The sequence below is a fragment of the Arachis ipaensis genome, chromosome B10 (assembly GCF_059453495.1).
Source record: "Arachis ipaensis isolate K30076 ecotype BB chromosome B10, ASM5945349v1, whole genome shotgun sequence".
NCBI lineage: Eukaryota > Viridiplantae > Streptophyta > Magnoliopsida > Fabales > Fabaceae > Arachis > Arachis ipaensis.
The window spans coordinates 116,232,407-116,304,495 of NC_142435.1; the positions used below are offsets into that span (position 1 = coordinate 116,232,407).

The following is a 72,089-nucleotide window of genomic DNA, read 5'->3' on the forward strand; positions in this document are numbered from 1 at the left end:
GTGGTGGTAGGCAAAGATGAAAAAGGATGACGCAAAGGAGACATGTGATTAAAGCAACCAGAATTAAAATACCATTTAGAATTACCTGGAGGAGTGGAAAGAGTAGCAGAGATATTACTAGAAAAGAAGAAAAGTAGCTTAAGAAGAGACTTAATATTGGATGAAGAGATAGAAGGTGGATTGAAAGAAGCAAAGTTGGTGAATTTCAGTAGCAGTAACAGCAGCAGTAAAAGCAAGCATATTCTGATTAGTGTAGTTGGAACGAGAATGATACTTGTTCTGATCTGAATGTTGTGGGCGAGTAGGACAGGTAGTAATTAAGTGTCCCAAGAGCTTGGAATAATGGCAGAATAGTGTTAGACAATTGGAGCAAATGTGACATTTCTGTTTGTATTTTCGACATTCAATAGAAGGACAATCTGAGAAGAGGTGTTCAAAACGGTTACAATTGCGACAAAATGTATCCTTTCTGTTTGTGGCAGCAAAAACATCTGACTTTTCCATGATAGTAGATACAAAGACAAGAAAGAGAAGAAACAGCAAAATTGGGGCAGAATCGAGAAAACGGAGGCCAAAATTGAAAAGAGCTTGACAGAGGAAAAATGTCGATAAATATTTTCACAAAAATATCGCATTGCAAGTATAGTCTAAACTGACAATTAAACCTCAATCAAAAATTAATTTGTTTGTCACAATACAAACCCAATAAAAATAAACCGAAGTATTTAAACCTCGTGTCGTCTCTCAAGGAATTGCGGGGAAGTATGTTACTATTGGTTATGGAAAAGTATTTTTGGGGTTTTTAAATGTTGAACAAGGAATGTAAATGACAAGAAAATAAACTAATAACTAAGAAAGCTCTTAGCAAGGATTGAGATTTAGAAGTCCTATCCTTATTATCATCATCAAATGTGATGGTAAATGTGAATTGCCTTCACTTTGTTAACCTCTAACCAATGGAGGAAGGTCAAGTGCACACAATTAACTTGAATTCACAAGTCCTAGTCAACTCATAGTGAGAGACTAGCTTTGGTGGAGTTCAAACTAATCGGCAATCTCAATTACCAATCAACAAAAGAATTTTGATAACTCAAGAGTCTCTAATTGATCAACCCAAGTTAAGAACATAGAAATCTAAATTAAAACCCAACCAAGCATTTTATCAAACACTTGGAAGGCATAACATAAAAACATAGAAACCAACAAGATATAGCAAAAGCTAAGCCTAACAATTGCAAGAGGAAACAATAACAACAAATTAAGAAAGCAATCATAAACATGACAACATAAATTGCATTAATATGAAAATTGAATCTAACATGAGGAGTTCATAAATTAAATTGGAAAAATAGAGAAATCAACAAGAGAAGTAGATGAACTAAAGTACTAGAACAAATAAAAGTAGAAAAAAAACTAAATTAAACCAAGGTAGAATTCTAAAATTGAGAAGAAACAATACTAAAAACCCTAAAACCTAGAGAGAGGAGAGAGCCTCTCTCTCTAGAAAACTACATCTAAAACCTAAAATTGTAAATGAATGTTGTGAATGATTGATTTTCCCTTCCAGCTTCACTCTGTAGTCTCTAATCAGTATTTTTGAGCCTGAAACTAGGTCCAAAGCAGCCCAGAAATTGCCCCTAGCATTTTCTCTAAATTGCAGCACGTGACACTCGTCACGCGTACGCGTCGTCCACCCGTGCGCGTCGCTGCCAGCTTCTCAAAACCTTAACTTCTTGTGTTCCTTCCACTTTTGCATGCTTCCTTTCCATCCTCTAAGCCATTCCTGCCCTGGAAAACCTGAAATCACTTAACTCACATATCACGGCATCGAATGGTAATAAGAGAGGATTAAAATTAGCAAATTTAAGGCCAAAGAAGCATGTTTTCAATCATAGCACAAAATTAGGAAGGAAAATGTAAAACATGCGAATTCTATGAATAAGTGTGAGAATAATAGATAAAATTCACTCAATTCAGCCTAAAATGTATCACGAAATAGTGGTGCATCGGAGCTCACCAAAAAACCTTAGAGAGGGTCCAACTGTCCGCCACGTCAGAAGGGGAGGATACATGACGTGGCCTGATTGGAGGAAGAAGACACGTCAAGGATGACACGGTGGTGAGATGGAGCGCGGAGATGGCGTCGGATCGGGTCAGGGAGATGAGCCGGTTGACTGAGGCAACGCATCTTCGACATGTGGATGATTCTGGAGCGTTGATCTTGGACACAAATCAACAGTTCTGGATGCGTCTGGAAGGGAGAAGAGGTATTGGCGGGCAGGGAGCTTGCAACGGCGGTGCTTCAGGGAATTTTCGGTGACGTGGTTGGGCTCGTTGGACTCAGGACGATGAGACGAAGAGAATGATGTGGTCATTGACAAAGAAAAACGTCGGAAAAAAGATCGAAAACGGGTAGAAAGAGGCTGCCGGAAGAAGAAAACATGAAAGGCTAAGAACGATTTTTCTTGGAAAAAAATAACCTATGCTCTGATACCATGTTAGAAACAAGAGACTAAACTAGGAAAAGTATGGTGTATTATTGAGTGAGTTAAATGATACAATGTACAAGTGTATATATAGGTGCTAGAAGAATCAAAACAATAAAAGCGTAATATCCATGATAAATATACAGATATGCCAAATAATGCTAATTGATTTAATTGATCCTAATTATACTCTATCAGCCTAGACGTGAGGCCCAAACTACTTTGGATGAAGGTTGCGACTCGTTCACCAGAGGGGTGAAACTGTCCATCGTCCTTGAGCGTATGATGGTAGGGAGTACCTACAAGGAATTTCGATGCTTAAGCTAACAAGAGTTTTAAGCAGGCTTAAGTGAATTAGGATTGAGAAATACTTGAATTTGATGAGGTATTTATAGAGGTAGGTGATGACTTGAGCATCATTCCTGTATATTTTCACTTACGGTGGTAGGTAGTTTCTTCCTTAATTTTAGGGAAGTTATCCCACGTCATGGTGGTGACTGAGCTATGAATAGCATTCGAAGTCATGCTTAACAAGGTTTTACTTGCCATGCAAGTCGGGTCGGTGCGCAGGTTGTAGAACCTGTGTCCCGAGCATATTGGGTAGACTGACCCATGTGTCTAACCAACACAATCAGGATGGATCTGTTGGACTTTTGTACTCCTTACCTGACTTTTATCTTTGGGTCAGGGTATGAATAGTGCCCCTACTCGAGTTCAAATTTTCATAAGTCGATCTTTGAGTAAGCAAGTTATATTGTCATCTTCTAATTAGTTTGTTGAGAGGTTGTACAAGTGTCTCATTTTAGTGTTTTTCATAGGTCGGTCTTCTCGACGTGATTGGAACATAGTCAGTTGACTTGATGTGATTCAATTGAATTGTCGCTTCATCTTTTTGTAATTGTTCGTGCACTTTTTTAGTTTTTTTTTAACTGTGCACAGCATTTAAAACCCAATAAATTTACTTTATTGCTCTTCACTTCCATATATATTTGCTTACATTCTTCTCTTTCTTCTTTTCGTTTCTTCCAAGTTTTTCTATTTCCTTGTTTTCCAGAAATTCTTCATCTTCTTCACATTGCTTCTATTGCGTCTTTTTGCCTTCAAGAACTTTCTTCTATCATTGTATTGGTACTTCCAAAGCTTTATAGGTGCTTCTTACTGTATTTTCTGCTAGTTCTACTTCAAGGTTAGGATTTTTTCTTCCCTCTTCTCCTTGTCTGTGTGGCTTCTTCTTCTTTGTGATTTTCTTGCATGCTTAGTAGTTGTAGTTTTTTAGTGACACCAATGATAATAGAAATACTCAGGATTTAAATCGTAGAGGTGGTACCAATGATAATAGAAATACTTGTGTTGAGTTTCAATCTTGTGTTTCTGTTTGTGGTATTCTTGATTTAGGTTTTTATGAATGGTCGTTTACTTGGAGAAGGGGGGATTTGGTGGAACGCTTGGATCATGGTCTTGGTCATTTGGCGTGGCTGACCTGTTTCTCTGATTCTAAGATTATGCACTTGCCAAAATTCAAGTCTGGTCACTCAGTTCTGTGTCTCCAATTTAAGTCTAATGTTCACAATAATTTAGGGAGGCCTCCTTTTAGATTTTAAGCAGCCTGGCTAATGCATTTAGATTTTTCTAATATGGTTAGTTCTAATTGGAGGTTTTTAAATTCTTGGTCTGATTGTATCGAAACTTTCCAAATTCTCCGAGGAATTGAAATTCTAATACTTTTGGTAACGTTCACAAAAGAGAGAGTAAAATTATTATTAGGATGCTACATGGGACTACAACTAGTATGAATTTCAGTAACATATTTTTTCTTTAGAATCTTTAATCCGATCTTTGGCAAAAGTATGAAGAAAATCTTCTCCACGAAGAGATCCTCTAGTTCTAGAAGTCTAGATGCAAGTAGATAGAGTTCGGAGATCGAAATACCAAATATTTCTATGGTACCACCATTGCCAGACGAAGAAGAAATAGGATTGGGTCTTTCCAAGATATTGATAGTAACTAGGTGTTTGGTAAAAATGCTTTAGAAAATATGGCCACTGTGTTCTACTCTAATCTTTACTCAAATGATTCCCTAGATGCCACCTTTATTCTCAAAGACTCCTTTCTTCCTTTATCTCAGAAAGAGTTACAACTTATTGGTAGGCCTATCTCTCGTATAGAAATTAAAAAGTCTATTTTTAAAATGAAAAGTTTGAATGCTCTAGATATTGATGGTATTCAAACTGTGTTTTATCAGAATCAATGGAATAATGTGGGACCTGATCTTTGCAAGCTGATTAATGACACTTTTCTCACTTTCATTCCAAAGGTTGAACCTGTGTTAAATCTGAAGTAGATGAGGCCAATCAACATGTGCAATGTCTCTTATAGGGTACTCAGTAAAACTCTTGAGAACAAATTAAAGAAGGTTATGGATAAATTGGTGAATCCTACTCAATGTAGTTTTGTACCTAAACGGCGGAGTTTTGATAATATTATTATAACCCAAAAAATCATTCACTCTATCAAGAACAGGCAAAGTTCTAAAGATTGGATGACCATCAAAATCAACTTTGAGAAAATGTATGATAGATTAAAATTGAGCTTCATCAAAAAAATTCTCTGTGATATTGGACTCCCTTCTCACATCACTGAATTAATTTGTACTTGCATTCCTAAAAATGAGGATTCTTTTTGGAAAAACTTTGAAAGAATTCCTTCCCCCTAGAGATATTCATCAAAGTGATCCTATTTCTCCTTATATTTTTGTACTTTGCATGAAAAGACTCTCATCTTATTGAGACCGCGATTAATTTGGGATTTGAAAAACCATTCTGTTTGAATAGGGATGGGTCAGCTCTTTCTCTCACGTTTACTTTGCTGATGATCTAATTCTCTTTGCAAAGGCTAGTATAAAACAAGCAGAGATAATTAACAAAGTTCTTGAAGCCTTTTACACCAATCTGGGACAAAAAAAAAATCAGCAATGAAACTGTTCAAACATAAATTAATTATCACATAATAAACTATTTAAAAAAAGTAAATAATTAAAAATGAAGAATATTAGCCTACTAATAAAATTTATTATTTTTAATCAATAATTATCTAACAATATTTAAAAGTATTGAATAAACATATATTATTAAATTACCAAACTAAAAAATTAGACTAATGACAAAATATTAATAAAAAATAATAAATTCTACTAACTCTTAAATTTTTTTCATTAAAAATACTTGAAATAAATTTAATTCTTTACCGTCCTCAAACACCCTAAATCCTTTAATACTAGTAGTAGTGTAATTTTCGTCTCCATCAATCTATTTTCTTCCAATTTCTCTCACCTTCAGGCAAATAGTAAAATTCCAGCAATTAATTCAGGCATAAAATCCAGCGGAAATTTACGAGCGTGAACTACTGGTGTGATAATGTTACAAGAATTCGCAAGAGAAATATAGTAAATGTTTCGAGGACCAAAAATCCTTCAAACGTAAACTTTTAAATAAGGGGGAAAAGCCAAAAATAAAAAATAAAATAAAATAAAATAAGCATCACAAAGACTCCTCTGCTAAAAAGACAACCTACTTAAACACATCCACAAACCGCCATATCTGGCAGATGGCCGCAAATAAAAATATGATACATCTGGCTTACAACGTAGCCCTCCAACAATCCTAACCACGCAACATGGTTCACATAACCTGACAGACACGAAAAAGAGCAACCAAAAAAAACTCACGATTAAAACTACAGTTTTAACTTAGAAGCACTTCCTGTGGACGATGGATGGGCCAGACTCATCATATTCACCCTTGGATATCCACATCTGCAAAACCAAAGCCCATTTTAGGGATCAATCTACAAGGTAATAGGAATACAACACAAACAAAGTGCTGACATTGAGTATAAAAAGAGAGGGAATTACCTGTTGGAAGGTGCTGAGAGATGCAAGGATTGATCCTCCTATCCAGACACTATACTTCCTCTCTGGTGGAGCCACAACCTTGATCTTCATGCTGCTAGGTGCAAGCGCAGTAATCTCCTTGCTCATACGATCGGCGATACCAGGGAACATGGTAGACCCACCACTAAGAACAATGTTGCCATACAGATCCTTCCTGATATCAACATCACACTTCATGATAGAGTTGTAGGTGGTTTCATGGATTCCAGCAGCTTCCATTCCAATCATAGATGGCTGGAAAAGAACTTCTGGACAACGGAATCTCTCAGCTCCAATTGTGATGACTTGTCCATCAGGAAGCTCATAGTTCTTCTCAACTGCAGAACTGCTCTTTGCCGTCTCAAGTTCTTGCTCATAATCTAAGGCAACATATGCAAGCTTCTCCTTTATGTCACGGACAATTTCCCGCTCAGCTGAGGTGGTGAACATGTACCCTCTCTCGGTGAGGATCTTCATCAGAGAGTCAGTTAAATCACGCCCTGCAAGATCCAATCGAAGGATGGCATGTGGAAGTGCATACCCCTCATAGATTGGTACAGTGTGACTTACACCATCACCAGAGTCCAGAACAATACCTGTTTGGAGGATTTGATTGAGGCACATAATCATGTGATGAAAAACAAATTAACCAAGACAGATTTCTAGAAATACAAACCAGTTGTGCGACCACTTGCATAGAGGGAGAGAACAGCTTGGATGGCTACATACATGGCGGGAACATTGAAGGTCTCAAACATGATTTGGGTCATCTTTTCTCTGTTGGCCTTTGGGTTGAGAGGAGCCTCCGTTAGAAGCACAGGGTGCTCCTCAGGAGCAACACGCAATTCATTGTAGAATGTATGATGCCAGATCTTTTCCATGTCATCCCAGTTGCTGACTATACCATGCTCAATAGGGTACTTTAGAGTAAGAATACCTCTTTTGGATTGGGCTTCATCACCTACATAGGCATCCTTTTGACCCATCCCAACCATAACACCAGTATGGCGAGGTCGGCCAACAATACTAGGAAACACAGCCCTGGGCGCATCATCGCCAGCAAATCCTGCCTGCACAGATGAGATTAAAATAGCTAAATCATTAAAGAAACCAAGACTAATATATACAGATGCAAACATAAAAAAACCTACTCAGTACTAACCTTCACCATTCCAGTTCCATTGTCGCAGACAAGGGGCTGAATATCCTCACCGTCTGCCATCTTTTATGAATATGAACCTGCTAGATAACCATCAAAGAATACGTTTACTTCAAACACTTATCAGCTTAGTATAAATTAATCATCCTATAGAAAATAAGGGGAAAATCAGGGAAATGGAAAATTTTACTACCATAAGATTAAGACCTACACAATAATAGAAAGATAACTGAAAAATTTGGAAGTTATAATGCTAAGCATCTCCATTAAGACATAGAAAACCTTAAATTTACTTCAATTACCAAATGATGTTCTACCTAACGAAAGATCTATAATAAAAAACTAAATTAAATTAAAATATGGAGCCGGCCAACAAATAAAAACAACCAGAATCGCTTTGAATATAACACCAGACCAGAAAATCGAGGTTAAGGTAAACAAGCACATCAGCTATCCAAATCAAACAAAATAAGTCAAGTTTAAGCAGATCCTAGATCTCTAAAGTATAAGATCGGTATCAAAAGCAGTGGAACACTATATGCATCACACAATTTATAGATCAACAACGTCTCTTCCAGAATCCTGTTTGACCTTCATTTATGAAGAATTTCAGATCAAGTCAAATGAATCCCCGTTATCAAATCCAACGATGAGTGGACGGAGATCGAAAGTAAAGCAGCGAGAGAAAGCTTACTATGCAGAGAAGCTACGATATACAACTAAAAATTAAAGTGAAGTAAGAACAATTAAGCAGAGTTGGAACAGAAGCGGTAGAAAAAGGTGAAATGAAATGAATACCTTGAGAGAGAGAATAGAGGAGATGAACTGGAAGGATGATAACGAAAGCCAAGCACCGAGAAGAAGCAGAGGACGACGGCTATGACTATGCACTCTGTCGCTCTCTTCTCTCCACGGGAAAACGGAGTATCAAAATGACGAGAGAGATGACGGGTGAAAGAGATAAGTATATATATACTCGGGTAGTGTAAGCACTTGGAACTTGCCGTGGAATTATCAAATGGGAAATGCTATTTCAATTTTCAATCCTGAATAGTAAGCAAAGTTGGGTGCAAAATGCAAAGCAAACATTGTTTTTTATAATAGAAAAAAAATTAAAAAAGCTAAAACAAAAACATCATATGTAACGCATATTTTAAAAAAAAAATCTAGTTATAATTTCTGTTTTTTATTTAACTTTATTCTTCGATATTTATTAAAGAAATTCCCTTATTAAATTCGTTATATATGTGCTCTTCAAATTTTTTAAACATAAAAATAGTTTTAAAATATTGAAAAATATAACAAAAATATTCAAAAAAAAATTTTTATAAATAATAAATAATTTTGTATTTAAAAAATTTCTTGTGTATTTGATATGAAATTTTCTAGGAGTATTAAGATAATTATTTAAAAAGTACACACAAAAAATAGACCGAGATAAGATCTTTAAATTTTTTCAATTTTAAAAAAAATATTCATTTAACATAAAATAATCAAAATTTAAGAATGAAGTAGTATATCATTTTTTTAACTATACTTGTAAAAAATTATATCAAAAATTATCTCTAAAACTCTTTCTGAATATATACATATATATATATATATATATATATATATATATATATATATATATATATATATATATATATATAGTTGTAAACTTTTGTTTCGTTTTAAAATATTCTGAGGTTATTTTTGTGATTAACAAATTTGGAAAGTATTTTGTCAACAAATTAATTATTCCATGACAATTTTGATAGTTTATTCAATATAAAATTGAAAACCCACATTGTTAAACCCCTTTAGTTAGATAATAAACAAATTTAATAACTAGCGTCATGCACGGAGTTGTTTCTATTGAATATTATTATAATTTAGAATGAAAGAATAACAAGATGAATTAATTTATTAAAGAATAGAAATATAATCATAAAATAAACCTTAACATTTAAGATTTAACAATTCAAGATATGATCATCAAGTGGAACAACTCTCTTATTTATTATATTACCACTTTTACTAATACACTCCTTTAATAAAAATAAAAATAAAAATATATTTTTTATTTAATTTTATAAAAAGTCTTAAATATCCTTACTTTATTTGATTAGATAAAATATCCTTTTAAATTAATCAAATTTTAGAATTCAATTAATCCTAATTTTATAGTTTCAAATAATTTAAACAACAAAACAAAAACATATAAAAAAAACAAAAAATCAATCGTTCTTCATCTTCTCCAATTCCCCTAATCATTCGTGCCCCCCTCTGAAGCAAAGTAGTGAAAGTCCCAAACCAAAACGGCAAAACCCTAACCCTAGGTTCTTTGCCGCTACCGTCCCCAGGTGCTCAGCACTTCCGCTTCTTCCTCTTACCCCTGTCCGGAACCCAGGTAGCTTGGCACGTCGTCCCCATCCTCGCTGGCTTCTCTGTTCGTGGGTTGGAGCAGCTCGCCGTCGGGTCACTGCTTGCTGTCGTCTCTGCTCTTGCCGTCGTCTCGCCGGTTGTCGTCGTGTCTCCGTCGAAGGTTAGTGTCCCTGCTTTCAATTCTTCGCCTCCGCTTCTTCCTTTTAATTTTGCTCTGGTTGCTGAATGCTCGGTTTTTCTTCTTCCTTTTAATTTCTAAAATTTTTGTTCAAATGTTCTTGTAATGTTTGTTGCTGTGTTGTAATTGTTGGGTTATTGAATGATTATTTGATCTTCATCATCGTCATCATCAACAATGTCACTTCTTATTTCTTAATAAGCTCTTTAAAAGAGGTGTTTTCACCACTCTCGGGTGATTTTTCCCACTTCTCTCACCTTTTACTTACTGATTCTGTTCTTGAAAGACCAATTTCAGTGATCAAGGTTCTTCCTCTGCCTTATTCCAATGGAAACAGGTAACACTAGAAATTATTATAAGAGTTTCTCTAATTGATTTCCTTGTATTTTAATAGAATTTACATGACACAAATATTAGGTAATCTTGACTTTCGAAGGCTGTGCTAGTGGTCTTTCTATTGTATTATCATTTTTTTAGGTTTATTCTGAATTTGAGTCGTGGTGATTTTAGAGTTTAAAAAATTTGCAAATAGGATTTAAGCACGGAAGTGACAAAACAAAATTGAATTATCACGAAATTTCTTTTACAAAATTTGAATGCAGTATATTTAATTCATGTTTTAAGGGGACAACTAAGTTTTCTTGACCATTTTGTTGTTTGGAAATGAATTATAAGTGAGGATTCTTCAATTTAAAGTGAGTCAAATTACTTGGTATATCTTTTTGGTGTTTACAACATGGACACCGAATTCAGTGTACATATAATTCAAGATAAAGGTAGAGAACATAGAAAGCAAGAAGAATATAAAGCTTTTACTCTCTTAATAATGTTTGCACTCATTCAAAGTAGTTGCAATCTGCCAATCTGCCTGTTTAACTTGAGGGTTTTGTGGGTTATGATGAAGTGCTAGCTTAATTTACCCTGTCCTTCCAGTCTGCAGAGTAAATTGGTTAGGGATAGTTAAGCAAAATTTTTATATAAAAAATATAAGTAAGTTGAATCAATCAACATAAAGGTCAAATTGCTATGGATCTTATTCAGACTTACGACCTTAAAATTTTGTCCTTGATGCATTTAGATAACTTGAATGCCTAAAATCTATGATGATATACTTCTTGTGTAAATTGAAGCATCCAGTTATCCAGTATCCATTTTGGCTCTCTTAAGTGTTAATTATGCTAATTATTTGCAATTACAAATTACAATACAGAAAACCAATGAAAAGGTGTGTATGTAGAATATGTGTTTGTAATAATAGAACTTAACTTTTTGCATAAGGTATGTTTGTTTATTGATTCAATAAAACCATCATCTTGCAGACGATTGATGGCATATGAGAATGGCTTGATAGTACTCTGGAAATTGGCATATGTGTTTCATAACGCTTGTTAATTTTATTTCAATATTAGCTCACTCTTCATTTTCTTTGCTGTTTGTTTGATTGCATTGATTTAAATAGGTGGAGCATATCATTTGAGAACAAAATATATCGGAGGCATATGAAATTTTAGAGTTATTCTGTGAATTTGTTCTTGCTTGTGTACCTATAATTGAGAGCCAGAAGTAAGTCCATACAAATATAAGTATTTGTGCTTATTGGATGGTGTGTTTTCTTTTTAATTAGCTTACATGAAGTTAGTTTAAACTATAATCATACAAGGAGATAAGTGATCGTAGATATTTTTTCTTTGTTGTCTATTTTTTTGCAGGTGCTAGAGCAACTTGAAGGCAACCACCTCTCCTCTGCAGCAATCCTCAGCCAAGACGGTAGTGCTTAGGTTCAGCTCTAATTTTCCTCAGGTTATCTTCAATACTTCTCAATTTCTCTCTCCAAAACTCTCCTTTTTTCTTAGTGCTTTGTTTTCTAGAATCATCTCGTTCTTTTTTTTTCATTAATTTTCCTCCGATTTATCAGATTTGATTTGCATGTGACATATCCTATGGTTTTGGTGTTAATTGTAAATCATGTTGCTTGTATGCGAAGTTTGTATTTGTAGGTTTTGATGAATGACAAACCAACAAACGACATGAAAGACAAACCAACAAACAACTTGAATGAACAAGCATGTTGAAAGATCAACTAACATTCAACGTTGAGGAATGAAGAGTTGAAAGCAACACAACAACAACAAGAAACTCAAGTCCACAACATTTGAAGACAAGTATAGTGTTTTAGGACTTAGGTAACTTCTTGTTAAGAACCAATTGCTAAATCTCTCAACACACACTCACAAAATGTTTTGATGCACATCTTGCAATTCGATGCTAGCCAAATGGTTTAAAAACTTGTTTTCAAAGGTACAAAAGCATAGGAATTGACTCCAACAAGTTTGAGATCAATCCTAAGTATTTTGAAGTGATTTTAAGCCATTCTTTAAGGTTTGCATCGATGCACACTTATCTTGCATCGATGCAAAGCATGCGACGACTTGTTGCATCGATGCAAAGATGTTTGCATCGATGCAACCTAGCTGAAAATTCAAATTTCAGCTTCAAAGACACATTTGCATCGATGCAAAGTGTTATGCATCGATGCAAATGATTCAAAAACATAAAAAACGGCTAGTTTTGACAAAAAGGCTCCATCCCATTAACTCCCCAACGTTTCTAAGGTTTGGGAAGTCTATAAATAGATGGATTGAAGCCTTATTTCATATACGTGAGTATTTGCAAACTATCTTGTTCATATTCTTTCATTCTACACATTTTTAAGGTGTTATAATACACAATTTGAGAGAGCAATATCAATTGGTTCAATAGTGCTAAACTTGTAATCATACACTCTTCTAGAGAGTACTCATTTCATCTCAACAATTCTTTGAGAATTGTTTTCTTGTAACACTTTGTAAATTGGAGTGTGATCTCCAAGGTTGAGTCAAGAGTTATAAACACTATAGTCGGTGAGAATACCAAAGAGGTATACTAAGTACTCAAGGCAAATCTTAGAGAAGGTATCTCTAAGTGGAGTGGGTTAGTATACGAGTGGTGATCATATACCGTGAGGTGTTAGAAACTAAGGACTCGGATTGTAAAAGGTTTTGCGCGAGCGCCTTGAAGCTTGGCAATAGTGGAACTTCTCAATAGCGATTGAGAAAGAAAGTGGACTTAGGACAAGGATTGTGCCGAACCACTCTAAATAGCGTTTGCATCTCTCCAAACTCATCTCTTCAATATTATTGTCTTTTACCTTTGAGCAAATAAATTGTGATCGAAAAGTAGCTTCGTAAGTACTTAAGGAGTAGCTTAAGTCCGATTGGTGAAAAGCTTGATCAATTTATTTGAGTTGGTGTCTATTGGAAAGTAAAAGCTCCTTATAAATGCTTAGCAATTGAGTTAAGCTCTTGGAAAAATACTAGTACAATAACACTTTTGTATATTGTCTTTAACTTTCGCAAAAAGATTCATTGTTGTTGCAATACTCAATTCACCCCCCCTCTTGAGTAATTGTGCATAGGTTCTACAAGTGGCATCAGAGCTTAACCCTTTGAAAGACTTAACCGTTTAAGGGAAAAGATCATGGCAAGCACAAGCTTTAACAACAACAACACTAGTGAAGGTAACTCAACCGCTAGACCTCCTCTTTTTAGCGGAACAAATTACTCTTATTGGAAAAATAAGATGAGAATTTGGATCCGTTCTCAAGATGTGAGAATTTGGAAAGTGATTGAGAATGGAAATAACATTCCAACAAAGACAACAAGCGCTAAAGAAGGAGAAGTCTCCGTCTCAAAGCAAGTACCGAAAGGAGAAGATGAATATAGTGACGATGATTGGAAGAAAGTGGCAATGAATGATAAAGCCATCAACTTCATTCATTGTGCACTTAACGAGCATGATTATATGAAGATCTCTACATGTGAAACCGCTAAAGAGATTTGGGATAAACTCCAAATCACTTACGAAGGAACCGACCACGTTAAAGAATCAAAGGTATTTATGTTGGTTCATGAATGGGAAAATTTTAAAATGAAAGATGAAGAGAGCATTGAAGAAGCTCTTGAAAGACTCTCCAAGATCTTCAACAACCTAAGCATGCTTGGCACAAAATACAATGATAAACAAATTGTGACCAAGGTGCTTACAAGCCTTACACCAAAATGGAACTCCAAAGTGAACGCCATTGTGGAAGGAAGGCTCTATGATCAACTTACATTTGATCAACTACGAGGTAATCTTCTCACCTATGAAATGACTATGCTAAATAGACAAAAAGGTGAAGAAAGCAAGAAGAAAAGTCTCGCCCTTAAAACAACATCACTACAAGAAGAGAGTGATGATAATGAAGAAGAAGGAGATGAAGAATTTGCACTCTTATTAAAAAGATTCAATAAGTTTGCAATGAAGAAAAACTTCAAGAGCAAAACAAAGGTACCAAAATGCTATGAGTGTGGAGAAGTTGGACACATTAAACCCAATTGTCCAAAACTTCAAAAGGAGGACAAAAACAAGAAATTTAAGAAGAAGGAGAAAGCATACATATCATGGGAGAACGAGGATGAATCCGACTCCGATGACGACGAGGTTGCAAATCTTTGCTTAATGGCAAGCGAAGAAAAGGTTAGTGATGACAACTCCACTTCTTTTAATTTACAAGATGAATATGATGCCTTACTTGAGGTGTACACAAAACTTACCCAAGATTATTCTCTCCTAAAGAAAAAGAATATGGATCTTTTAAAACAAAATGAGATGTTGAAAAACGAGAATATCAATCTTGGAAAAGATAAGTGTAGCACAAGTAGTGATCCATACAAATCTTGTAAAATGCATGAAAATGAAATTACAAATCTTAAGAACACTTTAGCTAAGTTCAATGAATCTTCAAAGAACTTAGATAAAATGTTGAAAAACCAAAAGCATGTTCATAATAAGGAAGGTTTAGGTTTTGAAAAAGGAAAATTTAAAAATACTAAAACTCCTATTAGGCAACCGCAAGCCCACAAGGCAAGCATGCCTAAAAGGAATGAAGCCTTTAAACATCCTCCTCAACATGCTTCATTTAGAAATTATAATCACAATGCATATAGATCAAAAGATGTTGCATTTAGGAAACAACCTAGGCAACCATTTAGAAACATGCATAGGATGCATAATCCAAATGTCATATGTCATTATTGTAATAAAGTAGGTCATATAGCACCCGTATGCTTTACTAGAATTAAACATATAAACTTTCGTAGTCAAGATACGAGATGGGCACCTTATGGGCATTATGCTCATACTAACCATCAAGGACCCAAATTCACTTGGGTACCTAAATCCCAATTTTAATTGTTTTGTAGGTACGTGTTGGAGCTAAGGATACAAATTGGTATGTTGATAGTGGATGCTCCAAACACATGACCGGCGATGAATCAAAGTTCACCGCAATAGAGCCTACAAACGGAGGAAACGTGATCTATGGAGACAACAACACCGGCAAAGTAATCGGCGTTGGAAAAGTTGGTAAAAATTCTTCTACCTCCATAGATAATGTTATACTTGTCAAAGGTCTCAAACATAATCTCATTAGTGTTAGCCAACTTTGTGACAAAGGAAACTTAGTCACCTTTGATTCAAAATGTTGTTTGATAAAAAGGCAAGACACTAATGAAATTGTGCTAATTGGGCACCGTGTTGACAATGTATACATGATTAATCTAGATGAAGTTTCCTCAAATGATGTGAAATGCCTTGTTAGTAAAAATGATGAAACTTGGTTATGGCATCGTAGAGTAGCTCATGCTAACATGGACCATCTTAGCAAGTTGGTCTCTAAAGAGTTAGTAATTGGCTTACCAAAGCTACGTTTTGAAAAAGACGTCCTTTGCGACGCATGTCAAAAGGGAAAACAAGTAAAGGCCTCTTTTAAATCCAAAAACATTGTTTCAACAACAAGGCCATTACAACTTTTGCACATGGATTTATTTGGTCCTTCTAGGATTATGAGCTTTGGTGGCAATTACTATGCTTTAGTTATTGTTGATGATTACTCTCGATTTACATGGACCTTGTTCCTAGCAAACAAGAGTGATGCATTTCGAGCATTCAAAAGATTAGCCAAAGTTATTCAAAATGAAAAGAATTTGCATATATCATCTATTAGAAGTGATCATGGTGGAGAATTTGAAAACAATCTTTTTGAAACTTTTTGTGAAGAAAATGGCATTGAGCATAATTTTTCCTCTCCTAGAACACCACAACAAAATGGAGTGGTTGAAAGGAAAAATCGTCATTTAGAAGAAATGGCGAGAACTATGCTCAATGAGGCTAATATTCCTAAGTACTTTTGGGCGGATGCGGTTAGTACCGCGTGTTATGTTATGAATAGGATTATCATTCGACCTATTCTTAAGAAAACACCGTACGAATTGTACAAAGGAAGAAAGCCAAATATTTCCCACCTTCACGTCTTTGGCTGTAAATGCTTTATTCTAAATAATGGAAAAGATAACTTAGGCAAATTTGATGCTAAGGCTGATGAAGGAATCTTCTTAGGCTACTCTTTAACTAGCAAAGCTTTTAGAGTATATAATAAACGCATCATGACTATGGAAGAAAGTATTCATGTCGCTTTTGATGAAACTAACCGTTGTTGTGCTAGAAAAGATTTTGATGAAAATGTAGAAAACTTTGATTCACTAAATTTGAATGGTGAAGACAAAGAAAAAGATTTAAATGAAGCCTCTACAAGCTCAACAAAGGATAGTGTTCAAGTTGAAGAAATTGAACCATCACAAGCACAAATAAATGCACTTCCAAAGGACTGGCGTACTTCAAAGGATCATCCTCTAGACAACGTCATTGGTGATGTTTCGAAAGGGGTAACAACTCGATCCACTTTTAGAAATTTATTTGCATATAGTGCTTTTGTTTCTCAAATTGAACCATCTACCATTGAGTCCGCAATTGATGATGAACATTGGGCTATGGCAATGCAAGAGGAGCTTAACCAATTCAAACGAAATGACGTTTGGGAATTGGTGCCTAAACCAAGTAATCAAAAAATTGTAGGAACAAAATGGGTTTTTAGAAATAAACTCGATGAAAATGGTACAATTGTTAGAAACAAAGCTAGATTGGTAGCTAAAGGTTATAATCAAGAGGAAGGCATTGATTATGACGAAACTTATGCTCCCGTAGCTAGATTAGAAGCTATTAGGATGTTACTTGCTTTTGCATCCTCTTATAACTTCAAACTTTATCAAATGGATGTTAAGAGTGCCTTTCTTAATGGTTTCATTCAAGAAGAAGTATATGTTGAACAACCTCCCGGTTTTGAGGATTATGAAAATCCTAATCATGTTTTTAAACTCAAGAAAGCTCTTTATGGTCTTAAACAAGCTCCAAGAGCTTGGTATGAACGTTTGAGCAAGTTTTTAATAGAAAAGGGTTTTAGAAGAGGGAAGGTTGATACAACTTTATTTATCATGATTGAAAACAAAATATCCTTTTGGTACAAGTTTACGTCGATGACATAATATTTGGTTCAACTAACGAATCACTTTGCAAGTTTTTCTCAAACCTCATGCAAAGTGAATTTGAAATGTCCATGATGGGCGAACTCAACTTCTTCCTTGGTCTTCAAATCAAACAAGGAAAAGAAGGAACTTTCGTTAGCCAAACCAAATATTGCAAGGAATTGCTCAAAAGATTTGGAATGGACAATGCTAAGGCAATGGACACACCAATGAGCACTACTTGCTACCTTGACAAAGATGAACAAGGTGAAAACATAGATGTAAAGAAGTATAGAGGCATGATAGGATCATTACTTTATCTAACGGCAAGTAGGCCAGATATCATGTTTAGTGTATGCATGTGTGCGAGATACCAAGCTAATCCTAAGGAATCTCACTTAAGTGCGGTGAAAAGGATTATGAAGTATCTCATAGGAACATTAAATGTTAGATTGTGATATCCGAAAGGATCCACTTGTGATTTGATTGGTTATTCCGATTCCGATTTTGCCGGTTGCAAATTGGACAGGAAAAGCACTAGCGGCACTTGTCACTTGCTAGGAAACTCTCTTGTTTCATGGCATAGTAAGAAACAAGTAAGTGTAGCCTTGTCTACCGCCGAAGCCGAGTATGTAGCCGCCAGTAGTTGTTGCGCCCAAATTTTATGGATGAAACAACAACTTGTGGACTATGGACTCATGCTTGATCACATTCCTATCAAATGTGATAATACTAGTGCAATAAATTTAACCAAGAATCCGGTTCAACATTCAAGAACCAAGCATATTGATATTAGACATCACTTCATAAGAGACCATGTTGAAAAGGGTGATGTGGTTATTGAATTTGTCAAAACTAGTAAACAACTAGCGGACATCTTCACTAAACCTTTATGTAAAGAAAGTTTTTTTAACATCCGAAATGAACTTGGTATCTTGGATTCTAATCTAATATGATTTGTTTGAATTCATTGTATTTATATTGCTATTTTTGTATCTCTTACTAACTTAAGCATTGGAGATATCCAATTAAACATTGTTTTGTAGGTTTATGAGTTGATGAATGAGTGATTAATCTTGAGGTAGATTGAAGAATTTGAAGATTATAAACAATGGAGGATCAACAAATTGAAGTTTATAATAGTTTAAGTGAGTATATACATGATGGAACTCAAAGGATTGAAGAAAGAACCACCAAAGGATGAAAATTTGGTGATTTTGGGCAAAATGATGCATGTTGCATCGATGCAACCAAGCTTTGCATCGATGCAAAGCACACAACGTGCTATGTGCATCGATGCAAAGCCTATTGCATCGATGCAAACACAACCAAATTGCACAAAAACACGTGAATTTGGCATTTTTGAGCAACAAAACCCCACTTTTTCATCATCTTCAACCTCACAACTCATATCCCCACATTCAAACCTCCATAACCTCCAAAACAAGCTCACATATAGCTTCATACAACTCACAAAACTTAGATACCCACTACAAACAAATTACATATTTGAAGTCCCCACATTCTCCTCTACAAAACCCATAAAACAAAATTATCCACAATGCCTAGAATCAAGAGAACCATCAAGAAGTCAAAAGGCTCTTCAAGTGTAGTTCCACCTCCAAATGATCATCCTTTGGCAAGGTACTTTGCTTCTAATGAAGATCTTCAATTCTATGAGGCAAGGCTCGCCGGAAGAAAGGAAATTCCTCCGAGGTATTTGGATCCGACCCTTCTTGTCATTCATAAGTTTGATACTCTTAAGGCTATTCTAGTTCATCAAGGCCTCATGGATTTTGTTCAAATTAAGAGTAAATATTATCCGGATTTAGTTGCCATAGCCTATAGTACACTCATGCTTGAGATTAATGAGGAAGATGAATCAAATTTCACATTATTCTTCAAGATAGGAAGAAAGGATTATAGGCTAGATGGTGATGAGTTAGCCACCATTTGGGAGTTGCCAAATCAAGGTGACTTGTTTCAAGGTGGTAAAACCCCAATTGATGAATGGGGTTATTCAAAGGACAATGCCATGCATTTGTTCAACCTTGTACAAGGAGCTCACTCCAAAATTAGTTGCAATTCAATGAGTGCGGAACATAGAACTTTGTTATATCTAGTCACCTATGTATTGCAACCTAGAATATCCGGGCATGCGAATGTAAATGATGAAGATTTGATTGTCATGTGGGCTATGATGAATGGGATTAAGATTAATTGGCCATACTTTATAGTACAACATATGATTAGGCTCAAGATGAAGGATAGGAATGGTGGATTAGGATTCCTTTGCCTATGGTCTAAAGTCTTTGATTATGTTGGTATTGATATATCAAATGAGATTGCCAAGGAAGTACCACCTCAATCTTGTATCAACACTCATATTCTCAACAAAATGGGAAGAAGAAATGTTGATGAACAAGGTCCTCAAGAGCAAGCTCCTCCACAAGCACCTCAAGCTCAAGAACCACCCTCCTTGGTTGATGTAATGAGAGAATTACAATCCATCAACCAAAACATCCAAAGGATTGAAGTAGAGCATGGTAGGCAACTTGAAGCACTTAATCGTCGTGTGTCTCGTGTAGATCATCGCACGGGTCGCTTGGATCGTCGTATTGATGACTTATATGAGCATTTCGGCATCCACCTACCGTATGAAGAGGATAATGATGATGATGAAGACCAAGATTGATTGTCTCCTCTTCATCAAGTCACTTTTTATTGCTTTATGTTTATTTGATTATATGAATTGTTAAACTAACTCCTAGTAAGCTAAGGATTTCTATTATGGTTTAAATACTTTGATATTTCCTTCATAATTTTGTTTAATGATTAATGTTTGTATGCTTATTTGGTGAATAACTCAAAATAGGCTTGGTACCCCTATTTTAAGTTAATGTGCATGCCTTGATATATTTCACTTCTTTAGGGGGAATTATGCATGCTTGTTATATATAAAAAGAGGAAATCAAATTCTTTTTGAAAGGGGGAATATCTCATCCTTGAGATTAATAGAGATATTGAACTTAAAAAAAATTCATTGTTTTATGTATGCTTCTATGACACATTTCAAACTCCTTTCTTTTTGATAATGTCAAAAGGGGGAAGAAAAGTTTGAGGATATTTGAAGTTTTGAACTTTTGAAAAAGAAGAAGTTTGAGGATTTGAAAAGAAGAAATAAGTTTGCGAAACAATGATTTCAAAAAGACTTCCGCTAAGCAAAAACTTTTTGATATCTAAATCGTTTTCTTTGATAAACGCCCTTTAAGGGAACAAATGCACATATTTAGGGGGAACTCCTGCAAAATTTTTTTTGTGAAGTCTTCTCCAAAGCTTTCTATAAAACAAAGTACATTATTGTTGCTTTCAAAATCATTTATAAATGCATATCCTCAAAATTGGTTTGTCATTATCAAAAAGGGGGAAATTGTATATCATGTTGCTTGTATGCGAAGTTTGTATTCGTAGGTTTTGATGAATGACAAACCAACAAACGACATGAAAGACAAACCAACAAACAACTTGAATGAACAAGCATGTTGAAAGATCAACCAACATTCAACGTTGAGGAATGAAGAGTTGAAAGCAACACAACAACAACAAGAAACTCAAGTCCACAACATTTGAAGACAAGTATAGTGTCTTAGGACTTAGGTAACTTCTTGTTAAGAACCAATTGCTAAATCTCTCAACACACACTCACAAAATGTTTTGATGCACATCTTGCAATTCGATGCTAGCCAAATGGTTTAAAAACTTGTTTTCAAAGGTACAAAAGCATAGGAATTGACTCCAACAAGTTTGAGATCAATCCTAAGTATTTTGAAGTGATTTTAAGCCATTCTTTAAGGTTTGCATCGATGCACACTCATCTTGCATCGATGCAAAGCATGCGACGACTTGTTGCATCGATGCAAAGATGTTTGCATCGATGCAACCTAGCTGAAAATTCAAATTTCAGCTTCAAAGACACATTTGCATCGATGCAAAGTGTTATGCATCGATGCAAATGATTCAAAAACATAAAAAACGGCTAGTTTTGACAAAAAGGCTCCATCCCATTAACTCCCCAACGTTTCTAAGGTTTGGGAAGTCTATAAATAGATGGATTGAAGCCTTATTTCATATACGTGAGTATTTGCAAACTATCTTGTTCATATTCTTTCATTCTACACATTTTTAAGGTGTTATAATACACAATTTGAGAGAGCAATATCAATTGGTTCAATAGTGCTAAACTTGTAATCATACACTCTTCTAGAGAGTACTCATTTCATCTCAACAATTCTTTGAGAATTGTTTTCTTGTAACACTTTGTAAATTGGAGTGTGATCTCCAAGGTTGAGTCAAGAGTTATAAACACTATAGTCGGTGAGAATACCAAAGAGGTATACTAAGTACTCAAGGCAAATCTTAGAGAAGGTATCTCTAAGTGGAGTGGGTTAGTATACGAGTGGTGATCATATACCGTGAGGTGTTAGAAACTAAGGACTCGGATTGTAAAAGGTTTTGCGCGAGCGCCTTGAAGCTTGGCAATAGTGGAACTTCTCAATAACGATTGAGAAAGAAAGTGGACTTAGGACAAGGATTGTGCTGAACCACTCTAAATAGCGTTTGCATCTCTCCAAACTCATCTCTTCAATATTATTGTCTTTTACCTTTGAGCAAATAAATTGTGATCGAAAAGTAGCTTCGTAAGTACTTAAGGAGTAGCTTAAGTCCGATTGGTGAAAAGCTTGATCAATTTATTTGAGTTGGTGTCTATTGGAAAGTAAAAGATCCTTATAAATGCTTAGCAATTGAGTTAAGCTCTTGGAAAAATACTAGTACAATAACACTTTTGTATATTGTCTTTAACTTTCGCAAAAAGATTCATTGTTGTTGCAATACTCAATTCACCCCCCCTCTTGATTAATTTTTCAGATTCTTGATGTTTTACTTGTTAAGTACAATTTTTGCTATAAATTAAGGCTTAGAGAGAGTAATTAGGAATGATATGGAGTTTGGACTGTGTGATTATCTGATATGAGATGCATTGCATTTCTTTTTATTAGTATGCAAGAACATAAGATCAATCATTCACATCTCATTGTTATATATGAAATTGTGTATTCACATCACTTGTGCAAGTAACATGTGGCTGGGGATTTCAAGTGTTTGGTTCATAGAACAAGTCAAGTGATCCTTGCAGATCTGAAATAGTTTTAGTTGTTCTGTTCTAATCTTTCTAAAATAGGGTTTTGCCGTTTTGGTTTGGAACTTTCACTGCTTTGCTTCAAAGGGGGGAACGAATGATTAGGGGAATTGGAGAATATAAAGAATGATTGATTTTTTTATTTTTTTTGATATGTTTTACTTTGCTTCAGAGGGGGCACGGAGTTTGTATCTAAATTGACAGCAACACTGAAGATTAGAGTAGCTGGTAGAAAAGGTCGACAGAACGTAACATTTTGCATATCTAATCATTTATATTAGTGTGTTCAAGAGGGAAAATTAAGAAATTATATTTACTTTATATTATTTTAATCCAATAGCATAAGTGAAGCTGAGAAATTAAGGGAGAGTGAGAGCAAGACTTTCAAAGAGTCTTAGTTAACTCTAGTTTGTCTTGTTGGCTTTTTTTTTTAATTTTGTATCGCAATTGTTTGAAAATTCTAATTTATGTTCAGACTGAAGAGATCACAGTAACTCAAGAAACATTAAAAGAAAAGACCAACACACCAGGAATAGTAGTGTCAGAAGTTGCAAGTGCAGCCATAACTAAAATACCAGGATTGCCACAATATCCCATGCATCATTATCCAGTGGTTCATCCTTATCGACCTTATGGTGGAGTCCTCCCCATTCCATTTCATCCTGTTCAAAATGGCACGGCGTACTTCAACCTTTAACCTTCGACTGCCGGAATTACATCATATCCTCAGTTTTTCCATGTCTCGCCTTATTCTAGTGGACCCAGTGATACGAATACATGGGTTGGACTTTTGCATGATGTCATCAAGAACAAAAAGCCATAGACTTATAATCTATATATATATTATACTTTAAATTTTCTCCATTTTTGGTTGGCAATTTGTATTCGTTCGTTTCTATCAATATATTATTATTATTATTATTGTAAAGAAATATTTTATTGTTATAAATGTGACACATTCTTGTACTCATTTCAATATTTCATCATCGCTTTTATTCTCCAATTTTCTGTGACAAAAACAGAACAGAGGGTTCTGTTCTGAAACAACAAACAGTTGAAATGGGTTCCTCTGAGAAAACGGGTTCCTCTGGGAATATGGGTTCCTTTGATGATGCAGCACTAATCGAAGAAGGACCTCTTCTGATCTTCAGGTTCCTCTCTCTGTCTCTCTCTCAAATTTCATATCTTTTTGCCTTGTCTATGATGTTAGTTGCTACTTTGGCTTTTTTTTTTTTTCTGATAACAACAAACACAACTATGGTAACCCTAATCATGATAAGTTTAGGTAGGAATTGTGTGGATTCAAGACAATGCAGGTTGGCATTCCCACTTTATTTATGGGAATATCGATTGTAAGCTTCTTTTTAGGACACCAATCTATAGGTTTCTAAAACCAGGGGGAGACCCATTAAAAGAATTTTCCAGGTTTTGGTAGCATCTGCCCTTGGAGTAGGATTTGGAAACTTGTCTTGGAAGATGATTCAGATCTTTGGGATGAAATATTTGAGGAAGCTTTTCTTGGCAGGATGAAAGCAATAATTGACTTGAGATTTAGGGAGTTAACTGGTACTGTTGATGTGATGAGCTCGATTTCATCATTAGGGGACACTTTTGCCATGCTGAATGATGTTCAGGTTTACTTGAATAGACCTTCTATGGCTGGTGGAGTTTGGTTTTTAGAATCCAATTCTAGAAAGACAGGAGCTGCTTCTTCTGTGTTTAAAGTCTAGCCTAAGAAAAATGAATTTCAGACTTGTCTTAATGCCTATTTTGGTCCTGAAGTAAGTTGGATCAGGGATGCAGTGTCTCTGCTATATTGATGGCACTGAAAAAAGAGCTTGATAATTTATATGCCTCTATGGAAAATGGCGTCAAGGAGATTCCAACAACTGTCATTGTTGAAAAATCACTTTTTATTGGACGATTGTTGTTTGCATTTCAGAACCATTCGAAGCATATACCCTTGATACTTGGTTTTCCCAGATTTTGGATCCGTGGAAATGTATTTGTTATTGGGAACGTCCCTTCTCTGGTGAAACATTCTAGATTTGGATCCAAGCCTTCAGGCTCTGATAGTCCAGGAAGACAAACAAGCCTTGGCTCTAAAAGGCAAACTTCATCTGCTGCACCTGCCTTGCTTGGAGCAAGAGAAGGTACCACCCATGAATTGGAAGAACTCAATAGAACTATAGGGGATCTTTGCATTAGAGCTTACAACTTATGGATATTATGGCTATCTGATGAACTTTCTGCCATTGTCTCACAAGATCTCAAACAGGATGATGCTTTATCTTTGAGTACACCCTGGAGGGTAAGCACATTTGCTTTTATAATTCGATGTATGTAAATGAGTTAATTTGTTACAATTTTGTAGATTTACTTTATTTCTAGTTAATACTGAGACAATTTGAATTAAAATATTTTTAAAATAAGTACTAGATCTCAATTATCATCTCCTTTACAGTTATATATAAACAGATCTCATGGAGTAATAGATCTAAGAAACTTGCTTTTTTTTGTTTGCTTGAACAGGGCTGGGAGGATACCATAGTCAAGCAAGATCAGTCTGATGAGAACCAATTAGATATGAGAAGAAGAAGAAGAAGAAGGATATTGCTATTTTTTAAGGCCTTCGGCATATCTATCTAGAGTGGAAGCATGTTATGACATTTCCTTTTTTTTCTTTTTGTGGTGATTATTCTTTATGTGAGAACTAGCTCAGGAACACAATCATCTAATATATTATTCTTTATTATTAAAGTTTAAGGGACAGAACATCTTTATTATAGATTCTCCTAACTTCAATTAATTTAAAAGCTGCACTCAAATTATAGATTCTTCTAATATATTACTCTTTATTATATTTTTATATTTGGTTCAAAGGCAGTGTATGCATTGCCGTTAGACATATGTAAAGTCAATAATCAAATTCAACATCATAGATTAAAACATGTGTGTATATATATAAAACAGAAAAAAAAAGACCTGGACAGGGGCGGAGTTTCAAATATGATGGTATTTACATAATTGAATAGATTCACTTGTCAATCTATAGGCAATAAAGAGCTATACTAGCAGAAAAATCAAACTGCAATAATAAAAACATAGAAGTAATAATAATGGCCAAGAAAACCCACTTTTAAAAATAAAAATAATTATATCTCTAGTCAAATGGAAACATTAAATAATCCGGCAAACAAATACGAACACAAACGTAAACAAAATATAATGCGTATGTCACTAGACGGTTTATATACCCACAAGAAAATAATAAAAACAAAAATAATAAAAAATAGAATGTTCTAAATCTAATCTTGTGGGAATTTATAATCATCACGATGGTGATTATTATACAGCTTTCTAAGATTTTCAATGGCATTTCTTTTGACCCTATACTCGGTCATATTGTGATTCTTTGACACGAGTGAGACTGCAATCTTCATTCGAACCCCATCATCAACCTAATAAAATTTGAATAATTACACATTAGGCTTAACTACCTAAATATAAAAGAAAGAACGAAGAACAAATTAGTGCATAATATTACCTTTATGTTAAAATGATCATCTTCAAAACAAGCTATCATCCAATTTGCAACCCACACACCCGCGTCATTCCTACATATCGAGCAAGCTATATTAGAGTATTATATAATTGCATAAATTTCATATCAATAACCACTAATTATACGATCTTATGATCCAGCTTCGAGGGTGGGAAGGCCTTCTGGCTCTTCAAATTCAAATTGTGAAGAAATCAGATTTGGAGTGGTCTCAAAGTCATAGAATGAACGATCTTCTAATACCTTGTCCAAATAAATGGCCTGTTTATGTGTATGTCAGAGTTTACTTGTTTAGTCATATATGTTGATAATTAAAAAAAATATACAGTTACTAATTTCAAGGCTGTCCTCTTTCGCTTGAACTGTTTCTCAATTGGAAATGGGTGTAACACCCTAATATTCAAATCCTTATGCTCGAGTCATAAGACAATGATAATAAGGTGATACGAATCTCAAGGTGAATTTTTAATACATAGTTTATAAGTATAATTGAAAGGAGTATTAATCGAGAAGCCTGAAAAGGAGAAAAAAATAAAATCGTGAAGGTCGTAACGCTCACGTATCGACAAAAAAAAGTAAAGCGTGAACTGAGACGATATAGAGATAATCTTGTCGAGAAGAATAAGATAAAATAAGATATAGATATATGACATAAATAATTAGCCACTAGTCGCGACTCGCGAAGTTTAGGCCGGTTAGGGTATAGTATAAAAGTAGTTTGACAACTATATCTCCTAATCTCACCCAAATGATACACAAAGGCCTCTATAGGAAAATTTTCAAACGGATTAAATACATAGCATGAGTTCTTTAAAAACAAAAGCGTAGAGAATCTAAGCAAAAGTAAATAAGAGATCTTAGAGGTCTTCGCCTTCTTTCAGACAAACCACAGCTCATTGCTGAGCACGTGGACCTGCATCTGAAAAAAAAAGAGATATATACGGAATGAGAACCCCCGACCCATGGGTTCCCAGTACGGTAAAAGTACCAAATAAATACAATGCATTGTAATAAAAACTCACTAAGCATCCTAAACTTCCTTTGACCCAATATTCACTGTATATTCTCGCTAATCCATAAATAGGTAACTGTCATAAGGAAATGCTAAATCTAACTTATCTTCCTCATGCTTTCCATCTTTCTCACTCTCCAACAAATCAGAATCAGAATCACAAGCAAAACCATTACCAGCTGTTCTATCTCAGCAATCATATATCAATACTTCATATCTTCACCTGGAGCAAGTGAAATCACTTTACTGCGTCTACCCAGGGAACTCAAATTATCTCATTTTCTACCTGGAGCAGTGAAATCACTTCACTACATCTACCCAGGAAACTCAAATTACCTCATTCAATAATTATCATTTTAAATTAAGCATGTCATCACTCCATCTCAACAAGAACAGCCCTCAGCATCAACCGACACCAGCATGAGGGGCCTCTCAGTTGTACAAACACAAGCAATACAAACAAGTAATACACAATAAGGTACAAGTAGAACAAGTAGCACATTATCAGGTAATATAGCATATATGATATAGCAATCCAAAACAAATAGGCAAACCCAAACAATTCAAACATATGCAAATGGTGTATGCCTGCCCTATGGCTGATGATATCATCTGTCGGTTATAAAGCCAACCCGACATGTTCTGGTAGCTAACCATTGGACAGTCCCTATGAGCGCGCATCCCCAAGCTCAAAATCATAATCAATCAGAATAAAATATCCATGGGGAGAGCTCATCCGGAAAGGTCTAAGTGTCCGGCCATATCTTACGACGTAGGGTCAACAGAATCTCAGATCTCAACCTGGAGCAAGTGGAGCTGACCCATTACATCTACCCAAGGAAATCCGAAACTCAGATAGTTTCACAAATCTTAAATCAACCTCGACTGGGAGCAAGTGGGGGCTAACCACTGCATCTACCCAGGCAGGTATGTATCACCTCATCTCGGAGCAAGTGGAATCAATGCCACTGCATCTACCTAGGCAGTTATATCTCACCACGTCCCGGAGTAAGTGGATCAATGCCACTACGTCTACCCAGGAGGGTGTATCACAATCAGGTTCATATTTAATATCAATCTCTTAATCATTATCATTCTCATCAACAATCTCGTAGTCATCATCATTCTCTTTATTAGTCTCATAATTATCATCATTCTCATTAACAATCTCATCATTAATCCTCTTCTTATTTCATCCACAGAATTTACCAAGCTTAAGTCATCGTTCTCTACACTTATAACCACAATTATCCCTTTTATTCTTTTACTACTCTCGCCCTTGATTCAATACCCTAAAATTAGTAAAAAGATATTGAGTAAGTGTCACGGAAGGTTGCAAGCTTGTCGGGAAGGTAAAACAGTTAAAAACGAAGTATTCTTTGAAAAACAGGGCAGTGTGCATGCGCACAGGGTTGTGCGTACGCACGCCCAGAAGAATTTTCATAAAGTGTGTGTGCGCACAAGGCTGTGTGTACTTACAGAAAGTAAATTTTTCATTGTTTAGTGTACGTATAGAACGTGCGAACGCTCCCAACAGAACGCACTTCTTAGCGTGTGCGCGCGCACAGGTCTGTGCGTGTGCACAGCTTGCAAAACTTCGTAGGTTGTATGCGCGCACAGGGCGTGCTAGCGCTCCCAACAGCAATCATATCCCCGTGCGTGTGTGCGCACAAGGCTGTGTGTGCGCACACGAACCAGAAATCACAAATTTTGCAACATTCACAGAATTCAAACTTCGACACCAAACTTTAAACGGTCATAACTTCCTCTACAAAAATCAATTTTTTACAAACTTTATATCAATTTAAAGCCCTCAAAGCCATCTTTAATTTAAAATAAGTTTCATTCAATTTTAAGCTTTGAGGCTCAAGTTATGATCCGTCAAAGTTGGCCTAAAACTCATTTTTACCAAAACCTTGACAAACCTCAATTTTTAAAACATACTCTTTTCAAACCTCTTCTAATCCAACCAAAACTTTACCAATTCAACCTGAACCACATTCCAATTTCCTTATTCAATCCACCACACATCAATTCTCTATTTTCATCGATCTTAACTCAATAATTCAATTCAAGCAACACTCAAGCTTTCAAGTTCAATAATCAACAAAACCTCATACTCAAATACTTATATATCACTATCAATCATTCAATCACCAATCATCAATCATATAGTTACCGTCCCTACTTTTTCCGGCCTCCAGCCCAAAATTCACGGCCTCCAGCCCAAATTCACAATCCAATACATATTCCACAAACTATTAATCATTATCTAATTTTATCAAATTTCTCAACACACCAAATATACAATTTCACACAATTCTCAACTCAATCATTAATTTACATAACACATCAACTATGCATATTAATACTAACCATTTTCATAATCCAAACCTAATCCTAGGGGCATCTAGCCTAGGAATTCTCATCACACCACACGGTACTTAAATGAAACTTAAACTGTACCTCTTGGACCCAAATCAATTGAGTCTCTTCTTTGGAAGTCTTCACCAACCTTAGCCCCAAGCCTCACCAAAACTCCGCAAGCAAGACCAACCTCCCAATTGTGCACCAAAATCAACCAATAAATTTTCACACTTATAATCAATTTAGGGTTCATGAAATTGATAAATCACAAGGGTTAGAGGGTTCCTTACCTTAACCCACGAAATTAATTGATGGAACTCACCAATGGCTCATACTAGAGCACTCCTAAACAATCAAAATCATAAAATCACTCAACAACAATAGCCAATCACGTTTTTAGAGGGAAAAATCAAAGCTGGGCAGAGAAGAACGAAATATTCACCATAATACCTAGATAGAATCAAAGAGGGCAAAAAGAGCGACGCGTGGCCATAAACGGCTCGTCGATTGGAGCTCCGTACGTAGCTCAAGTTATGGTGATTTGAAGATCAAAGAGAGTTAGGGTTTTGATTCCCCTTTTCTTTGTTCTCTCTCACCGTGGATTACAAAAAGGGGGGAAGAAATGATGCTGAAATGGCTTAATAAGGTTATATATATGTTGGGTCTTGGGTCCACTTTGGCCCGGTTCACTTGGTTTAGCCCGTTGGCCCACTTTTGTGCCAAAACCTTTAAGATTAGAGTTTTAAATCGTATTTTAAATATTTTTACTTTCCCAAATTATAATTTCTCATTTTCTAACCTTATTCACTTATAATTAATTTATTCAGCTGTAGTACCGGATAGATCTCAGCCGGTACTGCTGGTCAAATTCCCAGCATGCATTTTTACGCAGAAAACTATATTTTCCGACTCAGAAAAATCCACCGAGTCCAAATATCATATTTAAATCCTCAAATTCTGATTGTTAAATTTTCTAATCATATTCGCTCATATTTAATTTATTATTTAATTAATTATGATTTGACCGGGTTTTACAATGGGTCTAGCAAAATGATTTGGCTTTTAACACGATCAATCACTACGAAATACCAGTGTTCATGACCTTCGTCAGTAGTTTAAGATACAGGGATAAAGACCTAATCAAGAGAAAGTCATTTTAGTTATTAAAATTATTTTATGCCAATATTTGCTAATATGAATTTAAAATGATATAAACTTACTCTTTTTAAGCAGTCAACTTTGCCCAAATAAACATCTGTGATACAAGACGGCAGACGGTTGGGATCCAATTTTGTCTTCTCTGACAGCTACATTATTTCAGCCACTAGTTTATATGCGCAATACAAATAACAACTACCAATATTATTTTAGCATACACTCCTATATAGTTACCGCAAAAGTTGTAGGTAAAAATCAATAACCACTTTCTCTGGTCAACTCTGTCTTCATCATATCTGCTACTAAGTTTAGCACAAGAGAAATGATTGACTTTTCTGGCATCAAGCTCCTGAATACATCTCTGCAAGCTGTAAGCTCTGAAAATACTATATCCTCCTCGTAGCTGCCAAAGATAAATTAACATAAATAAAGATAGCTAAACAAATCAACAACACCGTTAAAAAATAATATTCTTTTTGAGTTTACTTACTTATCCATCAAATAATTACCATACAAGTATACTACAATTGCAAGTTTAGTATCGTCCAAACCCATCGAAGCTGTTGGTCTAAAACACACTTGCACCCATTATATATATAAAAAAACTGTTATTATTGAAATAATAATAATAATAATAATAATAATAATAATAATAATAATAATAATAATAATAATAAACTACTTATTCCTTAGTACTCACACTAGGTAGCTCTAATCCAGGAATATTGATTGGAGCAAGTGAATTTGTTCTCCTTTTTTTAGCAATGGACAGATCTGTCTTGGCCTTCTCAAAACAGCATAGCAACAATGGATTATTCGACACACTACTTTGTTGGTTAAGAGTCTTAGAATTGGAACCAAAGACCTTAAACACCTTGAGGGAGAGCTGACATTATTTTCTAACGGTTGAACAAGATATTGGACTATTTGAGTCAATTGCTTAAGAGAATTAGCTAATGAGTCTAAAGTCACTTTGTCCTTCAATGATGGATTGGGTTCATTGTAACATTAAAAAGGTTAACAAGGATGTTAAAATAAAGATAACCATACCCAAAAATAGCTGCTCTAACTGCTTTAATTATTTAATTTCTAAGTTATCCTATTTAGAAAAGAGGTCAATTTATAGGCTGAATAAAACATAAAAAATATTCACATGAATAATTTTGGAACAGAATAGCAGTGTTAAAAAATATGAGCTCTTTGCTAATAAGATTCACTTATATAAACTTCAAATATTTTATAAACAATTGGTTTAAAGAAGCAGTTTCCTTACAATGGAAGGTGCTTACTGCTTAAACCAAGGTCTAAAACCAGAATATATAAATGGCTGCTAGGCTTAGTACTGTCAATTTGATATAAAATATATTTTGATGGAAATGCGAAAACAAAGGTCCAAAATCAAAGTATATTTTAAATGGGTATTGGCATAAAATTTATAGCATGCTCTGCTTATTAGACCATGTATGACAAAATATATTATTCATCATAATAATATGGACTATATAACATTAGAACATTGCATGCAAGGTCAAAATCTCATTTTATTCACTATGAAAAAGCCAAAGTCCATTTAGCTTTTACATAAAAGAATACAAAAATATAATTAACTTGAAGAATATGTACAACTAACTAAGAACAAAACTCCAAGATTCAGATCAATAGCACAAAAATTCAGATCAAAGTACAAAATTAACTCTGAAATTTGAAAAAAATCAATAATAATTAACTTAACAAAAACAACAATCAATAATTCTTCCTGTTAACAACAATTAACAATCAAAGAAATTAACTCAGAAAAACAAGAATACTCATAGAAATTGAATGAAGGAGGAGGGTTGGAGCGCGGCAAAACAGGGGATCTGTGACAAACAAACAAGACCGAGGAGACGAGATGCGACGCCACATAAGTTGCGACGCAAGACGCATTACAATGGAGGAGGCGAGCTTGAGCAGTGGTACCGGCAAAACAGGGGCAGTGCAGCAAAATAGGAATGAGACAGAGACAAGTTGTAAAGCGAGACACGTTGCGACGGAGGAGAGGAGTTTGAGCAGTGGGGATTGCGGCTGGAGGAGATGCGACGACGGCGCCGATAGTGGTGAGGATGCCTAACTGCTATTCTGCTCTAATGGGGTTTTTACCTTTTAGGGTTGGGTTTGGTCTGCTTTTGGAGAAAGAAGGGGGAGGGGGTATTAACTATTAGCTGCATTTGTCTTTTTCCTTTTTTTATTTTTTTTAAAAGAATCAACATAATTTCTATTTTATTCTTTTAATCGAAGATGTGAATAAATATACTCATTATCAAAAAATCATAGAAGACCATTGAGAATAAATTTATAACACAAGAACCCAACAAAAAAAAAAGTACGTACTTGTTCAGAATTTCAGTTGGTTCTTGATAGATTTTCATGTTAGGAATAGAACTTGCCTCAATAGAAACAGCTCGATTTTTTCTTCGCGTTTTTACCATTGTAATTAGCTTTTAGTGTTATGTGTTTGAGAAAAAAATACATAACAATGATAAAAGAGAGTTGTTATTATATATCAATTTACGCTAAATCTATATTAAATGCAAATTCATTCTAATTATTGACAATCTAATTAGTTTATAATCAACATGAATAACACCAATTATATTATTTATAAGTAAATCATATATTCCACTAAAATTAATATTATATTTAAATCAATATTACAAATTTAAATGCTAGTATTACGTAGAGTAATAAGTTAGATTAAGTTAAAATAATAATATCTATTTTAAATCATGTTTAAATAAAAATAATAAATTTTTAGTTATATATGATTTAAAAATATTATATATTTATTGTCACGTTGAATAATAAATTTAAATAATAATATCTATTATGAATAATTTCGACATAAAAATAATAAGTTTATAATAATATATAATTTTAAAAATATTCTATATTTATTATTAAATATTATGTATTTATTGTAACACCCTACCATACAGAGACTTATGCTTAAGTCATAATTCAGAGATGGCAAGGTATTACGACCTCTAAAACCAAAAATTTAGTACGTATAGTAGTATGAATAATTGATTATAACTAGGAGCCTTTGTAGAAAAAGGGGGTAAACAAAAACCGTAACTCGAATGCGCAACACTCCGATTGATAAGTAACGAACATGGATAAACTAACGCGAGATCATATATATAAAGAGTGTCAAAAACAGGAATATCAAGACTCAAAATCCGGCTGCGAAGATAACCGGTCCGAGCATAGCAATATATACATATAATAAAATAAGGAAAACTCCAAGGAAAACCCAAAGGGACACAAATACAGAAACCTATTCTCCAAAACCTCCTATAAGAGGAGTCATCACAGTTTGTATTATTTAATGGAGATAAAAGTATCTAAACAAGATATATAACCCAAAACAGAGTCCCGAGAACAAAGGATCTTCGCTAAATCCAGAAGTCTCCAGCATGTCTTAACGAGAAGCCTCGCGTCCTGCATCTGAAAATCACAAAATCCGCATGGGTGAGAACCAGAGGTCCCCAGCACGGTAACAGCTTCCACATATATAATACATAATAATAGAGGAAAGCCGAAGGCAATCCTAGAACTTCCTCCAGATAATATCAAAGCTTATAAACAAGCTATACCGTAAGTGGCAACTGACTAAAGATTCTTTAGTCTAACTAATACTTCCTTTTCCAATTCCTTCAGACCTCCCAACCACCAGCAAGAGTATAATATAGCAAACACAGTTATATCAGACAAGAGATTCACAAATAGGAACAGATAAGGCATTTAGGCAATTAGCAAGTAATATGCAGTCAAACAGGCAATCTCACACAATTCATGTAGTATGCTTATGATGCATGCCTGTCCCTAGTGGCTGATGATATCATCTGTCGGTTATAGAGCCAACCCGACAAGTCCTGGTAGCTAACCGTTGGACTGTCCCTCTGTCGTGCATCCCCAACTCGAGTTATACTCATCATAAACTTGATCATAATCATGATCCATATCCATCACCCTCACTGGTGAATATTTATCCATCACTATCACTGGTGAATATTTATGGGGGCGAGCTCATCCGGGCCTTTCACAGTGCCCGGCCACACTTATGACATTGGGTTAACAGAGCTTCGAGTCTCAACCTGGAGCACATGGTGGCTAGCCATTGCTACTACCCAGGGAAACCCTCATCTCCAATGGTGGAAATGCAAACATTCACAATTCAATCAACAGCATATATGCATTTATACTTGGCCATAAACAAGGCTCCGCCGTAACACGGCAATAATCTAGCCATCCGGCTCACGGTTAAATCCATAACCAGCCAATTCATTAACAATTATGGCCCTTCGGCCCATGGCATAACAAGCACTTCCACCGCCATTCTCCGCATCTCACATAATCATCTTTGATCCTCAATGATCATTCATTTTCCCCCTTGCTTCACTCGCAAGTTACCACATTCACTAGCCCTTTTTCTCATGCTAGGCATATCATAATGATTTAAGACATAAGTGGTGAGATTGGAGGCTTAGAAGTATGAGATTTGGCTTTTAAAACTCAAAAATCAACTTTGGGATGAAAACAGGGCCACGCATACGCGCACTCCACGCGCACGCGTGGATGGCCTTAAAACTCATCGACGCGCAAGCGTCATACGCGCGAACGCGTGGGTTGAAAATTAGCCAAACGACGCGCACGCGTCAGCCACGCATACGCGCGAATACATTGTGCCCCAGGCACAACTCTGGCACAACTCTCTGGAAAATGGCTTGGCATTCGATGCAGCGCATCGACGCGCCCGCGCACACCACGCGCATGCGTGGATGATGCTTTTCGAAGAACGGCGCGTACGCGCCAAGTGCGCCTACGCGCGAGGGGTCATTCTGCTAAAAATTTTCTAAGTTAAAAGCTGCAGAATTCACAGATTCAACCCCCAATCTTCCGACGGTCATAACTCTCTCATTTTAAATCATTTTTCACCCGTTCTTCGAACGGCATGGACATCCCGGATCCAATTTTATTTCTAAATAGATTTGGCACAAATCAAAGATCCGTAGTCCAAGTTATGTCCCATCAAAGTATGCCCAAAAACCATATTTTCATTCAAAACCACAAAGTGCCATTTTCAAAACAAGCCACTTTCAACTCTTTTCAAGATCAATCAAAACATGCCAATTTCAACCCTTCTCTTTGAAATCATTCAAAATGTACCAAAATCAACAACAAGCCATCCTCAATCTCACACATTGACATTTTACCAAAATTTCCAAAACCACATCCAACCATTTTAACACTTCTCTATCAAATGGCTAAAGGACAAACACAATATCATGTCATACATCCTTCCTCATCCCAATTTCCAACAATACCATTTCCAATCAACAATCACTATATATAATCAACATCATACTCACCATCAACATGGTACCACCCACCAATTCAACCTTAATCATCCATCAAGCATATATCACAACATGCATTTCTTATATATCACACAATCAAGGCATCAATATTCATAATCACATATATGAACACATCATATATCTCAACCATTCAACAACACCAACAATTCAATGCCTATCTTAGGGCCTCTAGCCTAAGTATTTCCTACCACATTACATATTAGATACGGGAAACCGAAACCATACCTTAGCCGATTTCCCAAGCTCAACCGGAGCACTTCCAAACCACTTGTCCACAAGCTCTCAAGGTATCAACACCTCCAAGAACAGATTTCATCACACAAAACCCTCTTCCAAGCTTTCCAAAATCACCAATCAAGCTCCAATATTCACATATACACAACCTAAGCCACAATCATCATACCCATACACAATATCTCAATACCCAAACCTCATAGAACAACAAATTACACTAGGGTTGAGAATCTTACCACACCCAAGGTCCAAGGAGACAAGATTAACCTTCTCCTTCAAGAGAGTTGGGTCCTATAACATCAAAGAACCCAAAATCTCAACATTTTTGCTCATGAAACTCGAAATCAAGGGCTGGAATTTCGAATAATAAAACGTGGCTTACCTCAAAATTAATTGTATGGGTTTTGTAGAGCTCTCCGCGGTGAACGCGTGGCTGCAAACGGTGCGGCGATCGGAGCTCTAGATCAAAAGTTATGGTGGTTTGAAGATCAACCAAGGGAGAGAACTTGAGAGGGTGTTCTTCCCCCCTCCAAATCAATTTCAGCGTGTGAGTGTCTCAAGTGAGGAGAGAGAGTGCTGAAAACTAGGGTTTTGGTTTACTTTGGGTCCGGTTGGTCCGGTTTGGCCCGTTCGGTCCAATCTTGGTCCGATTTCTATAAAATTGGTACCGAAATTCTCGTCTCAAATTCCTCTATCACATTTAGCCATAAAGATAACATTTTTGGCTTTCTAGAATAAATTTTTATTTATGGGTTAATTAGCCATTAATTAACCGGGTCTTACATTCTACCCACCTAATTGGGAATTTTGCCCACAAAATTCAAATTCAATTACCTGAGAATAAGTGCGGATAGTCCGTTCGCATCTCCGACTCAAGTTCCCAAGTGTGTTCCTCAACACCGCCTCGACTCCAAGCCACTTTGACCAATGAAACCTCTTTTCCACGCAACCGTTTGATACTAGTATCATCAATTCTGACTGGAGCCACTAGAAGCGTCAAATCTTCTCTTAACTGAACCGATTCAGGTTCTAACACATGGCTAGCATCAGGGGTGTACTTCCGAAGCTGCGACACGTGAAACACATCGTGCAGGTTCGAAAGATGAGGCGGTAGAGCCACCCAATACGCCACCGGCCCAATCCTCTCCAGGATCTGAAATGGACCAATGTATCGAGGATTCAACTTCTTTGCTTTAATCGCTCTACCTACTCCTGTGGTCGGAGTAACCTTCAGGAAAACATGATCTCCTTCCTCAAATTCCAAGGGCTTCCGCCTTTGATCGGCGTAACTCTTTTGACGACTCTGCGCCGTAAGCATCCTATCTCGGATTTTCTTGACTTGTTCAGTGGTCTCAGCTATCATCTCCGGCCCCAACAAGCCTTTCTCTCCAGCTTCATACCAACATATCGGAGATTGACATTTCCTCCCATACAATGCCTCATACAGAGCCATTCCGATGCTCGCATGGTAACTATTATTGTATGCAAACTCCACTAACGGCATATACCGATCCCAACTCGCCGGTTGGTCCAAAACACAAGCTCTCAACATATCCTCTAGTGTTTGGATCGTCCTCTCGGATTGACCATCTGTTTGAGGATGGTAAGCTGTACTCAAGCTTAATCGGGTTCCAAAAGCTTTCTGAAATGCACCCCAGAATCTCGAAGTGAAACGAGGATCTCTATCAGAGATTATAGTAGCAGGTACACCATGGAGTCTCACAATTTCCTTTATGTATAACCGTGCTAACTCCTCAAGGGTGTAAGTCATCCGAATGGGCAAAAAGTGAGCTGACTTGGTCAGTCGGTCCACAATCACCCAGATAGCATCAAAACCAGTCCTAGTCCTTGGCAATCCCGACACAAAGTCCATTGCAATACTTTCCCATTTCCATTGCGGAACCTCTAAAGATTGCAACATCCCGGAAGGTCTTTGATGTTCAATCTTTACCTTTTGACAAGTTAAGCACTTTGAAACATATTCCGCCACATCATTCTTCATACCCGGCCACCAAAACATCGCCTTCAAATCATGGTACATCTTAGTACTTCCCGGGTGAATGGAGAATCCGCTTTTGTGTGCCTCCTTTAAGATATCTTGCCTCAAAGTGCTAAAATCCAGCACAATGATCCTACCCTTGAATTTCCATAACCCATCTTTTTCTTCCGACACTCTCCACTGTTTTCCTTGCTCGATAGCCGGTAACACCTTCCATAACGCTTCATCATTTTCATGAGCCTTTAGGAGTTCGGACTTAAAGTCACTTGAGATTTCTAATCGGCTCAAACACAAGGTTCCAGATACTTCTCGAGCACCAATTTTTAGACTCTCGAATCCCTTGAGCAATTTCTCCTCTTGAAGCATCATCCAAGACGCATATAACGACTTCCGACTTAACGCATCCGCCACTATATTCGCCTTTCCAGGATGGTAATTCAACTCAAAGTCGTAGTCCTTCAATAATTCCATCCACCTCCTTTGCCTCATATTAAGATCTTTCTGGTCAAAGAGATATTTCAAGCTCTTGTGGTCAGAGAAGACTTGGAACTTAACCCCATAGAGATAATGCCTCCACACCTTCAAGGCAAGCACGACCGCAGCGAGTTCCAGATCGTGTGTAGGGTAACTAACTTCATGAGGTCTCAACTGCCGTGAGGCATAAGCCACCACATTATGATGCTGCATCAGCACGCATCCTAGACCCTTTAACGAGGCATCACAGTATACCTCAAAAGGCTCGTTCGGCTCAGGTAACACTAACACAGGTGCAATGGTCAACTTTTTCTTCAATGCCTGAAAGCTCTCCTCGCACTCAGGAGTCCAAACAAACGGAGTGTCTTTGCGAGTTAACTTTGTCAACGGCAAAGCAAATTACGAAAAGCCTTTGATGAACCTTCGGTAATAGCCAGCTAAACCCAGAAAACTCCTTATCTCAGTTACTGTGGTTGGTTGCCTCCAATCCATCACAGCTTCTACTTTGGTTGGATCTACGGCTATTCCCTTCTTACTCACCACGTGACCCAAAAACTTCACCTCACTCTTCCAGAACTCACACTTAGACAGTTTCGCATAGAGTTTCTTCTCCTTTAAAATCTGCAACACAGTCCTCAAGTGTTCTGCATGCTCTTCTTCAGTCTTGGAGTAAATTAGTATATCATCAATGAAGACAACAACGAATTTATCCAGAAACGGACGGAATACTCTATTCATGTAATCCATGAATACTGTAGGGGCGTTCGTCAACCCAAAGGACATTACAGTATACTCGTAATGACCATAACGAGTCTTGAAAGCGGTCTTAGGGATATCCTCACCCCTCACCCTTATCTGGTGATAACCGAATCGCAAATCAATCTTAGAGAAAACCCCAGCTCCTTGTAACTGATCCATGAGATCATCAATTCTCGGCAATGGGTACTTATTCTTTATGGTGACCTTGTTCAGCTGCCTGTAATCCACACAGAGCCGCATACTTCCATCTTTCTTCTTTACCAGTAACACTGGAGCACCCCACGGGGATACACTTGGTCGAATAAAGTTCTTACCCAACAATTCCTCTAACTGAGACTTTAGCTCGGCCATCTCTAACGGTGACATCCTATAAGGAGCACTTGAGATTGGTCCCGCCCCAGGCACCAACTCAATAGCAAACTCGACCTCTCGGTTAGGTGGAAATTCCTCAATATCATCGGGAAACACTTCCGGAAACTCACACACTACCGGAATCTGATCCAACCTTTGATCATCACCCGAAACACCAGCGGTTAACAACAGGATACCCTGACATTTGATCCCGGAACAGTTCACCATCATCGAATTCAAGTAATAATTATTCACCACGACCGGCCCTTCTGTATCTTCCGGCATAAAGTACACCGACTTTGTAGAACAATCTAGCAGGACATGGTTCTCAGATAACCAGTCCAATCCCAAGATAAGGTCAAGACCGATCATCGGTAAGCAGATTAAGTTATGGACGAAATCACGCTGCTTGAACCTAAACGAAACTTTTGGGCATCCTAGCCTAGTTACCATGGCTTCATGGGTAGCATTATACACTTTTAAGTCATAACCTAAGGTTACGATCTTCAATCCTAACTCATGGGCTTTCTCAAATGCAATGAATGAATGCGATGCTCCCGAATCAAATAAAGCATTTAAAGTTTGACCAGCCATTTCACAGTTACCTCGAATGAGTGTCTCGGATCCCTTTGCACCCACAGCTGAGGTGGTGAACACCCGACCAATCTGTTGTGCTTTCCCAGCACCTTGCTTTTGCTTCTCTGGACAACTTGCGGCTTTATGCCCCGCTGTTCCACAATTGTAGCACAAACCCCATCCGGCCTTGCATGGTACTCCCGGATGGTGACTCCCACACCTAGTACAAGCTTGATCATTCTGAGGCTGCTTCCCAAACCTTTTCCCTTGGGAGTAGTTGTTGTTGGGCCTCCTAAAAGAACCTCCCCTCTTGAAAGGCGGACCTCTAGGTGCAAAGCTCTTCCCTCGATTCTGTGAAAATGATCCTTTGTGACTTCCTTTCTCAGCGGTTGCCCTCTTCACACACTCTTCAGCAACCCTACACTTGTTCACCAACTCGGAGAAAATCCTAATCTCCATTGGCTCTACCGAACCGAAAATATCACTCAGGAGTCCTCCTTCGTACTTAACACACTTCCATTCCTCATATTCCACCGGAGTCCCTTGACACATACGAGAGAATCTGAACAGCTCCTCAAACTTGTCAGTATACTCCGATACGGACATAGTACCCTGCTTCAGCTGCAACAATTCAAGCTCCTTGGCCGTCCTAGCAGAAGTCGGAAAGTACTTCTTATAGAACTCCTCTTGGAAGACATCCCAGGTGATATAATCATCACCCTGCTGCAGAAGGCGTCGGATACCCTGCCACCAATGCGACGCTTCACCAGTGAGCAAATAGGTAGCGAACTCTACACACTGTCCTTCAAGTACCACCTGCGCTTGTAGTGCTCGTTCCATAGCTTTAAACCACGTATCGGCTTCAGTCGGGCTAGTAGTTCCCTTGAACTTCGGTGGATTAACCTTCAAAAAGTTTTCCAGTGTCATCGGACCCTGAACTCCACCTCCGTCATTACCATGGTTGTTCATCTGTTGACCAAGAGCCTCAGCAGTGGCTTGCATAGCAGCAGCCATGTTCTCCAACGCAGTCATAAAGTTCACCGGGTCATTAGGATTAGTCTCCGGCGCACGAGCATTCGTATGTCCTCTCCCACGACCTCTACCGCGTCCACGAGGCGCCATCTAGTTCCTATACACACCAAACAATCGATATTAAGTTGATCAGTCTCAATATCGGAAGTTTAGTGCTTCAAAGTCCCAAATGCATGCTCATGAACGTTTATGCCAATTATATCAAGCAGATATACTAACAGCACATAACACACATACAGAGAATGCACAGAAGCATAGTCAGTCCATTCCTCAGGCTCTACAGGAACGAACTGCTCTGATACCATAATGTAACACCCTACCATACAGAGACTTATGCTTAAGTCATAATTCAGAGATGGCAAGGTATTACGACCTCTAAAACCAAAAATTTAGTACGTATAGTAGTATGAATAATTGATTATAACTAGGAGCCTTTGTAGAAAAAGGGGGTAAACAAAAACCGTAACTCGAACGCGCAACACTCCGATCGATAACGTAACGAACATGGATAAACTAACGCGAGATCATATAGATAAAGAGTGTCAAAAACAGGAATATCAAGACTCAAAATCCGGCTGCGAAGATAACCGGTCCGAGCATAGCAATATATACATATAATAAAATAAGGAAAACCCCAAGGAAAACCCAAAGGGACACAAATACAGAAACCTATTCTCCAAAACCTCCTATAAGAGGAGTCATCACAGTTTGTATTATTTAATGGAGATAAAAGTATCTAAACAAGATATATAACCCAAAACAGAGTCCCAAGAACAAAGGATCTTCGCTAAATCCAGAAGTCTCCAGCATGTCTTAACGAGAAACCTCGCGTCCTGCATCTGAAAACCACAAAATCCGCATGGGTGAGAACCAGAGGTCCCCAGCACGGTAACAGCTTCCACATATATAATACATAATAATAGAGGAAAGCCGAAGGCAATCCTAGAACTTCCTCCAGATAATATCAAAGCTTATAAACAAGCTAAACCGTAAGTGGCAACTGACTAAAGATTCTTCAGTCTAACTAATACTTCCCTTTCCAATTCCTTCAGACCGCCCAACCACCAGCAAGAGTATAATATAGCAAACACAGTTATATCAGACAAGAGATTCACAAATAGGAACAGATAAGGCATTTAGGCAATTAGCAAGTAATATGCAGTCAAACAGGCAATCTCACACAATTTATGTAGTATGCTTATGATGCATGCCTGTCCCTAGTGGCTGATGATATCATCTGTCGGTTATAGAGCCAACCTGACAAGTCCTGGTAGCTAACCGTTAGACTGTCCCTCTGTCGTGCATCCCCAACTCGAGTTATACTCATCATAAACTTGATCATAATCATGATCCATATCCATCACCCTCACTGGTGAATATTTATCCATCACTATCGCTGGTGAATATTTATGGGGGCGAGCTCATCCGGGCCTTTCACACTGCCCGGCCACACTTACGACATTGGGTTAACAGAGCTTCGAGTCTCAACCTGGAGCACATGGTGGCTAGCCATTGCTACTACCCAGGGAAACCCTCATCTCCAATGGTGGAAGTGCAAACATTCACAATTCAATCAACAGCATATATGCATTTATACTTGGCCATAAACATGGCTCCACCGTAACACGGCAATAATCTAGCCATCCGGCTCACGGTTAAATCCATAACCAGCCAATTCATTAACAATTATGGCCCTTCGGCCCATGGCATAACAAGCACTTCCACCGCCATTCTCCGCATCTCACATAATCATCTTTGATCCTCAATGATCATTCATTTTCCCCCTTGCTTCACTCGCAAGTTACCACATTCACTAGCCCTTTTTCTCATGCTAGGCATATCATAATGATTTAAGACATAAGTGGTGAGATCGGAGGCTTAGAAGTATGAGATTTGGCTTTTAAAACTCAAAAATCAACTTTGGGATGAAAACAGGGCCACGCGTACGCGCACTCCACGCGCACGCGTGGATGGCCTTAAAACTCATCGACGCGCAAGCGTCATATGCGCGAACGCGTGGGTTGAAAATTAGCCAAACGACGCGCACGCGTCAGCCACGCATACGCGCGAATACATTGTGCCCCAGGCACAACTCTAGCACAACTCTCTGGAAAATGGCTTGGCATTCGATGCAGCGCATCGACGCGCCCGCGCACACCACGCGCACGCGTGGATGATGCTTTCTCGAAGAACGGCGCGTACGCGCCAAGTGCGCCTACGCGCGAGGGGTCATTCTGCTAAAAATTTTCTAAGTTAAAAGCTGCAGAATTCACAGATTCAACCCCCAATCTTCCGACGGTCATAACTCTCTCATTTTAAATCATTTTTCACCCGTTCTTCGAACGGCATGGACATCCCGGATCTAATTTTATTTCTAAATAGATTTGGCACAAATCAAAGATCCGTAGTCCAAGTTATGTCCCATCAAAGTATGCCCAAAAACCATATTTTCATTCAAAACCACAAAGTGCCATTTTCAAAACAAGCCACTTTCAACTCTTTTCAAGATCAATCAAAACATGCCAATTTCAACCATTCTCTTTGAAATCATTCAAAATGTACCAAAATCAACAACAAGCCATCCTCAATCTCACACATTGACATTTTACCAAAATTCCCAAAACCACATCCAACCATTTTAACACTTCTCTATCAAATGGCTAAAGGACAAACACAATATCATGTCATACATCCTTCCTCATCCCAATTTCCAACAATACCATTTTCAATCAACAATCACTATATATAATCAACATCATACTCACCATCAACATGGTACCACCCACCAATTCAACCTTAATCATCCATCAAGCATATATCACAACATGCATTTCTTATATATCACACAATCAAGGCATCAATATTCATAATCACATATATGAACACATCATATATCTCAACCATTCAACAACACCAACAATTCAATGCCTATCTTAGGGCCTCTAGCCTAAGTATTTCCTACCACATTACATATTAGATACGGGAAACCGAAACCATACCTTAGCCGATTTCCCAAGCTCAACCGGAGCACTTCCAAATCACTTGTCCACAAGCTCTCAAGGTATCAACACCTCCAAGAACAGATTTCGTCACACAAAACCCTCTTCCAAGCTTTCCAAAATCACCAATCAAGCTCCAATATTCACATATACACAACCTAAGCCACAATCATCATACCCATACACAATATCTCAATACCCAAACCTCATAGAACAACAAATTACACTAGGTTTGAGAATCTTACCACACCCAAGGTCCAAGAAAACAAGATTAACCTTCTCCTTCAAGAGAGTTGGGTCCTATAACATCAAAGAACCCAAAATCTCAACATTTTTGCTCATGAAACTCGAAATCAAGGGCTGGAATTTCGAACAGTAAAACGTGGCTTACCTCAAAATTAATTGTATGGGTTTTGTAGAGCTCTCCGCGGTGAACGCGTGGCCGCAAACGGTGCGGCGATCGGAGCTCTAGATCAAAAGTTATGGTGGTTTGAAGATCAACCAAGGGAGAGAACTTGAGAGAGTGTTCTTCCCCCCTCCAAATCAATTTCAGCGTGTGAGTGTCTCAAGTGAGGAGAGAGAGTGCTGAAAACTAGGGTTTTGGTTTAGTTTAGTTGGGCCAAGGGCCCACTTTGGGTCCGGTTGGTCCGGTTTGGCCCGTTCGGTCCAATCTTGGTCCGATTTCTATAAAATTGGTACCGAAATTCTCGTCTCAAATTCCTCTATCACATTTAGCCATAAAAATAACATTTTTGGCTTTCTAGAATAAATTTTTATTTATGGGTTAATTAGCCATTAATTAACTAGGTCTTACATTTATTATCACGTAGAATAATAAATTTAAAAATAGCAATTTTCCGGTAATGTTATGATCCTTAAAAAAATTAAATATTTATTATTAAATATTATGAATTATATTATCACGTACATTATAATATCAATTTAAAAAAATAAATTTGAATAATAATATCTATTTTAAATAATTTTTAAATAAAAATAATATCCACTTTGAATAGTAAATCTTTTTAAATTGCAATCATAAAAGATACACATACTTTATAATTATATTATATGATATAAATATAAAATAATAAAATCTTTTTGAAAGATATTTTTCAATAATAAAGAACGAACAAATAAAATTTTATTCTATATATAAAAACACTACTGAACATATCATTAGCAAATTATATTCACATGATAATTCTAATTGTGTTACATATATGCTTGAGTGTTTGACATGGGTAAGCGAGAATCATCTGGATCACCTCAACGTAGCGAGAACAAAAGAGACACAAGAGAGGTTAGCATTAATGCTATTGATAACCAACTCTTACATTATCCGTACTTCAACCATATACCTCACAAACCCCAATTTTTCTATTCTATGTACCACGATTTTTATACTGCTGTCGTATATTCTAACCAATCTCCGACAACCATGCATCCATCACTATACAACATATTCCCACCATCATTTATTGTAGGTCCAACTGTTACAAATTTTCAGCCTCATACTCTCTTATATCCTTTTCAATCTACTAATCCAAGAGATACAGATGAAATTCTTAAACTGCTGAAGTCTCCAAAACATCATCAGTCTGACTCTGGTACAAATAAGAAAGCATCAAAGTAAACAAATGTACGCGATAAGAAGATATCTACGGCCAAGAGAAGAATTGTCTGGAATTCACATTTGTCTGAAAAATATGGTTGGTGTGAATACTGCTTCCATTAAAGACAAATTTTCAAAAAATAAAAAACTACACCAGGGACCTCACACAAATATCTAACTAAGGAGCAAAAGGAACTCTTAAAAAAGAGTACACCAAGTGGATATTCTATTAGCATGCCTACCCTAAAACAAAAAAAATTGAGCACAATAAACGGAGAATTGAATGGCCATCTGTAAGTTCTCATATCACAAGCATCCGCGTCAATTATCTACGGTTACATAACTTAGTAATCTCATCAATTTTTTTTATTTTGCAGTAGATCCCGATTTTATTTAAGCCTCCTGCATACATGGATTTGGATGATTTAGATATTAAAATGGCAACCTATGTGTTTGCATCAAATAAAAGAAGGCTAAATATCTCATTATCTATCTACTAAAAATAAAAAAAAGTACAATATTAATGTGATTCGTGTTTGTAGTGATGAGGTATTGGCGACAACAAATAAATTTAGCAGAACTCGTGACAATTTCAAGTCATTAATTCCCAAGGCTTGGGTGCGTGGGATGTAAGTGCATCATTAAAGTACTATCTCTAGCATACTTTCAATTCCTAATAAATTTATTAATTATCACATAGGTGTTGGATTTGGTGGCTACTATGCTAACCATGCAGGAGAAAGAAATAGGATGTCAAACACACTAGTATTTGCCAGCTGTGTTTTTGGTACGCAATGTCTTTTTCAGGCTTGTTACAGTTTTTATTTATTTTATCTTATTGCTTAATTGGTGTCACCGACTTAGCCCCTAACTATTAAATTTAGCAATTCATACTACAATGTGATACCAAAATTGAAGTTTTGTTGAAATATTATCAAAAAGAATTTATAGAAAAAGTTGATGAAGGTCTAAAAGAGGTATATGATTTATTGTATTTTTTATTATTTAATGGCATTTATCTTTATGAACTGATCTATACTTTTTATTTTTTTTTAAAAAAATTGTATCTAGTAATATTCTAATATGTGAAAGTTGGTACTAGATTTTTTTACCTGTCAACGAGAACAACAGGCATTGGCATTTGGTTGTTTTTGATTTGTGCAATCATCAAACAATTCTGCTAGACTCCCTACCGATTACTTCAAATAAAGAGGGAAAGAGATCGAGTATAGTAAAGCTGGTAAATTAACTTTCCACATTTTCACTTTTATGACATTTTTTAAGGTTTCAAATATCGTCCTTTATTTAATTTTTTCCTATATGAATAGGCAAAATATCTGGATGATATGCTCAAGTATGACTCGTTCTATAAATACAACACTCCGTTTAAGCCAAGGATACTTGATTTTGCATTTGTGGATACGCTAAAAATAGGAGAACAAGCTCTTGGCTCATAAGGAATATCTGTATTTGTGTTTTCCTCTTTGAAATTTTTATCTGCATAAGCTAACCGCGTCTTATTTAACACAGTAATGATTGTGGGGTATGGGTGGCAACCTGGATGACAAACTACAGGAAGACGTATAGTTATACAATAAATGTAATTTTCTTTTGCTAAAAAAATAGTACTTCATTTTCTAATGTGTATGGTTTTGTTAGTAACCTAAAATATTTATATTTTTTAGGTTGATGATGGTACAAGGATGCGACTTGCGTTGGATTTGATTCTAAGGCCCCACAACTTGATGCTGCATAATGTCATTGACTCTGCTACCAGGAATTACAATAAGTATAAACAAAAGGATTCAAACAAAAATAAAAAAATCGTAATTGTCATGTAGTCATGTTTAGTTTATATTAACTATTAAGAGTTGTTAATTTCATCTCTTTTACTTAAAAAATTAGTATGCACTATATTTTTTATGGATTCTTTTTAAAACTTAATGTTTCTGTCTTTAGTACTATTATATTTGAATTTAGGTGAAGCTTAATTTTCACTCTAGCATTTCGATTCCTTGAACCACTTCTGTGTTATAAGCTGGACAAGTTATGTTTTTGGTTAACCAGAATGAGCAATCACTTAATTAAGAATGTTGATTTTTGAGAGTGAAATTATTGTACTTGATCAACTGAATGTGCCTTGGGAAAAATTGTCAATTTTTTTGGGTTATAATTATAATATATTTCCAACACTTATTTTTTGAAATCTTTGAACTGAGCAAAAAAAATAAAACTGAAGGAAACCCGAAGAAAAACTTGATACTAAGGAAGAGATATTATAAGGAGGAAATAAAAGGAAAAAGTATGTGCGCCTTAATTGAAAATTTGATACTAAAATATACTGTTACGAAAAAGAATTTCTAAATCAAACATTGCAATTTTTATTGAGTTCAATTTTACTGTTCAATTCATGTGAAGAAAAAAACAAATGCCGAAATAATGTGAAAACAAGCTGAAAAGAAAATAGAAAGTATAATTTATATTAAGCAATTAAAAATAAAAACAACATAAGAGAATGGTTTTAATATAACACCAATCCCAAACTATGAATAATATTGATTATTATGCAAAACCAGAATTCAAGACTAGGCTAAAAATGAAAAATTAGGACTTCAAAATAAGAAACTCCACTCCACATTCCTATGAAATAAAAACTAGAAGAAAATTACTAAATCAGAAACATCATGATCCTCTTGAATCCAAGAAAGGTTAACCATCAATTTGCCATTAGGAAGCCACTCAAAATCCACATCAGAACCATTCACTTGGAACTTCTTTGGAGGTCCACCCAGGAACAAAGAAAATGCGGTTGCTGTCTTGATTTATCTTTCTTCTTGAGATCAACAATATTTGGCTCAGGCCCGAGAGCTCGGCTTGATGGATCCTTTGTTAGATTTGGCTCAAAATGGCACAGATAGAGGAAAAAGGAAGGCAACACAATTACTAGAACACATGAGCAGGTTCCTTGAGCAGCAGAGTCAAAATGAACTGAACCTACATGGTCTCTTTCAGAACTTTCATCAAACACCCTCCACGCAAGCTCATTTTTCCCACACCTAAAATACATTCTAACCAAACAGACCTTAATATATAAATTAGCATCAAAATAACCGTTCTTAACCAAAATGGCATGAACATTAAACCCTTATTGAACCGCATTTGCATCACCCAAGCTTTCGATAACATTCACAATAGAACATACATAATATCACTGTCCTAAGACAAAATACGCCCAATTTAGTATCCATCCAAAAGTTGGGGACCAGGGGAATTGAGACAATAACATAAATATTTTCTCTGGTCTCAGTCTCATGCCTCTGTATTTTCTATCTTAAGACATATCATAATATAACAATAATCATGACCAAAAGCAAATACTCAATCTAAGAATAGATACAAAAAGTTTCAGCAGCTTTAGATAAGGACTTGAGCAGATATTATCTATATATATAGTTCGAGAGCAAAAGCAAGTTTGGAATGCTGAAAAATTGAGGTTTGTGATCTCTATGAAAGGAAAAGATACAAAGCCACACTAACATAAGGAAATATAGAGTGAAAGATATACCAATTATACAATGGAATTTAGCAAGTTGAAGACAACAACATGATGCAATAAAAATGAGAATAGCACAAGATCATAATGAAACTAGAGAGTAGGTTTTATTTGTTGATCACTGTGGAAAAAACATTAGTTTGAGGCATTGAACGGGCGATCTTTTCCTTTACCCAGTGATGTCACAGTCCCTTTAGATAGCACTCACTCCAGATTTATCACTGTTCCCCTTCCCCTAATGAAATATCCAAAAGAAGCTCTTGATGACGGTAAAAAAGATGCATGTTTTACCCCAACTAGACAGAATCAACTTGCTTTACTTGTAATCAAGCATTTCTTATACATAGTGCACAAATTCATAATTGCAGAAGTGCACAAATTCAAAAGAAAATGAGCCAAATTGAAAAAAAGGTAATTTCATGATAGCAGTAATTTCCTAATTTAAATAGTTGAATTATATAATAGTGAATAGTAAATAGTAGAATGTGAATTATATAATACTGGAATTACATGAATAGTTGTATTTCATGATAGCAGTAATTTTCTCAGGCTTGAACTGCACTATACAAAACCAACCAAGAACAGAATAACTAAAACTATTTCAGATCTGCAAGGATCACTAAACTTGTTCTATGAACCAAACACTTGAAATCCCGAGCCACATGTTACTTGCACAAGTGATGTGAATACACAATTTCATATATAACAATGAGATGTGAATGATTGATCTTATGTTCTTGCATACTAATAAAAAGGAATGCAATGCATCTCATATCAGATAATCACACAGTCCAAACTCTAGGTCATTCCTAATTACTCTCTCCAAGCCTTAATTTACAGCATAAATTGCACTTAACAAGTAAAACATTAAGAATCTAAAAAATTAATCAATTAGCTCCAATTGATAAAAATAAACAGCTATGATTAAAGCACGAATGTATCGAATTAACACCAAAACCATAGGATATGTCACATGCAAATCAAATATGATAAATCAGAGGAAAATTAACGGAAAAAAAGAACGAGATGATTCTGGAAAACAATGCACTAAGAAAGAAGGAGAGTTTTGGAGAGATAAATTGAGAAGTATTGAAGATAACCTGAGGAAAATTAGAGCTGAACCCAAACACTGCCGTCTTGCCTGAGGATTGTTGCGGAGGAGAGGTGGTTGCCTTCAAGTTGCTCTAGCACCTGCAAAAAAATAGCCAACAAAGAAAAAATATCCACGATCACTTATCTTCATGTATGATTATAGTTAAACTAACTTCATGTAAGCTAATTAAAAAGAAAACACACCATCCAATAAATACAAATACTTATATTTGTATGGACTGACTTCTGGCTCTCAATTATAGGTACACAAACAAGAACAAATTCACAGAATAACTCTAAAATTTCATATGCCTCCCATATATTTTGTTCTCGAATGATATACTCCACCTATTTAAATCAATGTAATCAAACAAACAGCAAAGAAAATGCAGAGTGAGCTAATATTGAAATAAAATTAACAAGCGTTATGAAACACATATGCCAATTCCCAGAGTACTATCAAGCCATTCTCATATGCCATCAATAGTCTGCAAGATGATAATTTTATTGAATCAATAAACAAACATACCTTATGCAAAAAGTTAAGTTCTATTGTTACAAATACATATTCTACATACATGCCTTTTCATTGGTTTTCTGTATTGTAATTTGTAACTGCAAATAATTAGCATAATTAACACTTAAGAGAGCCAAAATGGATACTGGATAACTGGATGCTTCAATTTACACAAGAAGTATATCATCTTAGATTTTAGGCATTCAAGTTATCTAAATGTATCAAGAACAAAATTTTAAGGTCGTAAGTCTAAATAAGATCCATAGCAATTTGACCTTTATGTTGATTCATTCAACTTACTTATATTTTTTATATAAAAATTTTGCTTAAACTATCCCTAACCAATTTACTCTACAGACTGGAAGGACAGGGTAAATTAAGCTAGCACTTCATCCTAACCCATAAAACCCTCAAGTTAAACAGGCAGATTGGCAGACTGCAACTACTTTAAATGAGTGCAAACATTATTAAGAGAGTAAAATCTTTATATTCTTCTTGCTTTCTATGTTCACTGGGTCTCTACCTTTATCTTGAATTATATGTACACTGAATTTGGTGTCCATGTTGTAAACACCAAAAATATATACCAAGTAGTTTGACTAACTTTAAATTGAAGAATCCTTACTTATAATTCATTTCCAAACAACAAAATGGTTAAGAAAACTTAGTTGTCCCCTGAAAACATGAATTAAATATACCGCATTCAAATTTTTTAGAAGAATTTCGTGATAATTCAATTTTGTTTTGTCACTTCCGTGGTTAAACCCTATTTGCAAATTTTTTAAACTCTAAAATCACCACGACTCAAATTCAGAATAAACCTGAAAAAATGAGAATACAATAGAAAGATCACTAGCACAGCCTTCGAAAGTCAAGATTACCTAATATTCGTGGCATGCAAATTCCATTAAAATACAAGGACATCAATTAGAGAAACTCTTAAAATAATTTCTAGAGTTACCTGTTTCCATTGGAATAAGGCGGATGAAGAACCTTGATCACTGAAATTGGTCTTTCAAGAACAGAATCAGTAAGTAAAAGGTGAGAGAAGTGGGGAAAATCACTCGGGAGTGGGTAAAACACCTCTTTTAAAGAGCTTATTAAGAAATAAGAAGTGACATTGTTAATGATGACGATGATGAAGATCAAATAATCATTCAATAACCCAACAATTACAACACAGCAACAAACATTACAAGAACATTTGAACAAAAAATTTAGAAATTAAAAGGAAGAAGAAAAACTGAGCATTTAGCAACCAGAGCAAAATTAAAAGGAAGAAGCAGAGGCGAAGAATTGAAAGCAGGGACACTAACCTTTGACGGAGACAGGACAGCAACCGTCGAGACGACGGCTAGAGCAGAGACGACGGCAAGCGGTTATCTAACGGTGAGCTGCTCCATGCCACGAACAAAGAAGCCAGCGAGGATGGGGACGACGTGCCGAGCTACCTGGGTTCCGGATAGGGGGAAGAGGAAGAAGCGGAAGCGATGAGCACCTGGGGACGGCGGCGGCAAAGAACCTAGGGTTAGGGTTTTGCCGTTTTGGTTTAGGACTTTCACTTCTTTGCTTTAGAGGGGGCGCACGAATGATTAGGGGAATTGGAGAAGATGAAAAATGATTGATTTTTTATTTTTTTATATGTTTTTGTTTTGTTGTTTAAATTATTTGAAACTATAAAATTAGGATTAATTGAATTCTAAAATTTGATTAATTTAAAAGGGTATTTTTGTCTAATCAAATAAAGTAAGGATATTTAAGATTTTTTATAAAATTAAATAAAAAATATATTTTTATTTTTATTTAATTAAAGGGGTGTATTAGTAAAAGTGGTGACATAATATATATTTTTAAAAAAATAAATTAAATACTGATGTGGAAAATAAATTCCACGTGACTTGTTATTATTTGTCCATATTTTAAATGTATCGGTACGTATGAATTTATCATCGTATCGAAGCAAACATCATTGCTAAATATTGAATTTGATAATCTAATATTTAATTTCCCTTATTGTCCGTTTATTATGAAAACTTTTTAATCTCGTAATCAATTATGATGTGTTTTTTTGCAAGACAATCCGAGATTAAAATTTTCGAATTTGTGAGTCTTTCCTAATTTCAAATTTAATCGGAACTTTGGTTTAAAAATCTTACTATAACATAAGGAGCTTTTCAATTTATTTCTCAAAATAATTTTCTAGAGTTTTTTTATTTAAATTATTTAAATATAATATTTATAAAAATATGTAATCTATAGCATATTTATACATTTACGTGTATTTTACATATTTGAGATACAAAACAATTAAAACCAACAAATGCACAATTCGAGTACTCTGTATCCAGAATACAAGCAATTTAAAAATTTGTGCATAAATCGGATACGCTGAATCCGGAATACAACCGTAAGCAATTTTCTGGCACTATACTCGGAATACAGCCATAATCAGTATAGAGGTACTGTATTTGGGATACGTATTTAAATAAATAGGAGTCTCTTCACCGTAGTTAGATAACAAAAAACATCTATATAAGTAACTTCTTGGCTCACACATTCATCACACTACATCCATCTTAATTCTACCTATTCTTTCTCTCATTTTTTTCCCAAAAAAATGGCTAGTAAACATTTTTTTTTGTAGTAGTTTATGCTAATGGGATCATTAGAAATAGTAATAAAGGAGTAATATTTGAGTGCAATTCACATGTGATGCTGTGCACTTTCTATGTTGATTCTCTAGATGCGCTTAAGAATGTCATCTTGAGCAATATGGGGGCAATCGGTTCAAAGGAGGTTGGCCGAGTAGAATATATTTTTCTATCAGCGCTGCCTAGTGGAGGTTTTACTAATAGGACGTTTTGGGTTGAAGCCGATAAGCACATTAGTATAATGTTTGATGTGCATGATAGACTAATGCCGCAACATGTGATGGAGTTGTATGCTAAGGTTCGTGACGTGTATGGTGGTTTTTGGTTGTCTTCTTCGATACCCCATGCAGTCCCGGACCCAACGAGGCCGATTCACTTCACCGACGTGCGGGATAGTGTTGACGTAGAGTTGAGCAAGTCTGATTTAGATTATGTTGTCGACACCGGGTCGTCCAACGATAGTGAGTCATCTAGGGAGTATATGTGATGAGCGGATATTTTATACGCTTTTTGGGGATAATTTCAGTTTTGAGTATGTTTTAGTTAGTTTTTAGTCTATTTCTATTAGTTTTTAGGAAAAATTCATATTTCTGGACTTTACTATGAGTTGTGTATTTTTCTGTAATTTCAGGTATTTTTCTGGCTGAAATTGAAGGAGCTGAGCAAAAATCTGATTCAGGCTGAAAAAGGACTGCTGATGCTGTTGGATTCTGACCTCCCTGCACTCAAAGTGGATTTTCTGGAGCTACAGAACTCTAAATGGCGTGCTTCCAATTGCGTTGGAAAGTAGACATCCAGGGCTTTCCAGCAATATATAATAGTGCATACTTTGCACAAGAATAGACGACGTAAACTGGCGTTCAACGCTAGTCCTCTGCCCAATTCTGGCGTCTAGCGCCAGAAAAGGATCAAAAGCTGGAGTTGAATGCCCAAACTGGCATAAAAACTGGCGTTCAACTCCACAAATGGCCTCTGCACGTGAATTGCTTAAGTCTCAGCCCCAGCACACACCAAGTGGGCCCCAGCACACACCAAGTGGGCCCCAGAAGTGGATCTCTGCATCATCCATCATAGTTTATCCAATTTTTGTAAACCTAGGCTACTAGTTTAGTATTTAAACAACTTTTAGAGACTTATTTTGTACCTCATGACATTTCAGATCTAAACTTTGTATTCTCTGACGGCATGAGTCTCTAAACCCCATTGTTGGGGGTGAGGAGCTCTGCTGTGTCTCAATGAATTAATGCAAGTATTTCTGTTTTCCATTTAAACACGCTTGTTCCTATCTAAGATGTTCATTCGCGCTTAACTGTGATGGAGGTGATGAGCTGTGACACTCATCACCTTCCTCAAATCATGAACGTGTGCCTGACAACCACCTCCGTTCTATATACGATTGAATGAGTATCTCTTAGATTCTTTAATCAGAATCTCCGTGGTATAAGCTAGAACTGATGGCAGCATTCATGAGAATCTGGAAAGTCTAAACCTTGTCTGTGGTATTCCGAGTAGGATTCAAGGATTGAATGACTGTGACGAGCTTCAAACTCTTGAAGGCTGGGCGTTAGTGACAGACGCAAAAGGATAGTAAATCCTATTCCAACCGGATCGAGAACCAACCGGTGATTAGCCGTGCTGTGACAGGGCGCGTGAGCGTAGTTTTCACTGGGAGGACGGAAGGTAGCCATTGACAACGGTGATCCACCAACACACAGCTTGCCATAGGAGGGCGTGCGTGCGTGAATCAGAAGACAGAGGAAAGCAGAGATTCAGAAGACAAAGCATCTCCAAAGCCCCAACATATTCTCCATTACTGCACAACAAGTAATCTTTAATTTATGCTCTCTTGGTTATTCACAATTCAACTGATAAACGTCATTGACTTCCTGACTAAGATTTACAAGATAACCATAGATTGCTTCAAACCAACAATCTCCGTGGGATTCGACCCTTACTCACGTGAGGTATTACTTGGACGACCCAGTGCACTTGCTGGTTAGTGGTACGCGTTGTGAAAAGTGTGATTCACAATTCGTGCACCAAGTTTTTGGCGCCGTTGCCGGGGATTGTTCGTGTTTGGACAACTAACGGTTTATTTTGTTGCTTAGATTAGGAAAATTTTTCTCTTTTTGGTTTAGAGTCTTTTATATTCTTTATCCCTTGTTAAAACACTTTAAATTTATAGCTCAGTTAATTAGAACGTGGTGTTTATGTTCATGGTAATTGGCTATCATATTTTTTAAAACCTTTTTCAAAAATAATTTTTCTGCTAAATCCTGTGCCAAACTTTAAGTTTGGTGTTTTCAAAAATAATCTTTCTTAAAATTTTCGAAAATTTTCATAACTCATTTGGCTAGAGCGTTAATCTGTGTTCTTGGTAATTGGGTTAGAGTCTTTTATATTCTTTTCAGAACCTTCTTTTTCATAAATAATATTTTTCTATTAAATCTTGTGCCAAACTTTAAGTTTGGTGTTTTCTTGTTGATTTCCCCTTGGTTTTCGAAAATTTTGGTTTGGTTTTCTAAAATTTTTAAGTTGGGTGTTCTTTCTTCATGTTCTTGTGTTCTTGTGAGTCTTCAAAGTGTTCTTGAGTTTTCCTTGTGTCTTGATCTTAAAATTTTTAAGTTTGGTGTTCCTTGGTGTTCTCCCTCCAAGATTTTCAAAAACAAGGAGCATTAGATCTAAAAATTTTAAATCTTGTACTATCTTATTGTTTTTCTCTCTCATCACTAAATTCAAAAATATCTTTTCAAAATATCTCTTCTAACTTCCTAACTTCTTATCTTTTCAAAATTTGTTTTAACTAACCAACTAACTTTTTGTTTGTTTCTTAACTTTTTCAAAACCACCTAACTAACTCTCTCTCTCTCTAATTTTCGAAAATATCTCCCCTCTTTTTCAAAAAATTCTTTTTTTTAACTAATTAATTTTTATTTTCTTTTACGAAAAAAAAATTTTTTTTTTTCAAAATTCAAATTCTTTTTAGTTATTTTATTTTATTTAAGTATTTACTTCTTATAAAATAAAATAAATAAAAAGATAAATCAGTCCAAGTTATATCCATATATCCATCATGGACATAAGTGGAGATGGACAGTCCAGGAGGACTTTGGGGTCATATTCTAACCCCTCTACTGCTTCATATGGGAGTAGCATATGCATACCCTCCATTGGAGTTAGTAGCTTTGAGTTGAATCCTCAGCTCATTATCATGGTGCAGCAAAGTTGCCAGTATTCCGGTCTTCCACAGGAAGAACCTACAGAGTTTCTGGCACAATTTTTATAAATTGCTGACACAGTACATGATAAGGAAATAGATCAGGATGTCTACAGACTATTACTGTTTCCATTTGCTGTAAAAGATCAAGCTAAGAGGTGGTTAAATAACCAACCTAAGGCCAGCATAAGAACATGGAAACAGCTGACAGAAAAATTCCTGAATCAGTATTTTCCTCCAAAAAGGATGACACAGCTAAGGCTGGACATCCAAGGCTTTAAACAAGGAGATAATGAATCTCTTTATGATGCCTGGGAGAGATACAGAGAGATGCTACGAAAATGCCCCTCTGAAATGTTTTCAGAGTGGGTTCAGTTAGACATCTTCTACTATGGGCTTGCAGAAGGAGCTCAGATGTCTTTAGATTACTCAGCTGGTGGATCTATCCATATGAGAAAGACAATTGAAGAGGCTCAAGAGCTCATTGATACAGTTGCCAGGAATCAGCATCTGTATCTAAGCAGCAACCCTTCCATGAATGAAGAGGTTAAAACAGTAACTGCTGAATTCAGTACTGTAAAACAAGCTGCTGAATTCAATCAGCAATTGGATTTTCTAACAAAGCAGCTAGCTGAATTCAAGGACAGGCTACAGGAGACAAGGATAGCTAATATACATATGGACGAACAGTTTAAGCAAACAAAGCAGCAGCTATCAAGGCAAATAGCAGAAGAATGCCAAGCAGTTCAATTAAGAAGTAGGAAAACATTAAATACCCCACCTCAAGGCATCAAAAATTCAAGAAATGAGCGACCCACCAAAGATTCACCTGAGGACAGTAAGAGCCCAGGGAAAAATAATTCTGGCACTAAAACGCCAGAAAATGGGTGGAAGGCTGGCGCTGAACGCCCAGACCATGCCCAAAACTGGCGTTCAACGCCAGAAATAAGGCAGGATTGGCGTTCAACGCCAGAAATGGGCAAGAATCTGGCGTTGAACGCCCAAATGGGGCAGAATCCAGCGTTGAACGCCCAACAAGGGCACATTTCTGGCATTCAGGCGCCAGGAACAGACAGTGAGCTGGCGTCTAACGTCACTCCAGCTTCTGACTCTGGCATTCAATTGCCAGTGAGGGATCAGACACACACAAGTGCTGACAACAACCCCTCTAAAAAGGCTTCTTTAACCACTAAGGTTGAGGAATATAAAGCCAAGATACCTTATCCTCAAAAACTCCAGAAAGAGGAGCAGGATAAGCAATTTGCTCGCTTTGCAGATTATCTAAGGACTCTTGAAATAAAGATTCCATTTGCAGAGGCACTTGAGCAAATACCTTCTTATGCCAAGTTCATGAAAGAGATCTTGAGTCATAAAAAGGAGTGGAGAGAAACAGAAAGAGTTCTCCTCACTGAAGAATGCAGTGCAGTCATTCTGAAAAGCTTTCCTGAAAAGCTTAAAGACCCTGGGAGTTTTCTGATACCATGCATATTAGAAGGTTATTGCACCAAGACAGCTTTATGCGATCTTGGGGCAAGCATCAACCTGATACCTGCATCCACTATCAGGAAGCTTGGCTTAACTGAAGAAGTTAAACCAACCCGGATATGTCTCCAACTTGCTGATGGTTCCACTAAATACTCATCAGGCGTGATTGAGGACATGATTGTCAGAGTTGGGCCATTCGCCTTTCCCACTGACTTTGTTGTGCTGGAAATGGAGGAGCACAAGAGTGCTACTCTCATTCTAGGAAGACCCTTCCTAGCAACTGGACGATCCCTCATTGACGTCCAACAGGGGGAAATAACCCTGAGAGTCAACGATGATGAGTTCAAGTTGAACGCTGTCAAAGCCATGCAGCATCCAGACACATCAACAGACTGCATGAAAGTTGATCTCATTGACTCTTTGGTAGAAGAGATCAACATGGCTGAGAGTCTCGAATCAGAGTTGGAAGACATCTTTAAAGATGTTCAGCCTGATTTGGAGGATTCAGAGGACATGAAAGAGCCTCTGAACTTTCTTCTGAAAGAGGAAAAACCTCCTAAACCCGAGCTCAAGCCACTACCACCATCCTTGAAATATGCATTTCTGGGAGAAGGTGACACTTTTCCAGTGATCATAAGCTCTGCTTTAAATTCACAGGAAGAGGAAGCACTTATTCAAGTGCTAAGGACACACAAGATAGCTCTTGGGTGGTCCATAGGTGACCTTAAGGGCATAAGCCCAGCTAGATGCATGCACAAAATCCTATTGGAAGATAATTCCAAACCAGTGGTTCAACCACAGAGGTGGCTAAATCCAGCCATGAAGGAAGTGGTGCAGAAAGAGGTCACCAAATTACTAGAGGCTGGGATTATTTATCCCATTTCTGATAGCCCCTGGGTGAGCCCTGTTCAAGTCTTCCCAAAAAAGGGAGGCATGACAGTGATTCATAATGAAAAAAATGAACTGGTTCCTACAAGAACAGTTACAGGGTGGCGCATGTGTATTGACTACAGAAGGCTCAATACAGCCACCAGAAAGGATCATTTTCCTTTACCATTCATAGACCAGATGCTAGAGAGACTAGCAGGTCATGATTATTACTGCTTTTTGGATGGCTATTCAGGCTATAACCAGATTGCAGTGGATCCCCAGGATCAAGAGAAAACAGCATTCACATGTCCATCTGGAGTGTTTGCTTATAGAAGGATGCCATTTGGGCTATGTAATGCACCTGCAACCTTCCAGAGATGCATGCTCTCTATTTTCTCTGACATGGTGGAAAAATTTCTGGAAGTCTTCATGGATGACTTCTCAGTATATGGAGACTCATTCAGCTCCTGTCTTGATCACCTGAAACTTGTTCTGAAAAGATGCCAAGAAACCAACCTAGTTTTAAACTGGGAAAAGTGTCACTTCATGGTGACTGAAGGAATTGTTCTTGGGCATAAAATCTCAAACAAGGGAATAGAGGTGGATCAAGCAAAAATAGAGGTAATTGAAAAATTACCACCACCTGCCAATGTTAAGGCAATCAGAAGCTTTCTGGGGCATGCAGGATTCTATAGGAGGTTTATAAAGGATTTTTCAAAAATCGCAAAACCTCTAAGAAATCTGCTAGCTGCTGACACGTCATTTGTGTTTGACACAGCATGCCTGCAGGCGTTTGAAACGCTGAAAGCTAAGCTGGTCACAGCACCAGTAATTTCTGCACCAGACTGGACATTGCCATTTGAGTTAATGTGTGATGCCAGTGATCATGCCATTGGTGCAGTATTGGGACAGAGGCATGACAAGCTTCTGCATGTCATTTATTATGCCAGTCGCGTTCTAAATGATGCCCAAAAAAATTACACAACCACAGAAAAAGAACTACTTGCAGTGGTTTACGCCATTGACAAGTTCAGATCATACTTAGTAGGATCAAAAGTAATTGTGTATACTGACCATGCTGCTCTTAAATATCTACTCACAAAGCAGGATTCAAAACCCAGGCTCATCAGATGGGTATTGCTTCTGCAAGAGTTTGATATAGAAATAAGAGACAGAAAAGGGACAGAGAACCAAGTGGCTGATCATCTGTCCCGGATAGAGCCAGTGGAAGGGACGTCCCTCCCCTTTCTTGAGATCTCTGAGACGTTCCCTGATGAGCATCTATTTGCCATTCAGGAAGCACCATGGTTTGCCGATATTGCAAACTATAAAGCTACACGGTTCATACCCAAGGAGTACAATAGAATACAAAAGAAGAAATTAGTCACTGATGCAAAGTACTACTTGTGGGATGAACCCTATCTCTTTAAGAGATGTGCAGACGGAATTATCCGTAGGTGTGTCCCCAGAGAGGAAGCACAGAGGATCCTATGGCATTGCCACGGATCTCAATATGGAGGCCATTTCGGAGGTGAGCGAACAGCCACCAAGGTCCTCCAATGTGGCTTCTATTGGCCCACACTCTATAAAGATTCCCGAGAGTTTGTACGTAATTGTGACAGTTGCCAAAGAGCTGGTAATCTGCCTCATGGTTACGCCATGCCTCAACAAGGAATCTTGGAAATTGAGTTGTTTGACGTATGGGGAATTGACTTCATGGGACCTTTTCCGCCATCATATTCAAACACTTATATTCTGGTGGCAGTTGACTATGTATCAAAATGGGTTGAGGCTATTGCCACGCCCACTAATGATACTAAAACAGTGCTGAAGTTCCTCCAGAAACATATCTTTAGCAGGTTTGGTGTCCCTAGAGTGTTAATCAGTGATGGGGGCACTCACTTCTGCAATAAACAGCTTTACTCTGCCATGGTTAGGTATGGAATTCGCCACAAAGTGGCCACACCATATCATCCACAAACCAATGGGCAAGCTGAAGTCTCTAACAGAGAATTAAAGAGAATCCTGGAACGGACAGTAAATACCCGTAGAAAGGATTGGGCAAGGAGCTTGGATGATGCTCTGTGGGCTTACAGAACAGCATTCAAGACCAATATAGGGACCTCTCCATACCAACTCGTGTATGGTAAGGCATGCCACTTGCCCGTGGAACTAGAACATAAGGCCTACTGGGCAACCAGATTCCTAAACTTTGATGCCAAATTAGCAGGAGAAAAATGATTGCTCCAGCTAAATGAGCTAGAGGAATTCAGATCCACAGCTTTCGAAAATGCCAAGCTTTATAAAGAAAAATAAAAAAAATGGCATGACAGAAAGCTGTCATCTAGAATTTTTGAACCAGGACAGAAGGTCCTGTTGTTTAACTCTAGACTCAGGCTATTCCCCGGGAAACTGAAATCCCGGTGGAGGGGACCATACGTGATTACAAGTGTGTCACCATATGGTTACGTGGAGCTTCAAGATATTGATTCTGATAAGAAGTTCATTGTCAATGGACAACGAATCAAGCATTATCTTGAAGGCAACATTGAGCAAGAATGCTCAAGGCTGAAGCTAGATTAAAAGCTCAGCAAGGTCCAGCTAAAGACAATAAAGAAGCGCTTTCTGGGAGGCAACCCAGCCATGGGGCACTAATCCTCTAAGCATTTTGCCCTATTTTTCTTTTCTATTTGTTTATATAAAGTTTACTGACACTAAGGTAAAAGATCAATTGCATAAGTTTACAGGGTTATAGAAGGAATTTGCACACAAAACAGAGATTGGAAGCTCAATGGTAAGAAAACGCCAGTAAAGGGGCATTTTGGGCGTTCAGCGCCCAAAATGGGCATCCACTGGGCGCTGAACGCCAGTAATGGCAGCAATTGGGCGTTCAACGCCAGAAATGGCCACCCACTGGGCGTTGAACGCCAGGAATGGCAGCAACTGGGCGCTGAACGCCCAGGAGATCAGCATTTGGGCGCTGAACGCCCAAAACAGGCAGTGTTTGGGCGTTCAAACGCCAGGAGGACAGGGAGGAGCCAAATCCAGTAATCCCACACGTATTTCCATTTTAATTTCAAATTTTATGCTTCAATGCATGATTTTTACATGAACATATCAAGAACCCTGATTTCTAAAATCCTTAATTTCTAAAAATCCATCTTTCCAAATTCAATCCAACTCTTTTCAAAATCTTTTCTGAAAACAAATCTATCTTTTTCACTCAAAAATCTTTTCAACTAATCCATATCTTTTTCAAATATCCATATTATCTTTTTCAAAATTCAGAGTTATCCTTTTCAAAAATCTATCATATCTTTTCAAAATTAAACTCTATCTTCTATCTTATCTTTTTCAACTCAATCTTTTTATCTTATCTCTTCCAATTTTTCGAAAACCCACCCCCCACCCCTTTAAATTGGGTTCGGCCTCCCCCCTCCTTCATCAACAAGTGCTACTCAATCTCCTTCTATCCCTCTCCTTTCTTTTCTTTTGCTTGAGGACAAGCAAACCTCTAAGTTTGGTGTGTTTATCCGAGATCACTACTAAGATTATGGCTCTCAAAGGAAAACAATCCACTCCAAGAGGCAAGAAAGAGAGCGTTCCAAAATCACTTTGGAATCAAGGGAAGTTCTTATCTAAAGAACATTCAGACCATTATCTTAAAGTAATGGGTCTGAGATCAGTGATCCCGGAAGTGAGATTCGATCTGAAAGAAGATGAATATCCGGAGATCTAGGAGCAAATTCGAACCAGGAACTGGGAAGTCTTAGCTAATCTTGAAACGAAAGTAGGAAGGAACATGGTCCAGGAGTTCTATGCTAATATGTGGCAGACTGACAAGCAAAGACTATCTGGAACTGCCTGCTACGAATTTCAGACCATGGTCAGGGGAAAAATTGTTCATACCACCCCTGACAAGATCAGAGAGATATTAAAGCTACCTTAGCTAAAGGATGATCCAGACTCCTTCAACAGGAGGATGATGAAAGCAGACATTGGCCTGGATAAGATTCTAGAGGACATATGTATCCCTGGAGCCAGGTGGACCACCAACACAAAGGGCGTCCCAAATCAACTCAAGAGGGAGGATCTCAAACCAGTTGCCAGAGGATGGCTGGACTTCATTGGGCGTTCTCTGTTGCCCACTAGCAACCGTTCTGAAGTCACAGTTAAAAGAGCAGTGATGATTCATTGCATCATGATGGGAAAGGAAGTGGAGGTTCATCAGCTGATTTCAACAGAGCTCTATAAGATTGCTAACAAAAATTCAAGAGAGGCCAGGTTGGCTTATCCAAGTGTGATTTCTCTGCTCTGCAAGGACGCTGGAGTCAAGATGGGAATAACTGAATATATCCTAATTGAAAAGTCAATCACCAAAGCATCAATGGAGAGACAACAAGCACAGGAGGAGCATATCAAGAAGAGAGCACAGGAATTCCTCCCAGAGATTCCTCAAGCGGAATATTGGGAATATCTTGAGACGTCTGTCACCAAGATACAGGAAGCTATGGAGCAAATAATAAAACAACAGAAGGAACACAGTCAAATGCTGACTCATATACTTAAAGAACAAGAGGAGCAGGGACGTGACTTAAGGGAACTGAAGCGCCAAAAGTCTTCTGTAATACCAAGCCTCCCAAGGATCAGAGGAACCCCCATACCCCCAGAATAAAGGTTGTTAATTTCCAATTTCTGCCTTAACTCTGTGACAGTGTCCTTATAAAAAGTCTACCTTAGAAGTCATATAATAGTAATTAGTATCTATTTGATTTTATCTCCAATTAAGCTATAGTTTATTTTTCTCATCATCATTAAACATGAATAAAATAGTAGATCTTTTGAATAAGAAGCAATAAAATTTCGAGTTTAAATAAAAGAAATTCTAATTGGTTAAATGTGGTGGCAATGCTTTCTGTCTTCTGAATGAATGCTTGAACAGTGCATATGTCTTTTGAATTTGTTGTTTAAGACTGTTAAATATGTTGGCTCTTGAAAGAATGATGAACATGAGACATGTTATTGGTAATCTGAAAATCATAAAAATGATTCTTGAAGCAAGAAAAAGCAGCAAAGAACAAAGCTTGCAGAAAAAAAAAAAAAGAGAAGCAAGCAGAAAAAGCCAAAAGCTCTTAAAACCAAAAGGCAAGGGCAAATAAAAAGGATCCCAAGGCTTTGAGCATCAGTGGATAGGAGGGCCTAAAGGACTAAAATCCTGGTCTAAGCGGCTAAACCAAGCTGTCCCTAACCATGTGCTTGTGGCGTGCAGGTGTCAAGTGAAAACTTGAGACTGAGCGGTTAAAGTCAAGGTCCAAAGCAAAAAGAAGAGTGTGCTTAAGAACTCTGGACACCTCTAATTGGGGACTTTAGCAAAGCTGAGTCACAATCTGAAAAGGTTCACCCAGTTATGTGTCTGTGGCATTTATGTATCTGGTAGTAATACTGGAAAACAAAGTGCTTAGGGCCACGACCAAGACTCATAAAGAAGCTGTGTTCAAGAATCATCACACTGAACTAAGAGAATCAATAACACTATCTGAATTCTGAGTTCCTATAGATGCCAATCACTCTGAGCTTCAATGGATAAAGTGAGATGCCAAAACTGTTCAGAAGCAAAAAGCTACTAGTCCCGCTCATCTAATTAGGATCTGAGCTTCAATCAAAAACTCTGAGATATTATTGCTTCTCAACCTATTAGTCTTCTATTTTATTTGTCTAGTTGCTTGAGGACAAGCAACAGTTTAAGTTTGGTGTTGTGATGAGCGGATATTTTATACGCTTTTTGGGGTTAATTTCAGATAGTTTTGAGTATGTTCTAGTTAGTTTTTAGTCTATTTTCATTAGTTTTTAGGAAAAATTCATATTTCTGGACTTTACTATGAGTTGTGTGTTTTTCTGTAATTTTAGGTATTTTTCTGGCTGAAATTGAAGGAGCTGAGCAAAAATCTGATTCAGGCTGAAAAAGGACTGCTGATGCTATTGGATTCTGACCTCCCTGCACTCAAAGTGGATTTTCTGGAGCTACAGAACTCGCAATGGCGTGCTTCCAATTGCGTTGGAAAGTAGACATCCAGGGCTTTCCAGCAATATATAATAGTCCATACTTTGCATAAGCATAGACGACGTAAACTGGCGTTCAACGCCAGTCCTCTGCCCAATTCTGGCGTCCAGCGCCAGAAAAGGATCAAAAGCTGGAGTTGAACGCCCAAACTGGCATAAAAACTGGCGTTCAACTCCACAAATGGCCTCTGCACGTGAATTGCTTAAGTCTCAGCCCCAGCACACACCAAGTGGGCCCCAGAAGTGGATCTCTGCATCATCCATCATAGTTTATCCAATTTTTGTAAACCTAGGCTACTAGTTTAGTATTTAAACAACTTTTAGAGACTTATTTTGTACCTCATGACATTTCAGATCTAAACTTTGTATTCTCTGACGGCATGAGTCTCTAAACCCCATTGTTGGGGGTGAGGAGCTCTGCTGCGTCTCAATGAATTAATGTAAGTATTTCTGTTTTCCATTTAAACACGCTTGTTCCTATTTAAGATGTTCATTCGCGCTTAACTGTGATGGAGGTGATGAGCTGTGACACTCATCACCTTCCTCAAATCATGAACGTGTGCCTGACAACCACCTCCGTTCTATATACGATTGAATGAGTATCTCTTAGATTCTTTAATCAGAATCTCTGTGGTATAAGCTAGAACTGATGGCAGCATTCATGAGAATCCGGAAAGTCTAAACCTTGTCTGTGGTATTCCGAGTAGGATTCAAGGATTGAATGACTGTGACGAGCTTCAAACTCTTAAAGGCTGGGCGTTAGTGACAGACGCAAAAGGATAGTAAATCCTATTCCAACCGGATCGAGAACCAACCGGTGATTAGCCGTGCTGTGACAGGGCGCGTGAGCGTAGTTTTCACTGGGAGGACGGAAGGTAGCCATTGACAACGGTGATCCACCAACACACAGCTTGCCATAGGAGGGCGTGCGTGCGTGAATCAGAAGACAGAGGAAAGCAGAGATTCAGAAGACAAAGCATCTCCAAAGCCCCAACATATTCTCCATTACTGCACAACAAGTAATCTTTAATTTATGCTCTCTTGGTTATTCACAATTCAACTGATAAACGTCATTGACTTCCTGACTAAGATTTACAAGATAACCATAGATTGCTTCAAACCAACAATCTCCGTGGGATTCGACCCTTACTCACGTGAGGTATTACTTGGACGACCCAGTGCACTTGCTGGTTAGTGGTACGCGTTGTGAAAAATGTGATTCACAATTCATGCACCAATATGCCGAATACTCCAGCTGGTAGAGGTATTCGATTTCTTCTTCCTCCCCCGATGCCTGTTCCACAGTTATCAGAAGTTCCAAGCTATTATCACACTCTTAATTTGGATGCAATGCAACTAGAGGACCCTTTTAATCTTGACGACAGTGAGGATTACAACACGGATAGAGGGGTAGATTTTGAGTGGGCCATAGGTTTAGGAATAGAGATGTTTTTCTCCTGGAAGTGAAAAATTATAGCATTCGAAGAAACGTCGAGTACAAGGTCTTGGAGTCGGATAGGCTGAAATACCGTTGTCGATGCAAGCAATTCTCCGTTGGGTGTCCATGGAATCTTCATGTAGCGATTCAACAAAATATGAATTATTAGTAAATATTGTATTTAACACTTTATAGAATTAAATTATTGTACATTAAGGTATATCTTAGATGTTGAAATTTATGAGTTTCTTATAGGAAGGTGCAGAGGTTTAGGGGGTGTTCATGCTCAATTGGATAGCAGTTTGATTTGCAGTGTTATCCTACCAATTGTACATACTAATCCATCTGTATCCATCCCAGTATTGCAAAGTACAGTATAACAAAGTTATCATTTCAAGCCATCATATCGAAAGGTGTGGATGGCAAAACAGAAAACGATTATTCAGATTTATGGTGATTGGAAAGAGTCGGATAATAAGATTTTTATTTTGTTTCAAGCTTTGTCTCACTGCCTTTCGGTACCATACATGATTGTGTTTCAGTTCCACACTACAACAGAAACATGATTGAAAGAGATTTTAGCCATCTTGATAAGGTGTTTTGGGCCTTCCCTCCGTGTATCGAAGTGTTTAAGATAGGAAGATTCTAGACGTCATACCTCGTCAAACCTGAGCGTATATAGTCTATGTTGCAATCTAAGATCTCTGTCATGAAGGTGGTCCCGAGTCTGCTATCCAAGTCCCACAAACCTAATAATCGAAAAGTTACTATTAGTTTTTAATATTGCACATTTTTAGTATTACAACAGAAATATTAAAAAATTACCTCGAAGCAAGAGGAAATCTGAGAATATCATATCCTACAGGACAGAAAGTCGAAAACCTGTAGTAGATCCACGACATGACTAACGGCACGCACCCAGCGATGTTTGTCATCTCACGCCAGGCAGCGCTGCACAACGGATGATAGGTGTACGGTAGCAACATAAAGCCCCATGACAACCGTCTGTAACTATCAAAATCCTCCAGAAGCAGCAGCCATCTGAGGGGGACAAGGTTGGCTGACTTGTCTGTAAACAAGTATCCCCTAATCAACATAAGTATGTAACATCTAACATACTAGTGGAGAATAGCTGCATCAGTCTTGGTGGAATGTGGGCTGCCCTATTCCTGAGCCAAGTCATCTTCAGCCCGAAATTTTGCTTCTTGTCCTCAGGCTGGAGTGAAGGCCTATTACCGAACAAATCCTCAACCACCACCATGTGGGAGCCCATAGAACTGCTAAAAATCTCTAGTGTAGCTACCTATCGGGTCACCATCTGTGCAAAAAGTAAGGCATTACCGAAGATGAAATTCCTCAACTCTACTGCATATCCGAACCTAGCCTCCTTGATATAAGGTAGTAGCACATCAGGCGGCAGGAGCTCCAAAGTCACACGATATGTCAAGAGCAACCGAGGCAATTGTACAACTACTATTCATTAATCTTCTGAAACTTATTGCCTATTGCGTTTAATATTGCTTTACAATAAAATAATTATGAATATAACTTAATTAAATTTAAGCATGACTCATTAAATAATTTAATGCATATGAATATTACTATACATAAGAGAATGTATTATTTACTTAATAATATAACTTAATTAAATTTAAGCATGACTTGTTAACTAATTTAATGCATAAAAAATATATTATTTAATTAAGAATAACAAATAAAAATATAGTTATTTCATAATAAACTAACACGACAGATAAAAATGATTTCATATATACCTAATCAAATTCTAGTGTTCTACTCTCCCAACAAATCTCATCCAAGTAAACACTAAACATTTAATTAACATATAAGGTGCTATCAACTAAAAACTAAATAAATTAAAATACATTAACTAATTACACTACAAGAAAAATTATTTTTAGCGGCCATTTATTTTGCTTTTAGCGGCAATACCACTAATACATTTACTGGCAATTAGACATTAGCCGTCTTATGCTTTGTCGCTAAAAGGTTTTAGCGGCAATTATAACATTTGCCGATAAAGACTTTTTTAATGGCCGCAAAAAGTATATAATTTTTAATGGCCATTTTCTTGGCAATTTATATGACCACCAAAAGTAATTCTAAAATTGCAATTTTATTCATTTTTAGCAGCCATTACTATTGCCGCCAAAACCTTTTACCGACAATTTATATAGCCACTAAAAATAATTCTAAAATTATAATGTTATTCACTACAATTATTATTGTTATGGATAATATAAATATACTAAAATTAATTACTACAAAATGAGATATTTTATTAAACTCAAAATATTGATACATAAATTTCTCTTGAAAAGTAATAAATCATGTTACAAATCTAAACAACAAAAAATACTACAAGCCTATAAACTCAAAATGAGCTTCCTGCAGGGTTGCTATTTCTCCTTCTATCTCAACGGTAAGATCCATCGTCCTTTCCTGACATTCAGATTTCCCTACACATTTTATGCATTTTATTTGCAAAGTATGAGGTACATGTTTACTCTACACATTATTTGAATTAATGGATCTTAAAATGACAGGAATTTATCTATTGCAAAAGCATGGCAACACTGTATTGGTGCTTTATAACACAGGAAAGGGAAAAAACATAATAGTTTAGTAGATTTCAAAACCAAACACATAAATACATTTAGTAATATGAATGAATTATACATTAAAAGAGAGAATAATATATATACTTTTGGCAAGGAAGCCAGTGGCTCTAGTGATGAGAATGGTCTTATCCTCAACGAAGTGGAGTATGCTTCCTGGTGCACAAAACTGGCTCTACAGAATTCGCACAGATAGACCGGCAAGTATACCGAGTCGTCCAAGTAATACCTCAGGTGAGTGAGGGGTGATCCCACAGAGATTGTTGGTTTGAACAAGTAGTGGATACCTTGCAGATCTTAGTCAGGCGGATAGAAAAGATAGTTGCCACGAGAAAAACGCATAAAACAAACAAATAAATAAATAAAACGTTACTAGATAGGTGTGAGATTAATGGTATGAGAATATTTGAGGCTTTGGAGATGCTTCTTTCTTCTCGATCAACTTTACTCACCATCAACTCTAACTTCTGATTGATTCATTCCATGGCAGGCTGTATATGATTAACGCCGGATCAGCGGTCATTAATCTCCTCTGCTTCAGATCAAACGCCGGGTCAGCGGTCATCCAATCTGAACGAGGGTGAAGCTCTAGCAGTCCATTCCCTTTGTGATCCTACTCAAAATGCCAAAGACAAGGTCGGATCTTCCAGATTAGAGAACGCTCTCCCTTGGTTCTAGGCTATACCACAAAGGCCCTAATCACCCCGCACTTCGGCTGAGCTGATGTCTCGAGAGGTCCCCAACGAAGCCGTGGATTAGCCGTCTAAGAGATGTATAATCAAGCTGGTGGTTCAATACTATCCTATCAAGGACTCGCAAGAACCCATGTGGAGTTGGGATGACGGTCAAGTTACACTCCCAATCCATTAGGATGAAGAATGAAGATACATCTTAGAAAAGAATCAAGCATAAATTGAAGTAAAATAGTGATATTATTAATTCATAAGAATCAGCAGAGCTCCTAACCTTAACCTTAGGAGGTTAGTGACTCATACTGTACATAATGTTCAAAAATAAAGTGGGGGAGAGGAAGAAGATTGGCAGAACCCCTGAACAAGGGTGATCTTCTCCTATATATACTAATCTAGCAACTAAGGATTACAAAAATAAGATAAACTAGTCTAGTAGTATGAAAATTCACTTTTCGGGCCCACTTGGTGAGTGTTTGGGATGAGCTAAAGGTGTCTCCATGTCCTAGGACTTCTCAGGGGCGTTGAACGCCAGCTTGGGACTCCTATTTGGGCGTTGGGATACCAGATACTCCCCTTTGGGCATTGGACGCCAGGAATGGGGCTGGTAGCTGGCGTTGAATGCCAGTTTTGGGTCTTCATTTTCAAAGCAACGTATAAACTATTATATATTTCTGGAAAGCCCTGGATGTTAGCTTTCCATATCCATTGAGAGCGCGCCATTTGGATATATGTAGCTACAGAAATGCTCCTTTGAATGCATGGAGGTCAGATCCTAATAGCAATTGCAGTCCTCTCTCTGTCTCTGAATAAGACTTTGTCCAAAGCTCCTCAATTTCAGCCAGAAAATACCTGAAATCATCATAAAACACACAAACTCAAAGTAGAATCCAAAAATATGAATTTTGTAATAAAACCTATGAAAATATAATAAAACTTAAACAAAACATAATGAAAACTATATGAAAATGATGCCAAAAAGCGTATAAAATATCCGCTCATCAGAATACCAAACTTAAACTGTTGCTTGTCCCCAAGAAACCAAAAACAACTAGGATTAAAAAGAAATATAAGGATACACTAACACTGAATAGGGAGAGCGAGAAAAATGTATAATGAGTACATTAACTCTGAATACAAAAATGTTGGTTTCTGCAATAGAATAAGGCAATACATTAAAACAAAAGCAGAGACAAAAATCCCAAGATAACATTAACTTTGAATACAAAATAATCATCTCTAAAATCATACAACAAACTTACCCTGTATAATGGGTACAAGGAAAATAGAGAAAAGCATGTGGTACCCAGAAAAGAAAGTCGATAAGCCCTATTAGAAAGATGTCCTGACACCAGTGGAATGAGTGAAAGGGCAGCCACAACAAAAACCTATACACACACTACAAAAAAAGGCCTATGGTCACGGTAAAAAACCGTGACCATAGCTAGTAAAAAGGGTGACCATAGATCTATGGTCACAGTTTTGGACCTATGGTCACGGTTTTTTACCGTGGCCTATTCTCTCGTGGCCAAAGGTCTATGGTCACGGTTTTTTTACCTATGGTCA

The 72,089-nt window shown here is 37.0% G+C and overlaps 2 protein-coding genes across 3 annotated transcripts; both read right to left on the reverse strand.

Moving 5' to 3' along the window:
• Nucleotides 1-5,951: 5,951 nt before the first annotated feature.
• LOC107622630 (actin-7) lies at nucleotides 5,952-8,642 on the reverse strand. Of its 2 annotated transcripts, none has more exons than XM_016324605.3 (5): nucleotides 8,372-8,642; nucleotides 7,577-7,653; nucleotides 7,091-7,484; nucleotides 6,397-7,010; nucleotides 5,952-6,297 (listed from the first exon to the last, which is right to left on the reverse strand). In XM_016324605.3, the coding sequence occupies exons 2-5, from the start codon at nucleotides 7,634-7,636 to the stop codon at nucleotides 6,232-6,234; spliced, it is 1,134 nt and encodes a 377-aa protein (XP_016180091.1). In that variant the 5' UTR covers nucleotides 7,637-7,653; nucleotides 8,372-8,642; the 3' UTR covers nucleotides 5,952-6,231. The 2 variants fall into 2 exon arrangements, with proteins under 2 accessions (XP_016180091.1, XP_016180092.1); XM_016324606.3 differs by having other exon boundaries at nucleotides 7,577-7,656.
• Nucleotides 8,643-26,062: 17,420 nt separating this feature from the next.
• LOC148581412 (uncharacterized) lies at nucleotides 26,063-41,788 on the reverse strand. Its single transcript, XM_088492373.1, has 3 exons — nucleotides 41,073-41,788; nucleotides 26,302-26,371; nucleotides 26,063-26,215 (listed from the first exon to the last, which is right to left on the reverse strand). The coding sequence occupies exons 1-3, from the start codon at nucleotides 41,786-41,788 to the stop codon at nucleotides 26,063-26,065; spliced, it is 939 nt and encodes a 312-aa protein (XP_088348499.1).
• Between the last annotated feature and the right edge of the window lie 30,301 nt (nucleotides 41,789-72,089).

Coding starts and splice junctions, on each gene's coding strand:
- LOC107622630 (XM_016324605.3), bottom strand. CDS start 7,636: ATGGCAGACGGTGAGGATATTCAGCCCCTTGTCTGCGACAATGGAACT. Junction 7,011..7,090: donor TGCAAGTGGTCGCACAACTG/GTTTGTATTTCT, acceptor TCCTCCAAACAG/GTATTGTTCTGGACTCTGGT. Junction 6,298..6,396: donor CTCTCAGCACCTTCCAACAG/GTAATTCCCTCT, acceptor TTGGTTTTGCAG/ATGTGGATATCCAAGGGTGA.
- LOC148581412 (XM_088492373.1), bottom strand. CDS start 41,788: ATGGCGCCTCGTGGACGCGGTAGAGGTCGTGGGAGAGGACATACGAAT. Junction 26,372..41,072: donor AAGTGTAGGGTTGCTGAAGA/GTGTGTGAAGAG, acceptor CTCGATATGTAG/GAATGACGCGGGTGTGTGGG. Junction 26,216..26,301: donor ATGATCATTTTAACATAAAG/GTAATATTATGC, acceptor AAATTTTATTAG/GTTGATGATGGGGTTCGAAT.